The sequence below is a fragment of the Saccostrea cucullata genome, unplaced genomic scaffold (assembly GCF_032062105.1).
Source record: "Saccostrea cucullata isolate Sc308-1 unplaced genomic scaffold, CSIRO_AGI_Scuc_v1 ctg2196, whole genome shotgun sequence".
Lineage (NCBI taxonomy): Eukaryota > Metazoa > Mollusca > Bivalvia > Ostreida > Ostreidae > Saccostrea > Saccostrea cuccullata.
Window position 1 is genome coordinate 181 of NW_026936706.1, and position 72,089 is coordinate 72,269.

A 72,089-nucleotide genomic window follows, 5' to 3' on the forward strand; every position below is an offset into this window, starting at 1 on the left:
ATGAAGTCCCTATCTCCTATGGTTCAAAAGTTATGTCAAAAAGTGGAAAAAGCTATTTTTAGCATATAGGTCACAGTCAAGGTCACATTGTCATTGACCTTGGTGTTGTTTGAAAGAACTTTATTAGTGGAGTATGCATACTAAATATGAAGTCCTTATCTCTTATGGTTCAAAAGTTATGACAAACAGTTGAAAAAGCTATTTTTAGCATATAGGTCACAGTCAAAGACACAAGGTCATTGACCTTGATGTCATTTGAAAGAACTTTATTAGAGGAGTATGCATACCAAATATGAAGTCTCTATCTCTTATGGTTCAAAAGTTTTGGCAAAGGTTAAAGTTGACAACAGACAGACAGACAAACAGATAAACAGACAAACAGACAGGACAAAAACAATATACGCCCCGGATCTATCGATCCGGGCGCATAAAAAGTGACCAGGGATTAAAATGTAATTTATACAGAATTTTTAAAATAATTTCACAAGATTCTAAATATTTTTCCCAAGACGTTTTAATATGTTGCACCAAAAATTGTCTTACCCTATCGTATATTTTCATGCTCACAGAATAACCATAAAAATTTAATTTAAGCAATCAACATATTCTCTAAAGAAATTTAAAGCAATATGAGCTGCATGTTTGACATCGGAAAAAAATGTTGCAAATTTTTTATTAACTATGTCAATGCAAGAAAAATAGAATATTTATAAATTTCTGTTGTTCATATTTGCTATGAAAGAACTTTTTATACGCTTTGATTGAAGCAAAATTGAATTATTGTCGTCCTGTACAATAGTGATTTCTCATATAATACTGTATATTCGGTTGTACAGAAATATTTCTTCTGAAACTTTTTAAAACTTTATTTTGGTTTTATTGATCATAAGGGTTTTAATTACATACAGATTAATCATAATAACACATTTTACCAAAAAAATCAAATTCTCAAAAATGCAGCTCATATTGCTTTAATTTATAAACAAGAGATGTTTGTAAAACACTTATGACCCCTCCCCAATTGGAATTTTTCCAAGTCCAAAAGGGCACAACTCTGTCAAAAATGGTGCAATTTGTACCCAAAACAGAATTTGACTAAGTCAATTGATAAATTTCAATTCAGTATGTGCAATGGTTGCAAATGAGTGGAAACTACAAATAACTGGAGTTTTTCTAAGTCCAAGGAGCCCCGTGGGGATCCGGGTTAGAATAGGTCCTCAATACCCCCTTGCTTGTCGGTAAAGGCGACTAAATGGGGCGGTCCTTTGGATGAGACAGTATGAACCGAGGCCCCGTGTCACGATAAAGATCCCTCCCTGCTCAAAGGCGGTAAGAGCTGAGCAAAGGCCTAAATTTGCAGCCCTTCACCGGCAATGGTGACGTCTCCATATCAGTGAAATATTCTTGCCAATGAGAGGGACGTTAAACAGTATACAATCAATCAATCTAAATCCGAGGGGCATAACTCTGTAAAAAATGGCGCGCTCGTACCCAAAACAGAACTTGACCTAGATATTAATGTGATATATTTGTATACCAAATTTCATTTTAGTATGTACAAGGGTTGCAAAGAAAATGAACGGAAACTGCAAACAATTGAAATTTTCCTAAGTTTAAGGGGCATAACTGTCAAAAATGGTGCAAACAGTTCAAGGGGCATAACTCTGTCAAAAATGGTGCAATCATGCCCAAAACAGAACTTGACCTAGATATGCATGTTATATTTTTGTATACCAAATTTCATTTAAGTACCTGCAACGGTTGCAAAGAAAAGGAACGGAAAGTGCAAATAATTAAAATTTTCCTAAAGTTCAAGGGGCATAACTCTGTCAAAAATGGTGCAATCACGCCCAAAACTAAACTTAACCTAGATATGCATGTGATATATTTGTATACCAAATTTCATTTAAGTACGTGCAACAGTTGCCAAGAAATTGAACGGTAACTAAGTGGACCAACAGACAGACAGCAGCAACACAATATGCCCTCCCTTCTTCTTCGAGAAAAATCAAGGAAGACTCATTTTGTATAGAAGAAACATCATTGAATTAGATTACACAAAAAAAATTGAATTAAAATTAGATGCACTAATGTAGAAAAAATATTTTCAAAATCATTGGTATCAAAGTTCCTTTTTGGAGTTATCTTTCCTGTTGCCCAGGACTCAAAAACTTTGGCAAGTCTCTGCAATAGTTGCTCATGATTGGCTACTGAACTAGACAAAAATACATGTAAAAGAGGAAAACAAGAAACGCACACTATTTTATAAATATTTATAAACACAATGAGATAATGTATTATTGAAAAGCACAAATTAGAGTGCAAAAATATCAACTTTCAACACAGAATCTGTTGACAATCATATGACAGTGGGTTGATTAGCCTGAAAGTATAAATAGCTTAAAAATTCTTGTCATACCGGCACTCGGTGTTTACAAATTATTATGTAATATAAACCCAGTTGTTTGTCTGTCTTTTATAGAAACCAGAAGTCTCTGTCATGACTGTAGCTCTACTGGTTTGTACTTACACATGTGTAATAAAGAAAGAGAAAACTAGCAGTTGGGACATAAAACTTTACAAAAGCAATAAATAGAATAATGACAAAAACCAATACACAGAATTATGTATCTTAGTGTAGTCTACTTGTGTGCAAAGTTATATTGAAATCAGACGAAAACTGTAGGAGGAGTAGCATTTTGAAAAAATTGTTTACAGACGGACAGACAGACAGACGGACGACGGACGCATTACTATCGCATAAGCTCTTCTGGTCTCTGACAAGTAGAGCTAAAAAAGGACATCTTTTATTATCCGTCACTCTGTGACCATGCCATGTGTTCACTGTTACGAGTGTCCTACATACTTTCTCTGTCTAAGACTCTCTTACAAACCGTTTCCAGTAATGTAATATGCAATATCTAACTGGTATTAATACCAGTGACGTACAATTGACTTCAATTGTTCTAAATCAAACTTCGCATGTTTTTTACAAGCATCAAAATATTTAGTACCATAAATAGCAAACTAAAAAAACATATTTTTTAAAATTACATATTAATTCCATTTTAAAAGTGACATTATTCCTGGGCCACATCGTCAATAGCCCTTTGGTGATCTTGACTTCACTTATCACCCGAGGGCAAACTAGCTGAAATATCGCTGTAAAGTATGCTAATTTATTGTTTACCAGGTCTGGTACAATCACTAGATTTAGCTACGTAGCTTGATTTACCTACATAGCTTTATTTACCTACCTGAGGTAGCTTTATTTAGCTACCAAATTGATCTATTTCTATTAAAAAGCATTTTTCTCAGGGTGTGCAGACAATATCATTTTGATGCAGTGATCATTTTCAACTTTGAACTCATCTGAAAACAACTCATGAAAAAATCCCTCTTGAAAAAATATCTTTTTCTGCACAATTGCAATCAAAGTTCTGAAAGTTTTGGGGCTATGTATAACAGTTAGAACAGTTACTCCTTGAATGAAATGACAAAGAAGTCCAGTTCCGGTTAACACAATAATAGGTCGGTAATTATTTAGCACAATGTGAAGTAATCATACTCAGTCATGCCTCACCGCACCTCACCGTATGGTCAGATAACCAAACAATGGAATTACATGTTTTGCTCTAAATTGTCCAAACGCAGCAATGTATAAACTATCTCTGCTTTGAATTGTTTTTTAAAAGCCTCTCAATTAAAAATATCAATAATCATTTAATTGCGACTTTTTGTCTCTTTTTAATAAAATAAATAGAAAACTTTTGAAAACTTACCTTGAAATAGCTAAATAAAGCTACCCGAGGTAGGTAAATAAAGCTACGTAGGTAATTCTACCTAAGTAGCTAAATCTAGTGATTGTACTGGACCTGTTTACAGTTAACCAATCAGAAAGTTGGAACTCTTCAATTTTATTTTTCAAAAAAATGTTTATTACTTAAGTTTGCTATTTATGGTATTAAATATTTTGATGTTTGTTGTTGATTTGACTCTTGATTATAAAAATACATAAAACAACAATTAACAACATGTATATATATCTATTGTCTTTTTATTCTACTGGTATCTTTTATTTATATTACATTTTGCTATACTTTATTTTTGCAAAAAGCCAGGGGCCTGTAGTGATATTCTTTTCTACGATCAACAATCACATGCATATATGTATGATATATGTAGGTTTCTTTCTGCAAAATTTTATAAACAAGTTGTACTGCTAGCCTACTTTTACTAATAGTTATAATGTTATCCGTGTCCTTTATCAACATGTTCTGAAACGACTGGTGGAACTAGATACAGGATTTGCACTTATTTATGTTTTGTAATGTTGTACACAAACTACAAAGTTTCTTCTACAAGTATATTAAATAAATAGATAATATTTTTTATCATCCTTTAACACTAGTAAAACGTAGCAGTAACCTGTTCTTTCCGAGCGACATGATAAACTGCGCAGTATAATCGCTGCGCCGAAACACTCTGCAATAATCATAAATGCTGTACGAATAAATATATTCAAGGTTATAATTATTCAGATAAATTCTACACTTTTCAAACCTTATATAATGACACCAACAATAAGCAAATATCAATATTTTTGTCTCAGATCAGCAACTTTCTTCCACTGTCTTCACAACTTTACATCAAAAATGGCTGACGCCTCGTGATCAGATATTGGTACACCGCGCCCGATCGAAAAAAAAAAAACGCATTTAATAATGCAGAATCACTCACTACCTGAGGATGCTTCCATATAATCTATAACCAATAATTGCTTTGTTATTCTTGAGAAGAAGATTTTTTAAAAGATTTTCCCTATATACTCCTATGTAAAATTTTGATCAGCCATTGTGGCCCCACCCTACCCCCGGGGGTCATGATTTGAACAAACTTGAATTAACATTACCTGAGGATGCTTCCACACGAGTTTCATCTTTCTTGGCCCAGTGGTTCTTGAGAAGAAGATTTTTTAAAATGCCATTAATTTTTCTCTAATTCATAATTATCTCCCCTAGGAAAAGAGCGTGGCCCTTCATTTGAACAAACTTGAATCCCCTTCACCCAAGTATACTTTGTGCAATTTTTGGTTTAAATTGGCCCTGTGTTTCTTGAGAAGAAGATGAAAATGTGAAAATTTAACGACAACAACGACGACAGACAACGGACAAATTTTGATCAGAAAAGCTCACTTGAGCCTTCGGCTCAGGTGAGCTAAAAATGAAGATATACTTATCGTCAATGCTTTTCGCTTTGGTGCTACGTGTATGAGTATGATTCTCTTTTGTATTTGATAAAAGTATAACTATTTGTGCTTTGTTTTTGTTTAAAATCTGCATATGTATAATATGAAATATTAATGTAATGAAAATAATAGTTTCATATATTTTATCAATTTTTGTCAGTAATTATCAATGTTGTCCATGACCTATACAGAAAACCCTCGTATATGGCAGTCATATTAATTCGTGTACTCGATAATTCTTAATTTAAAACAAAATTGAGAATTTGATCACACCTTTCATGTGTTCAATTCTGATCCAGTTTACCTTTTATTGTTTGACTGATCGTCAGTTGAAATACACATCTGTCTACTTTATGTGCATAAATAATGTTTACAATTACGATTCATAGACCTACGTTTTAAAATCTGTTTACAAATTTACAAAAATTGTATTTTTTTTAAGGTTTCTTATCTACATCTTTTTCAATAACAATCGCTTTGAAAATAAAATAAACATAAGAAAAGCAAACATTTCCCCGTTAATGATGAATAAGCATAGCCTTTATTGTGATGACAAACACGGTACATTTTTAAAGCCTTTTAATTTTTTAAACCGTTTTATTACAGCACGCAAATATGCAAAGAAGAAAAAATATACCAATAATTACAATCTATGGTTTCCATTTAGCAAGATTTGTCTTTTGAATACTGTTAAAATTTTTTCAGAAAGTTTACGCATTACACAATGTATAAAGATGATTCAAATATGAAATATTAATTTGAAATAAAATATTTCCTCATGTGAGTTATTGTGAACGAATACTTATGCATAAAAAGTATTCAGAAATATTTTGATTTAATCATTGAATAAAAGCATGTTACTGTCACAGTGTAAGATATTATTAACAGTTAAGCAAAACGCTTGTTTTTTTTATCTTCCCTGCAGGAAGAAAGTTGTAAAATAAGACTTCTTAGATTCGCTCTGTATACGTATAATCTGCGCAAGAGTATACGGCACGGATCCATATGAGTCTTATTTTAAGAACATTAATTCGGAATAATTATTTTTATTAATTCTATAATAACATGGAATTACAGCGAGATGTTGGATAAAAATGTTATTATTTATTCAAAGCTTATATTTAACATATTTTATAAATATGTTTAAAAAAAGCATTCACAATTTATAAAAAATAAAATAACATTTTTTGAAACATAATTATTATGAAGTGTTAAATGTAGATGCCATGCTTCATATAATCTCATATTTAAAAATTTATAATGGTACTAGCTATTGGCACAACTCTTTGGAGTAAATCAATTTATAATGCATGCGTTTCATTTATTAAGTATAATTATTATATATATAATATTTCCTAACAATGCATACAGCTGTGTGTATATTGCAAAAAATCGCATGGATTAGAAGTTAAAGACACCTTTATATTTTGAACTTAAAAACTAAAGTGCTCAATACTCGTTACCCGTTGTTTCAACGTTAAATTTTCCTAACTTTCCTAAAGTGGAAAATATGTTGCATCTTCCACGTTGTTTCAACGTTGAAATCAAGAGACATTCAACTTTGCATTTTTAAACCTTTTTTTAAATTCTACAATATCAGAAAATACTCAACGTTGAAAGCATCTTGAATCTTCAACGTTGTTTCAACGTTGAAAGTCGACGAGCATTCAACATTGAAAATATGTTGCAGCTTCAACGTTGTTTCTACGTTGAAATATCGACGAACATTCAACATTGAGAATATGTTGCAGCTTCAACGTTGTTTCAACTTTGAAATATCAGCAAACATTCAACGTTGAAAATATGTTGCAGCCTCAACGTTGTTTCAACGTTGAAATATCGACGAACATTCAACGTTGAAAATATGTTGCAACTTCAACGTTGTTTCAACGTTGAAAAAAGGTTGAGGATTCAACGTTGAAAACTCAACGTTGAAACAACGTTGAAATATAGTTGATCAACGTTGCAACGTATATTCCACCTCCTTTCAACGTTGAAACAACGTTGCGTGCCTGCTGGGAAAAAAGATGGAATTCAGCAACTAAATTACAAATGATGGTGAAACTTGCCCTAATGTATATAACATTAAGTAAACAATTCTGAAAGATAACAGGGCATACAAATTGTGAATCCTTTGAAACTAACCTTGATACATTTATATAATTGAGAGGCCAAGGAATGAACCAGCTGAAAATCAAGGGAATCTATACAATTAGATGGAAACAGGCTGACAACTTCTATGCCTACTAAGATTTAAACTGAAAAATATGAACAAAGGTAAACCAGAATGCAAAATCTGAATGCATTGCAAATACATAAAACTTTTTGGACATAGACACTCAATTCTGACCCAATTTAGAAATATACAGTGTAACCTTCCCACATTATTTGACAGACTACACCTCAAATAATACAACACTCCTGCTGTAAACCAGGCTAGCTTAGTGGAATCAGCTGGCATTTCTTTAAACACAAATTATGTAACCAACAGGCATACATTAATGTGTATGTGATCAATGAAGTGATGTAATTTTTGTTAATTATATATGATATATGCTATGCAATTATCCATATCAAAGACATTAAAAACCGCCCAGGAAAAAACCATAGACGAGTAACTATGGAAAACCTGTGTCCGTCGCTATATAGATAATGTCTCAAGGGAGAATGCCTGACGTGCATTTATTGCAGTGCTTGGTATGAATAACACATAGATGTGCATGTACAATAAAACAAAACCATAAATTACAATATTGTTGTTTATATTAAATATGTAAACATATTCATTCAAATATAGATATAAACAAAACACAAGCGTGTTCTGCGGAGCACTGGCTTAGAATGCTCCAACACCTCACAATATAAAAAAAAATTACTGATTTATGCAAAAGCACACAATAAGGTATAGTCATTTGTGACATATATTACAAAAACCAGATTATAATACTCGGTATTTTATGTATCAGATAGTGAGTGCATTGATAATCACATGAAGTCAGGCTTGATACCATTGTAAATTTCAGGTTTGGCAATTTATATACAAGTTTAATAGAAGAAAATAGATTACAACTCAGTGCTAAAGAAAAAATATCCATGTACCTTTAACTGCTTTCAAAACTTTAATTTCCTTTTTTTAATTTTATTTTACTGGAAAATGTTATTAAACAAAATCATCAAAACTTTTTATAGCACAAGAATAAGTAGCATTTTATGTGGATTTAATCTTAACACGCTTTATGTTAAAACTTTACTGGCAGACCAAGGCAACATAGCAGCTCTGTTTGTTTCCAAAATACATAACAGAAATTAAGACATGTTAAGTGTAAAAATCTTGTCATTTATTTAAATGACGAAAAATGAAATCCATTTATAAAAACAATTACCAAAGAATTTGGCTGGGAGACATAACAGAATCATGGAAAGCTTGACCAGAAATGCAATTCAATAAATGATTACAAAACAGTGGTCTCCCAGCCACAATATTGTTACAACATACATATGTGATAATGCGGTAAAATACAACATCAAACTTTATTGGAAACAAAAGTGGTGCATAAAAAGCGCCTCAGGACACACAAAGAAAAATTATGTGGTTAATTAAACAAATGTGGTGGAAGGAGTGGAGGTGGTGGTTGCTTTTTTGTTCACAAAAATTACGCGGCAGCACTCCGTGTAAACAAGAAGTATATAAATAGGAAGCCTTGTGCGGCAATCTGATTGGCTGAAAACAGCTAAGGCCTTGACAAAATTTATGGACGCGGTAAAACTGGGTCACAGGAAGAACCGGGTTTACAAATTAAAGGTTTTGTAAAATTACTGGAAAATGTTATTAAACAAAATCATCAAAACTTTTTATAGCACAAGAATAAGTAGCATTTTATGTGGATTAAATCTTAACACGCTTTAAGAACATTTCGTTTTGTCCCAAGATTTGCATCGAAAATATGGGGATAAAACAAGGAAAGGATGTAAAAATAGTTTACCATTCATTTTGTAAGAGAGGTTAAGGTCAGACATTACCATTTCAACTGGTTTAGCAATAAGTATTTGTAGAAGCAGCCACACAATTGTATATCAGAGAAAATATGAAGTATAAATCCAAAACAAAATACATGTACCAGATTTCTGTGAATCTGTAATCATCGCATATTTTCACAGTGGTTAAATACGAAATTTAACATTATAAAATATAAAAGAGGCTAACAACTTTAATTAACAAAAGTGTAATATGATTTTACTTGTTTGTTGGTAGAATAGCATATCAGTGCGTTAAAGAACCGTGAACAGATGAACCATTGGATCAGAAGATGAACTGAGAAAGCGACAGTTGATGAGAAATTTTTAATGATTGAAAAGCTGGAAGTTCATTCAGGGAATATCAGTTCGACTTAAATCTGTACCACCTTGACATATCCAGATGTAGCCATCGCAACCAGTGACACCCAAGTGCTACCCTTCCATTCATGGTAGTAAATAACGGAAATTGCAATTGCAACGACCTTGTTTTTGCAATTCGGAAGTGTTCAAATTTCAGTAACGGGGCGTCTAGATATATCGTAGCTTAAAGATTTAACTCCATGCCTTGACTAGCTGTGAATATTCAACTATACAAACTCCGTCACAAGTTAGTGCTGAGATGGGAAATTAGATGAAGAATAAATGCCTGGAACAAATTTAATTTACACATGTTGTGCCAGAAAATATGGAAAAATGGGATGTCCACAAAATATTTTATGAATCAACAGAACTTATTGTCTGTAAATATACATATTCAATTAAAACAAAGCAAAGGCAAATGCAAAAATCTGCAACCAAGCGCAATAAGCATAACCTGTGACAAACTACACATTAGAATTGATATTGCAGATCTGAATATCAAATTAATTAGTTTAAGTTTTAACAAAGTAGAAAATAGATGTCTGAATACGATGGAGAAATATTTTATTGTTCATTTTGTTAAGGTAGATACATGTACCACCAGGTAAGAAAAGTGATAAGTCACTTTTTGATATTTCATGATATCTGATATAATGCCCATTAAGAGGTGGCATCAAAGTGCCAATCTTTCTGTTCACCCGACACCTAATAAGTTCTAAAGCTTCATGCTTATTTTTACCATACTAATTTAAGCAGATTTTGTGACCAGATGAAATTATAACAGTTGTAGGAAACATGGCCTGAATTTTTCTTATTGTCCATATTATAGGATATTGCATTTCTACTGAAGGTTTGCACATAGATGTATATACATGTACCATCATCAAATTCTGGTATCTTCAACACATTACTAACCCTGATGTGGTGTTTACAAGATGCGAGTCCTGCATCTGTATCAGAGAAAGCTTATTCTCGAAAATGTCCTAGCTTATGAGATTTGCCCTCAACAAAACTTATATAACCCTGTAACAGACTGCAAACATATGAAAGTGACATTTTTTGCTTCCAAATCTAACTATGCAGCTAAACGCCTTTCTTACTAATACTTTGTGATCCTTATTTGTTGGTTATTGGTATTAATCACCAATCCTTATTATAAGAACTCAATAAGAGTTGCAGGCCCTACTGTTTTCTCATCTGCAAAAGGTAGCCCGACTTCCCTAAAATATCGTGAAATAACTCAATAAACATTTTGCAAACTAGGGTAACCCTTTTCCCACCTAAAAAAATCATCAAAATAGTGCACATCAGACATTGATACTAGCATAAACTCCCGAAAAAAAGATGAAATCATTACAAAGTAATACTTATCAAAAAGCTTTAAATTCAGCAATTTACACTCAGATGGATGCGGTGACGTTAAATGAAATACGCGTTTAACATCATGCTAACCCAGGAGGGAACCTTTCTCAGGGAAATTAACAATTGTGATGGCCTTATCATATTAAGGGTTTATAATTATACAATCACGTTTATTTATAAAACATTTACACTTGCATCGATGGGATGTGAAAAAGGATAAATCGAGCGCCAAGTCTTATCCTTTTAGGAACAAAACCACCTCCAGAAATATGTATTTTTTTAGTCGTAACTGCTTTTACGTTATCACATTTGCTTGTCCCCTTTTGGCCTTCTTACTCCAAGTAAAAACTCTCAAGAAACCCCAAGGCTAAATCTACTGTTAGTATTGCCTCCTAAAGGGTTAACGTTCTTACACGACCTACCGTATAAGTAGAATTTTTAGCGAGGATTTAATTTTGGCATTATAAGCGAAGGTGTCGAGAACGCTAAAATTAAATATCACAAAAAATTAATTGCCTATAATTTGTAATAGTTTCTTTAATGTGCATTTTAAAATCGCTAAATTTAAAAAAGAAAACTAAAAAATAAACTAAAAAATAAATTACCAGTTTTTTAGGACAAATCGCTAAATTTGCGTCTCGCTAAAATTTCCACTTATACGGTATAACATTCTATTTCAATTTGAGTTTAAGCAGGTATTCTATTTTAATTTGAGCGTCATTGATGGACAGTAACTCTCACTGTTCAATCTCCTCCTCTGTTATACTAGATTTGAGATAAAATACTCAGCATTTGAGAGATTGATTTTGTAACAAAAATATGTAGTAATCTGTATTCACCTCATTAGTACCAGTTGTTAGGCCAGTATTTTTCCACTGAATAATGTGAGGATTTACTCATTTGCTTGAACATGACAAGAACATTGCGTGTGTAACCGGTATACAAGGAATACTTACTCCCATCCCAACTCGTAGGTCTGCATCTTCTCTATTTAAATTTTGCATCGTTTTACGAGGATTGTCCCGTTAAATCGTGGACAAGTTATCTAGTTCGAAAAATAATCATCACTGCGTTCTGAAAGTTTCACTACATTTTAGTACGTATATTATAAATATACATAGGAAATTTCAAATAGATATATGCATAAATAAACAAATTGTGATATTTTATGTTATGTACTGTAGCGCCGTACGGCGCACGGACGATAACGTCGACGTGTCTAAAACAGCGTCACGCTTCATGTCTGCTAAAATAAAGTTGGATAAGCCCCACTTAAATTTAGAAATTTTATTGATTTACATACGTGAGTGTTTATTACCAGTTAAGGAACCAATGTGGCACACTCATGCGATCTTCTGAATATTTATGAGCAAGTTACGGACAGTATTCTCACCATCAGTCAACTAAATGAGAATCTCATATCGACGGTCGACAGTGACAGCGTCTTTTACTATTACAATTCTGTCCGTATGTTTTGTACTATCTGGGGACTCAATCAAGAAGACTTCGCTAAGAAAACGTCAATTTTATTTGTATACTAAAATCTGGTGATATTTTTCATATTTTCGTTCTTCTGTATACATTTAAAGTCTTTTAAAGTGTCATTGAAACATCCTAATATACCTGAACTGTTCTCCGGTGCGCCGTAACGTCATGAAACGTCCCCATTTTTCGTGTATTGTGAATACAACTTTTTCATTTCGAATGCTCGGGAAACAGCCAAAATTTAACCAAATGACTTGAAATTTTCAAAAAGACGAGAGAATTGATTAAGGAATCGAATTAGGATAATTTTCATCCTAATCTTATGTATTGAAAACTTTTATTACGAATTAATACTTGTATATTCTCTAATACAACCTTGTTATTTTTACCGTGCGCCGTAGGACCGTACCCTGTGCACCTTCAAGCAGAATAAAATCTTTATTTTTGTATATATGTTATCAAAAACATTATGATACACTTAAATATGATGAATAAACATTAACTGAAAATTTCAGCTTAGTGCGCCCATTACTTTTCGAGAAAACGCTTTGTCCACGATTTTATGGGACAACCCTGGCTCGTAATTTACTTTTTAGATTAAATTCTGTTCACTTTCTTCATGATTCAATTTTAATATACTGAAACTCGAATGAAATGGAACACCCTACTTTAGGGGGAAATGATTATGTAAAGTAAAGAGTTTTGTATTTTAAAATTATGTATCTTTAATTCAGTAAATATAGGTAATTTAACAGTTGAACGATTTTCCTACCATAACAGGAAGTCAAATTTGAGACTGCTTTACAGAAATCAACTAGATGCTGTCATGAGACAGTAATACGCGCACTAAGGTGTTTGCCTTTATATACACTCCTTGATATTGGGCTTTACCGGGGAAAAAAGAGAGAAATTGTGATCATAGCATTATTGAAAGTCGATGACTCTTTCTTATTTCTCGACACGGTAGCCAGAAAGAGGATATGGTATTCTTCACATGAAGCTCAACGTGTAAGGCAATAAGAAAACTATCAAATGAGCAAATCCAACAACAACAGTGACGTACTGTATATAGGACTCTTATCCTGATCAAAAAAAGAGGATTCTTAATTGACATTGAAAGGAACGAATTACTTGTAAACCATATCTTTCCAATTCTTTGAATTAAATCTTAATTTTCAAAGCAGCTGAAATATTTATCAAAAATCAAAAACTCGGTCAGTTGTAAACTCTTAATGTAAATTAAAAGGAATAATAAACTGAACACTTAGTGTGCTGATCCGTTGATATTATGCTTTATTTCTAAGAGCAGCTAAAATATTAATCACAAATCTATTTAAAAAGTCAATACAATTACAATTGATGTAATAAGGATTGACATAATTTCAATGTTTACTATTGTTTATTACAAATTTTTACATAATATTTATGACGTTTTCAGAAACATTATGCACCCAGCTACTTTAATTTGAATAAAGAAGTTATGAACATAAAGGTCTTTTTCAAATTACAAAAAAGTAATTATTGCAAATAATTTCCTTTTTGTGAAATGTTCTTGTTGAATAGTGTTATGATATATCAGTGTCTGTATTGTACATATTGTACATAGCTCTATTCCAAGCAGCTATACGGTTCATTTTATTGAACTAATTTTACCTAATATCCTTTATCCAAATATGGGTTCAACCAATCAGCAAAGCTCTTAAGCATCACGTGATCACTATTGATCCGTTAGCCAAAATAGAAAGCATGGTTTATTGAACTACTGAATTTTTCGAAAATAAAGTGTGCAGAAGTGTGTTTTGAATACCATGCATATTTTGCGTTCGCATGTTCTATAGAATCAATCACAAGTTAATAATTCATAAAAATTTATATACAAAACTTATTAAATTATATATTTAAAATATTTAATAAAGCATATATTTTGCTCTCTTTCTTGGATATTTAATGACAAAATGACAATTAGAATGATTTATGCTACAAGTATGTAGACATATTCTCATGTTGAAATTTATATAACGGTTAACCTGTCATTTCCAGTTGATGTATTGCGGTTGTGCATGTTCTGATTGTCCAGCTGTATACAACATGGCAAAAATATTGATTTAGATTAAAGCACTTGGTTAGCAAAAGATGAATTTTCATGTACTGGATAGTAGTTCACACTTTTATTTTTCCAGATTTCATCATGCCACCAAGTTAGAAACAGACACTATCCACTCTGGGTAACACTTGCAGAAGCTATATAGACCCTGTCGAAACAACAGCCAGAAATCAGATATGCTTGCACAGACAACACAGCAGAGTACAAACAAGTGCCCATTACCAAGGACATTGCTTCAGCATATCAAAGTAGTGTGGCAGCAGTTCACTATTTTACAATATACGATCATGAAAATTCTAATATTTGGATAAATATATATTTTAAAAACAAATACATTCTAAAATACATCTTTAGAAAAAAATAATTTCTAACTAATACAAAAGGGTGATTTAGTAATCACGTTGCATGTTCCAAATATCAATGACGTTATGTGACGTAATTCAACGTTTTACAGCGTTCTACAGCGTTGTATTCTATTTTGATCAGACGTTAAATTTGACTTTCAGAATATTTAAGGAATGAATTTAATAGATACCCATTTTATACGGTTTAAACTGGGTTGGGGCAGTTTACGCTTTAAAAACCGCGAAAACGAAAACGTTTACAGAAAAGGTAATTATGCTGTTACTGACTGACTTCTAATAATCATTTGCATTTGAGGCTCTTACCTTAACAAAATTACTTATCATGTATTGTTCTGTTTAAAAAAAAATCAGGAAAAGAGTATTCAAAGACGTCCAGAATCCTTTAATCGGACAGATGAAGATAACATTCCTAGAGAATTCGACGGCGAATAAAACAATATGGACAGTGAACTTTATAGTGAAATTCACGTCAAAAAAAGTACAATATTAGAATATGATATTGAATATACATGTTCATTTAAGAAATAAAATATCATATTTAGAGTGGGGAAATGACATGAAGTCGGTCACGTGATCAAATTCTATAACGCCCGAAGGGCGTTATAGTAGATTTGATCACGTACCGACTTCATGTCATATCCCAGACTTCATGTCATATCCCATTGACACTCTAAAAATGATATTTTATTTCCTATATTTATATTTTTATTTCTATTCACATTACAAAGATAAAATGCCGTATTTAGACTTTGTTATTGAATGCAACATAACGCATAAATACGACGTCATATGACGACACTGTCAAGACTTTCCAAATGTCTCGTGGAGTTTGCTTTCCATACGCAAGAAAGTCAGATCATGTGACCGACTGCATGTCATCGAAAACTGAATTTCATTTTATTTGTATTGTCATATAAGGAAAGACATTGGCAAATGTAAATAATTTATAATACAGCTTGGTCATAAGACAATATCCTTTAAGTCATTGATCATATTAACATATTCCAAGGAAATCTTTTTGTCTTCTTTTAGAAAAACTGTACCAATCTGAATGCTTCAAATGGCAAACCCAGTCAAGGACAAGGGGATCAGCACATCTATACCACGAGTACATACAGAGAACATAGTAATTTAAACAGGATGAATATACAGGAGGAAACTGACAACTACGATCCCACAGGAAGATTCACATCATAAATAAAAAAAAACTTGGTCCATGCTTAGATACTCATTTAAAATACAAGAAGGAATGTATATTTTGGAATGTAGACACCTTATAGATAGAATAAGAGTGAAATACATGACATTTATTTGTTTGTTTAATTGTGATATTTGATAGTATTTTTTACGTTATCGATGATTTAATTCGTGATAATTAGATACTGCCATTTTTTTACTATGACAAGAAAAGAAATTTTATTTACTAGCAAAGAAGCATTAAATTATTTAATATCTACGAGTTTTCAGGACAATATTTATAGAATCATTTTCTTAAGTTCTAGTTCAATATTATGAATAAGATGTTGTTTCTTCTTTCAGTTAAATATTGTTCTTTTTTCATTTTAATTTAATAATGGTTAAGATAAAAATAATGATGATAATCTATTATGGACTAATATCTCCACCCCTAAATCCCTTAGAGTAGGATATAATACACTCAACAAAACTGCTAAGTGTTCACTCTTATAAATGTACCAGGGTTGATCCAAAGGTAATGTCACAGTGTTCATATCTTTTATATTTGGTATCATATCAAATACAAGATACAAAAAGTTGCACAAATATAAATCTAATTAATATTGAAATTTAAATTTGATAATGTTTATTTGAATATATTTTATAGATGTTTAAAATGAACAAAGAGCATGCATAGAGGGTGTGGCCGCGTCACAACGGAACGTCACATTTCAAAGTGTTTTTTTTTTAAATGAATAAGAAAAAAAAACACATTAATTAAAAAGATCTTAAAAAAGCACATAATCTCCCAATTTTTTAAAAGACACAATTCTCGTCATTTTCTAGGCTTTAATTAAAAATTAAATGACGGCATTGGTATTTGTGGCTATAAACATTGGTGTTTTACTCTGTTAAATTAAACAAAGGGGTTGTCGAAAGGGGAAAAACGGCTCGACGAGTTGTAATGCATGTTTGCATCAAAAGATGAGAATCATCACAAGCGACAGTAACGTTAATTAATCAGACTTACAGAATAAAGAATGTATATAAAAGACATCTTAATGGATGGTTTCAGCAATTTTGGGCGGGTGATTGGTCACTCAATGATCAGCAGAGGACAAGAAGACCGAAAGATAGGAGATCGGACGGAAACGTTCACTGGTGTCTGACGTTGTCATGAAAGACAGACGTGTAGATCTAGAGTTACATGTGAAATTTTTAGTTTGTCTTATGCTACTATTCAAAAAAATTTGACAGAGGGTTTAATTATGAAAAGAGTGAGTGAATAATGGTACGAAGAATTTTTTAAGAAAGAGGGAAATGAAGGGGAAACGCTTAAAAGTTTGACGGTGCGTATCCGTGATATGACGTTATACAATAGGGGGACAAACGTGTTGAGAAAAAAAATGGCGTCACGTTTCCAACAGAAGAGAGACAAATCGTGCGGAAAACCGTCTTGACAGCCGACTTACTAAGACAAAATCACAAATGACTTACCTTAATATTTAGTAAGATGACCTTTTAATCTGATGACCTGTTGTATTCTACTTGGAATCGATTGATAAAGATTTCTGACATAATTTACGTTGATATCCTGCCATATCCTAAGCGTTTCCTGAAAAAGTTCGTCTGCGGAATTTATATTGTGCATCCGTGATTGGATTCTTTTAATATAAAGCCATACATTTTCAATGATATTTAAGTCCGGAGACTGTGCAGGCCAGCTCATGTTCTTAATATGGTTTCTGGCAATAAAATCCTGCGTTACACGAGAGCGATGTACGGGGACGTTATCGTCTTGAAAGAGGTAACTTCCTTGTGGGAAATGCCGCACTAGAACTGGCCAGAGGTTTGAATCTAAGATGTCAATATATTTTCTGAATTAATGTTCCCTTCCAACTGGCACAAAGTTCCGATACCGCCGAAGCACAGGCACCCCTGGTACTCTATCATACAGATGGTATATAAATATATATACAAATATAAATTGATAACTGCGAAAGGATCATAGTCTAATCACTGGGTCCATACACATTGGCACAACGCCGCAAAAGCTGACTGGTGGTCATTTCCCCCTCCGAATACTGCTTCCATGCAGCGAACAGCTTTCCATTTACATGTGTTGTCCTTTTCCTATGGATCCGGCCCCTGTGGTTACATTACAGATTTTGTTTAAAATACATGTGTGTACCTGCAAACCCAGTTCTTGGGCCTTTCTGTACACGGCCTGGGTCCAATGGAACACACAGCCTTGTATGACAAATCCAGGAAATCTGTCCTGCACTGCTCTCCAAATGGCTGCCTCAAAGTCAACAACAAAACCATGGAGAGCGATGTTGTCTGGCAGGAGGTGATCAATTGTCCTGAGAACCTGAAAAATTGCAAGGACTTTTAATGGTATGCAACATTTAAATTATTGCAAGGTGGTTTATTAGTAATTGTTTCTATATACTCATATTTTTTTTTTAATTTAATGTTAAGTTTTTTTAATTCATTACTTTAATAGTAACATTATTCTTAATTACTTTTGTTTGATAAACTTACTTCATAATAATCAGCCTTTCTTTTGCTAGACATGAAGCAAAATGCCAGAGGGATTTGCTTCATGTTAGCACCACTGCGGATAAAGGAGTGGATGGTGAAGAGTTGATACCAAGGTTTGTTGACAACCCGGAATGTGGCGTCCAGATACCAGGTTTTGGCCTTAGCCAGGAGCTGCAGCTGGTAGTCCGTATACATCAGCATACATCAGCAGATGTCTACGGCCAGAAACATAGACATCAACATGTCTGAAGTCTGGCATCTGCTGCTCCAGGAAGCCCATGTCAAGCTATAAAATTTACAAAACAAGTCCGTTTCTATAAAATACTAATAGATTTATTGATGCATTGATTTTAACTTTTTTTAAATTCTGAATTTCTGGTTAGGTTTACGACAGTGTATGTAAATAAATAATTGTTTGCTAGGTCTGTCTTCCGGATCAATCAAGGAACCCAAGGAAATGTGAAATGTGGCATCTGCTGGGGCTGTTGATGTGTTGTCCTCATTTGGTTCCTCCTCTCTTTCATCCTCCGTGTGCTAAAATTATTAATTATTTTTCTACCTAACTCTTGTACACCAACTCTTCAAGTTTGTTTTACAAAGAAAGAGAGAAGGCTTCAAAATGAATAATTAAACTGTAATTAAACTGTAATTATAGAACAAGTGGAATGTTGGAATCTAACGTTTACATTCTTAATCACGTTAATATTGAATGTACCTGTTCCGATATAAATATTAACATAATGTAATGTTGGGAAATAGTTATAGATAAGTTTAAACTTTAGATTTAAACTTTTAATGTAACATATTAATGTCAATTCAATTTACTTTCAAGATGGAATTCTAAGTCTAAAATACATGTACTAGTAGCTCCAAAAAGGTTGCGATATATGTTTTAAGAATTTTTTTTAATCCCTTACTAAAGAAACCGTAACGATATTTTGTTTTAAAATTTTTGGACACAATGTATATTTCAAAAAGAACTAATTTTCAATCAGCACGGAACCTAGCTTATATTATGGGAAAGATTTTGCATTAAATGTTTTCTCAAAAAATATTTATATACTAGTATATGGGGAGGCAAATATGTTTTATCCTAAATTTTCACTTAATTTTCGGATTCATGAATCGTACTTTAGCGTTCTATATACTGAACATCAGAGGCAAAACAAAAGATTGGTCAAATTCAGCTTTATTTAAAAAAGAACAAGACTTGATAAAGTCAAACATTAACTTCTCTAACAATACCATTTGATAAATGGGTTATCAAAATTATTGTGTAACGTTAATGATGTCGGACTTGCGGACAATTCTTTTTTTTTTTTTCAAGTTCTCTGATATATCCTTTGAAAAATTATGATGCGTATTTTGTTTTTTAAAAAAAAATTTTTTTTCATGTTTTATATACTAGGGATTGGTCGTTAAAATTATAATTATTGCATGTATTTCTAGTAAGAACGTACGGCCTTGCTAAAAATAAAAAAAATTCCCAAGATTTGTATATATATGACTTATTTTGCTATATAATGAACATACCATATTTTATAAAATATTTTAGAAACCTTGACAAGTTCAAAATTCTGCCTTTCTGTATGCATTAATCAATCTATTCAGCTTTTAATTATCACTTAACACATTATTGTCAAACTGGAAGTTATTGAGATGATAACTTACACTGTATGTGCAATAAATTCTAACAGCAGCAGACTTCACAGAAATCTACATGAGGTCGTATAATTAAGCAGTAAAACTTAATGATTATAGGGATGCAGCACACTTGATAAATGACCACTATATTCATCTCTTTTAAATATAGAAAATTGTAATTATTTGAGTAAAAAAAATCCACATGGCATTATTATGATGCAGACGTCTATAAAATATTTAATCAATGATAAATTGTAAATGTCATTCATTTCTATGGAAGTAAAAGATTTGAGTATTTCATAAAAGTTACGGTACTATATCACTCATTGCATGCATAAACAATCATATCTTATTTTTTAATGTACACTGTCTAACCTTAATTAAATATTTCTATCAAGAAAAATATCATTGCCACGCAGTGGTTTTTTTCCCTTCGTATTTGCAACAAATTGGCATTCACTGAAAATTTATCTTATTTAAAAATACATGTAATACCTTTGAGCATGATAATATACTCGTAGAATTATACTTTTTTTTAATTATACAATATATATTTTTATATATATTCAGTTCAAAATAATCAAGCGTTTTATTATTTTTATCACTGTCAGTTTCAACGCAAAATACAATCAACTTATAAGGCATGCATTATTATTGCAATATAAATATATATATTTGTACATACCTGTCATTTCTGTTTTTCTTCTGGTGATGTTTAGGAACAAGTGATACATTGAAATCATGTGGAATCCTTCATATAGGCCCCTCATTTTCTGACACCTTGCGTTATATCTTGTGTATTGGGAAAAGTGACACACTGTCACTATTGAATTTACTGGAATATTTCTTTACCCTCCTCAACCGTCATCATGATTCTGACACATTACGGTATTATACCCTGTGTGCTAGGGATACCTTTATTGTTCTACCCTCATTGAAAATATATTCCGTTGACAATTTTATAATAACTTTGATATTTAAAAATTCGTAATTTATCTGAAAATACCATACATGCCATACATGACTTGTTTACACACACATAAGTTGAAAAAAATCAATTCAGTTTTACTATATTCACCTTATAAATAAATTATCAATCCAGTTTTTACTATATTATTTAATGTTCAACCAATAATTCACCTTATAATAAAAATGTCCTAAAAATGATGTACAAATGATAACAAATACAGACTTAGAAATAGTACGATTTATTTTCTTCTAAAAAAAAAATCGAGGTGCCGAAACGTCATATAAAAGTGCCGAAACGTCGCGGTGCCGAAACATCGGGGTGCCGAAACGTCTTTGCGATGAAGTGCCGAATCGTCGCGGTGCCGAAACATCGTGCACCCGAGAATTTTTTACTGCAGTAATTTAGATCCACAATGCATCACTTCATACACAAACTCTAAAGCAACATTCTCGCGAAAATAACAACAAAAGTTAAACGAATAATAAACTTGTCTTGATTTAATGAATTTATTTATTTATTGCAGAAAGATAGTCATAAACTGATTGAAATCAGCCTTGTTCAGGCTTCGGTTTGCTAAAGCAACATACAAACGATGTCATATGACGTCAGAATCTAATATGCACCGAATGTGAATTGTCACGTGCGGATTTACACGTCTTATCTAAATGAAAATGGATAAGTATATGCTTTCACCCTAATGGTCGCACCGTCAACATATTAAAGCTACATAGCTATTTCAAGCTACAAAATTAATTATCTTAACAAATTGTTCTGCAGTGTTCTGGACCTGATCTTACCTGGTCAAATGTAACTGTCCAAATGTAAATTATCTTCCCTCTCCAAGTCGAGTAAGCTGACAAAATCGGACTGCCACCCCTCTCTGGGAGTTTACTCTTGGACTCTGGTGGATTACCGTAGAATTTAAATTTCTGAGATAGATCACAACGGTGTCAGTAGGCGAGTACCATTTCGAGAGAACTAGTACAAGGTCAATATACTAATCAACATGACACATGGCTACACTTTTGCCCGAAAACTATGCCTAATCTGTTCTTGTTGAATCCTTTCAATCAATTATGTCACTTCACACATATTTTTGCAATAAACATCACAGGATGCATCAAAATACCTTTGCAGCGTACAGCTAACCATGGAGACTGCCATTTTTTTTTACTAGCGCCACCTATGTAAAATTGCAAAGGGAGATAACTCATTTGAAGAATCTTGACAAATTCTCGATTTTAAACACCTTGTATCTTTTCAATACTTCGTTTGCACAAAAATCTTAAAGTAAATTTTTATTAAGCCTTCCATGTTCACTTGAATTATATATTAAGTTTTTGTATATCTTCTAGGGTTTTAAAGATATTCTTTTCTGAAATAGGCATTATTTGCACACTATCTATACAAAATTACACCTCAAGTACTTTATCCCTGGCTATATGAAAAAAGAAGAATTATAACAAAATCAACTGTTTATATTCATTTTAGACCCAAATGAATATATTAAACCCAATTTTATTGAATTTGAAGATGGTCGATTAATCACCTTTTCTGTACTGTCTGCATGATTTTTACACGGAGCCGTACTTAAAATCCGATATTTTGGAAAGTATACATCATATTCCTTTGGATTTTTCAGGTATGATTCGAAATAAATAAAGCTTTTATAATTTTTAATTCTGTAACTTTACTTCGATTTTTAGCAATTTTATCAAAGTTGTGACATTACTTTTGAAACAACCCTTGTAATTATTTAAACACTACTTTATTGAATGTTACGATATTTTCAAATTATTACTAGAAATGGGATTTCTCAAAAATATCACCGATGAAAACCAATGTAACAGTTCCGTGACTAAGCTAAAAAACAATAAATCTGTGCTTTGCTGCACGTGTTTTGTGTATTTTAGCATCTTTTTGCAATCATAAAAATTTTAATGATTTTTTTATGAAAAATCATTATAAAATTTTAAAATCTGGTTTCACTAAAAAAAACACAAAAAATTGGCAACATGACCATTGATAATGGTTCATCCTTGCACCACATTTTGCTCACTTTTATTTTAGTTTTAAATTGTCCTTGATATTACTTTTGACAATTAACAACCAGTTTCAAAACCTTTTTTAACACATTTTTCTGTAGGCTGTGTGTTATTTTCAACGCCAATTTATTACAATTTCAAAGCTTTGGTCACAATTTTACAAAACGGGAAGTGACTTTGATCTTTGTCTTAGGCCCAAGTTTTCCGTCACACCAGGTTAAAAGAGTGTTAAAATGTCCTGAAACAATCTTAAAAACATGAAAACAAAGAATTTCAATCGTATAAAAATGATAAAAATCGGTGCTCGTGGAAGTCTGATATCACTTCAAGTCGTCGGAATCATCCTTAACGCGGTGCTCGTACGTGCTAAACGTCGAAGGATATTGACCAAAGAGCCTTTGTGTGATGATGTACTACCAAATTCCCGGATCTGAATCCCATAGAACACATTACTGTAGATCACTAAATTTTCGCGACATCTTATTTTCGCGAGATAGTCACTGATTCTTGATTAGCGAGACAAAATTTTCACGAATTGTGGTTATTGCTCTATATAATCTTAAGGAATACTATTATGCGCGAGAATTTAATTTTCGCGAGCACACTGTCTCGCGTAATTACGCGAAAATAAAGTTCTCGCGAATAAAAAGTGATTTACAGTAATTTGTGATTTTTAAACAGAATGTCAAAGCCCCCCCCCCCCACATCTCCTCCACACAAATTCAAGGGTTTGGAAAGATCTATTTAGTAGGCATGACAGCAGATGTTTAAATCACTTATTCAGGGGTACATGGTAGCCAACAGTAAAGGATGTACCGCAGTTATTAGAGCGAGTGGTGGTCTTACTCCAGAAAGATTATTATGTACATTTATGAATTTTCATTGTGAAGGTACATCATTTCATGACCCTTTGCTTAGAATTCTGACGAGATACTTACATGAAATTCACGTAACATCGAACTGAAATATGCATAATTAACTATCATCCAAAATATATAATGTATGCATTTGATCTTTAAAATTAAAAAAATGTTAGGTGAACACCTAGAAGTTGTGTTCAGTGTATTCTTATTTGAATTGGTTGTGATCTCAGGTAGTTCTTAAAAAGAGAAATAAAAAAAATGTCTGAAGATTACACAGGGACGGACAGACTACGCGGACGCTGAACGAATTATGATGAGAAAAACTCAACTGATACTTCAGCTCAAGTGAGATAAAAGAGATAAATATATATTTAAGAATTAAACTTCCTCTTTCCGTTAATGTATACATGAATACATATAAAATTTAAGCATTTGGAGTTTTTAGCAAGACAATTTTTTATTTACGTGTAATATCAAAATGACCAAAGCACACGGTAAGTTTTTCAATTATATTAAATATGATATTATTTTTACTGTAATAAGAATTGATCTTAACGTAAGTTATAATTACACGCAAAGACGGAACCAGGGGCTTCTTTAATAAAAGAACTTATGACTAAGACTAACATTTAGTTCTGTTAAAATCTAAACTTCCATATTTACATTTAATTGAAAATGAATTCAACTTTCTCTATGGAATGTACTCGGATAATTTAACACCAGCAATGTTACACAGAATTATCAAATCTGCAAAGATTTACAATTGGAGTTTTATTGTCATCTCCCTCGGGAGATGACACATTAAGATTGTATGCCGGAAGTGAAGTCCTAGTGTAAGCCTCCATTTATCTTTCGAGAGTCCTCGATGTTTTACCGAGTTCCAAGTAGCCTGCAAATTGGTTTTCTTTTAGAAGAACTAGCTTAGGAGTGTGTGACCTACTTTCGGTTTAGGCCTATTTGAAAGCCAAGGAAAATTTAGAAAAGAAGTACGATGCTTATAAATATCTATAGTTTCAGTGTGTCGTATATATATTGATCCTCAGTACTATGCCTTATTAAATGGGTAAGCCACACAAGGAGAATTGACAATGACGTGATTTCTATATATACATTTGTTGACAGGAAGGGAAAACTGGTTCTCGCACAAAAGAACAAGATTACAATTATATTCTGCAAAAAATGAATAAAGAGTGGTCAACGCTAATTTTATGTTAATTTTTTAGTCTGTAATTGGATTTATTAAATTAATTCCTGTCAAACTTTAATGATTAGCTCCTTTTAAATGAATTATAATTATTGTTGATAATTCCGTATTGTGTTAAGAAAATATAGTTCGAGGAAAGTATTTGAATTTAAGTAAATTGTAAACACCCAGAACCACAAAAATCGCTAGAATGAAATTTCACCAAAAATAGCCTTGGGTGCTCTCGCAGACGTCCATGCTTTTCATATTATACTGCGGCAAAAAGAAACTGCGTACTTTACTGTGGAGTTTGCTGAATAAGTCATTTGGGAACTTCAGGCGTAATAATCCATATATTCATTGCATTAAAATATCTCCCTTTCTGTTTTATTTCTTTGACATTATTGATACCAAAGAGATGACATTTCAGGCTTTCTGGAAAGCCAAACTTGTGAAGAGACTTACTTTTACATTTGACAGCTTACTTGAACATTTAAACCTGCGTCATGTACGGAGGTAAGGAATTGAAAAAAGTAAATAGAAAACATCTCGAGAGGTGAACGTTATTGTATTCGGGGCTTAGAAATAATTTATCAAACAAAAATAATAATTGATGGTAAAATAAAATTTATTTGGATACTTTATTCACGAGAATTAATATATCCTTTTATTTTGAATAACTTGGGAAATGAAATAAAGAAGAAGACAGATTTCGGTAGGAAAACTCGGCAGAAGTTAGTCAAGACTTGAAGGGAGGGTGTTGAGGGTAGGAATATTGCCGTTTTCGTCCTGGATAACGTAATATTATCTTTGAAATAGCCCGTTAATATCTTTTTGTTAAATATTAAGATAAATATTTTTTCACAAAAGAGCTACCGTATATTTTCCAGTTGTAAAAGTAAGCCGTCAACTGTAAAAGTCAGTGTCTTCGCAAAAGTCCATTCATAACGTTTTTGATTTTAGTCGTACGTTCTTTCATAAAACAAGTCCCAGGTGTTTAGGACTGTCATTCAAAAAGTATCTGCGTATTAGCCCAATATATTTTACAGAAACCACCGTGATCTAAATATTGATCAATTTCATAAAGCACGGATAAGAAAATATAAAAAGATGTATTGGTATTCCTCTATACTTCTTTACCAACAAGAGGCCCATGGGCAACATCGCTCATCTGAGCACTAAGGGTAGGAAAAAGTAGAAAATGGCTTTTTATTGTAAAGTTTAAATCCAAAAGTAGTCCCATGACCAATCATGGATTAGCTATTTTTTAGAAAATGATTTTTAAATAATTTTCCTATATATATCTTTTAAAACTTTGGTCGGCCATTTTGGCCCCGCCCTACCCCTGGGGTCATGATTTGAACAAGTTTGAATCTACACTACTTGAGCATGCTTCCATATAAATATGATGAATTATGGCTTTGTCATTCTTGAGAAGAAAATGTTTTAAGAATTTTCCTGTATATTTCTATGCAAAGCTTTGGTCAGCCATTTTGGCCCCGCCCTAACCCCGGGGGTCATTATTTGAATAAACTTTAATCTACACTACCTAAACATGCTTCCATATAAATATGATGAATTATAGCTTTGTCATTATTGAGAAGAAGTTTTTTAATGAATTTTCCTATATATGTGTAAAACTTTGGTCAGCCATTTTGGCCTCGCCCTCCCCCTGGGGGTCATGATTTGAACAAACTTGAATCTACACTACCTGAGCATGCTTTCTTATAAATATGATGAATTATGGCTTTGTCATTCTTGAGAAGAGGATTTTTAAAGAATTTTCCTATATATTTCTAGAACTTAGAACGGCCATTTTGGCCTTGCCCTAACCCCGGGGGTCATGATTTGAACAAACTTGAATCTACACTACATGAGGATGTTTCCCCATAAGTTTCATCTTTCCTGGCACAGTGGTTCTTGAGAAGAAAATTTTTAAACACCAAATTTTCATTAATTCCCAATTATCTCCCCTTGAATGAATTGTGGCCCTTCATTTGAACAAACTTGAATCCCCTTCACCCAAGGATTCTTTGTGGCAAGTTTGGTTGAAATTTGCCTAAGCGGTTTTTGAGAAGAAGTCGAAAAAATATAAAAAGTTTACAGACAGAGAGACGGACAGCTAGACAGACAGACGGACGCCTGACAAAATGTGATCAGAAAAGCTCACTTGAGCTTTCAGCTCAGGTGAGCTAAAAACTATAAATAAACTATAAATAAACAAGATATTTTAGTGAAAACTATGTTTCCGGCAGCAAAAAAAAAAAAAAAAAAAAAAAAAAATCGAAAAAAGCTATATTTAGCATGTAGGTAACAGCCATGTTCATTGACCTTGGTTTCATGTGCTAGCTACGATGGAATACTAAAAAGCTTTTTTTAGCATACAGGTCACAGTCAAGGACACAGTCATTGACTTTGGTGCCATTTGAAAGAACTTTTTCCGTGAGTTTGCACACCAACTTTGCAATTTCTATCGCCTATGGTTTAAAAAAATGGCGAAAGTACGAAAAAGGTTTTTTGAGCAAATTCGTCACAATCAATATCACAAGGTCATTGGTTTTGGTGTTATTTGAAAGTGCTTAATTAGTGGACTATGCATATTGAATATCAAGTCCCTATCTCTCATGTATGGCACGACAAATTCACAAAAATGAGCAAAACAAAGTTTCACAGTCGATATACTCGGTTGCAAACTATATATAGTTTACGGACTGTAAACTATAGTTTACAACGTTAATCTATATTTTACATCTGTGAACCATTGTTAAAGCGATTATCTATGTTTCAGAACCGTAAACTATACTAAACGCCGAAAACAATCATTTACGATTGCAAAACATAGATTATCTATCAAATACAGTTTCATTGTTAACTATGGTTTACAACTCTTAACTTTAGTTAACGATCGTAAATTATAGTTTACAGACGTGAATCTATGTTTATCAACAAAATCTTTTGTTTCAGAAAAATAAACTTAGATCAGCATTCGTTAACTATAGTTACCAACCGTTAAATATAGTTTTACAGATGAAAACTATAGTTAACTTATTGTAAATCATAGTTCACGGTTTGTAAACTATAGTTTACAGTCGATAAACCTAGTTTATCAATTGTGAAGCTACATGTAGGTTTAGCACATTTTTGTGAATTTGGCGTGCCATACTCATGGTATAAAAGTTATGGAGAAGGTTAAAAAAGTTATTTCAACATATATGACGTATGTCGTAGTCAAGGTCACCAGGTCATTTACTTTGGGTTTATTTGAAAGAGCTTTATAAGTGCAATATGCAAACTACATATGATATCTTTCTTTCATGGTTCAAAAAAGGTATGGCGAAGGTTAAAGTTTGCGGACAAACAGTTTCACAGACTGACAGACAGACAGGACAAAAACAAAATACGCCCCGGATCTATTGATCAGGGCGCATAAGAAATCTTAGTTTACGTGTATGGAAGACATTCTCTGCATGTTTTATTTTAAACTGTACCCAGAGTTTAAAATGATAATCCATTTCATAATCTTTCGATGAATGTACATGTTTGATACATTTAAAATATGAGAGTTTTAAATGACTATAAAACAAATGGAAAAATGTTAAAACGCAGTGAATATCAACAAGAAGGAAGTAATTAATCTTTTGTTGCACGATGCACTTAAAAATATTGTGTAATACTGTTTTCTTTTTCTTTTTTAAGTTTCACTTACTCGAAACATCGATATATGTATCTAAAGAAATTACAAGGTTTTCTAAATATAAAAACAAATGAGAAAATAAACAAAGAATATTTATATCAAATCTGTTTCTAAAAATTAATGAAGAAGCAGGAAGCTTAGTTTTCATGGCTTAAATTCTTGACTTTGATCAGCACGCACATTCGAATTTACTCAATCATCTTTCATGGTTTAGATGTGGATTATCAGGGAAAACTTTTTAAGCGTTGTTATACCTACTTCCATAGAGTTCCTAAACTGTCCAAACAATTATTACTGCGTTCATTAAAGATGACAAAAATCGTCGAGACATTTTTTTAATGGAAGACAAGATTATTGTTATGAAAACGTGGTTACGTAAAGAATTTCATACTACCTTAAAAAGTGAGGATAGTTTATAAAGAAAATTAAAAGGATGAAAAATAAGGAAGGTTGGAACAACTTTTTTTTTAAATTAAGAAATACAAAAACATTTTTCTTTCAGTAAAAATCATGTTTATTATGGGAAGTTTGGGCATGTCAGTAACGACCTTCACACATCTTTGCGCTGGTAAGAGAGTACAATATTTTAAATAAATGAAGAGTTTCATTAAAATAAACATTTCTTTTAAACTAAAGTGTTTCCTTCACAGATTGTAGGCTTGATGATATATTTCCACGGTGTAAAAAATGTGCAGCATTTACATCTGAAGAAGGTAGAGTCTTTTTACATATATAGTATTATACAAGTACATGTACTCAAAAATTTATAATTAAGTAAGTATGTTCATATAATATGTCAATACATGTATATTACATTTAAAGAGTTTGATATGATTTCCTTTTCGTCTATTGCAGGAATATTTTCCTTTCAATGTGAAATAAATTATTTACCATTACCATGGAGAAAGACCAAATTTACGGCTTTGTGCTCCAGTAAGAATTATAGATTAAAAAAAAAACAAAAAATAAATAAATAAACAAACAAACTAAAAATGACTTCATCAAAAAATAACCATAGCTTTAATTTCATACATACGTGTATATGTATATAGATTGTGTAAAGTAATTTTTTATTTTTCAGTTTGTATTAAACCTGAGAATGATGAGTTCGTTTGCCAGAAATGCAATAAATTTGCTGAAATAAAAGGTAATTAATACCAAAAGAAATTTCTAAGAATGATCAAAACCGAAATGTAAGTACAGTATGTAAAAAAAAAAGATATGAAATACTCTTCATGACAAGTTAAGCCTAAATTCATATGAACTGAATTCAACTAATAGAAGTAAAAATTTATTATTTACATTTCAAGGTTTGTTCATAAAAAATTAGCAGACATGTTTTCTATAAAAGAATGTTACTATAAAATTACTAAGCATATTTTTTTTTTTAAATTCAAATTGTAATCTTAAACATATCACTTTACGTCCATCTACTGAATATTTAAAATTATGAAGCCATGAAAATTTTAACGAAACTGTTATTGACAATTCGTCGTCAAAAGGTAGGTGTATCATCACTTTTTCTTGAATTTCAATTCGATAAATATCAGATTTCATTTTGCGGCATAAAATGCATTGCAAAGTTTTCAAGCTATAGTGTATAGACTGGTTCTCTTTGTATAGGAAATCACCGGGTTTTTTTTAACTATCAATATATATAGAAGAAATGACGCTAAATGAAATTGAACAAAGATAAAGAGTCACTCGAATATCAACAAAGAAAGGCATTCTATTTTGTTTATGGATGAATTTTTTTTTATTCATCCCATTACGACAAACCTTAAATTGCTCAAAAGTAGTGATTTAGTCCCTAATTGTAGTTTTAAAATGAAGTTTGGGTTAGGTTTTTGACAACATAGTATTTCTGGATTTTATTTAAAAAAAACCTTTGGAAATGCAAAAGACAGAAGTAGGTGCATAGAAGGAGTGAACACCCTCTGTCAATAAGTCACACCTGTCGAGAGCGTAAAATTTACAAGGGGTGTTCAAAAAGTTTGCGAACAAATTGCATAACTTTCATAAAACAAATTAAAATATGTTTCATTGTTGATTCCTTTCTAAAGTAGACCTTTGACTTTAATGCAAATCTGCCACCGTTCTGCCCCTGACATGCTCTGAAGCATGGTGTTTCATAGACGCTAAAATAATTTTCCGAATCTTTTATTTTTAACCATGCACGTTGATGTTTATAACAAGAACAGTTCATTTGTCAGAGATGACCAAATCTTGGTAATAGGATGGTTGGAAAAGGATATCTTTTGCCAGAAAGAACATGGTGGCCATCACAATCCAAGTCCTCTGCCGTAGAAACATCATTTATCCAATGTGGATACATGCACTTTTAGGGGCCTTTTTGTAAATTTACTATTTTTAACGTCTAAAGGATATTTTAGAAATTCAATAACAATATAATTGTTAAAATATTCAATTATTTTGCTAGCTGTATCTACGCAATCTTTTATAACAAATTGTCTAACAAAGGACACATCTCTTCCTCAGCTACAAAACAATCGTCATATTTAACCATCTCATCATTAAAAAATCAATCGAATGTCTAGAAAGTCTATTGTCTTTATAAACCACGTAAAAAATTTTATAAGATACATGTACTTACTTGATCCCAGGTCTGATGTTTCGGAGGTCTGTGTTTGCTCTGCTCTTACTTTGTATTGTTTTATAAACTTTGATATTGAATATTGTTCGTTAACTCCACATCCTTCTTCGAAGGAATTTCTAAGTTATACGTTAAGCCTTATCTCTGTTCGTTTTTGGAGTAAGACTGTGACAACCATTTTTCGTCACGAGTCACCTACATATTGACGTCATTCTCACATTGTGGCGTCAAAATGATGGAGAAAATTATTACTTTTCATATGCTATGTATCGAGCATGTGTATGACGATAGGTGTGACAAATTTCATTCTCATCTGAATCGTGGTTTTGTAAATATAGAGAGAAAGTTCGCGAACTTTTTGATTGTCCCTCGTATATACTCTGTGGCCAAATATAGTGTAAAACAAAAACCTTTAGTTGCTATAACTTTGAAATACGTCAGTTAACACAATAGGCTATATTTCCTAAAAAGTCATCATAACAATCATCGAATTTACGAAAAGCTTAATTCAAACTAAGGTGTTAAAATCTTTGTAAAATCAGCCTTTCTTTCAGTATCTTGTCTTGCATTAAAATAAATCTGACCCAGATTATGTCCTTGAGTAAAGAATAAGTTGGAGGCTATAAACATTGATCGCTGTGCCTTCAACACTTGCTTTAGCGGTTCAAAATTGTTGCAAGACTTGTTCTAATGCGCAGGAAGCATATCAGATAATATTTGTGGCACATAATTAAAAACTTTTTAGGACATTGGGGTATTTTGTAGAGTGATTATCTTTTAGTTTTTACGATTTTTTCCCTTTCTTCCTACTGAACATTTGATTAATAAGTGTAATAAGTGTAATAAATAATAATTGAACACGTGATAAATTAGTGAATAAATTTAATAAATGTAAATTTTGGGAAAAAATATCTAAAATCCCCTAGGTTGAATATCGGAAGGAGGGGGTCCTGTCCACAAGTACCTGTGCATCATCAGTATTTTACGAATTATGTTTTCGTGATCATATTTTGATTTCATTATGAAAAAAATATGGATATTTTCAATTTCTAGAATGTGAGCCGTGTCCTGAATGTAATCCTACAACTATCGTGGCGAAAGAATGTACAGAAGAGGTAACGCCCGAAACTCAAAGTCCCTCTACATTTGGTAGGTCATAAAAACGATTACAAAGTCGGAATATATATTTAAATGATCGAATATATATCATTTTACAAAAAAGTTAATAAAACATATACCGTATAACATATTGTAAAAGAAAAAGATATTTCTTGATAAACTGACAAGAAGAGGATTTATTTCCTTATAAATGTACAGTCCTTATTTGAATTAAAACTAGAGGTACTGTGAGCAATGAGCTCACTAAATGATACCCCCGCCTCCATATACTAGTAGTTTTAATAGCAAAGTCCATGTTTTGATGAGGCTGGAAAACCCAAAATATGTGTCGGATCAAAAAGTAAAATATGAGGTCACAATGGCAATATGTAATAAAGATTCTGTGAAAGTTCATCAAATTTCCTTCAGTGGTATGAGAGGAGTTGCGGATAAAAGATGGGTACCCCAAAGCGTAACAGATTGACGTACGTACGTACGTACAGACAGACGGATGTACAGACGGACGGACGGACGGAGACGGACGTACATACCGATTACAGTATACCCTCCCACTTTTCAAGCAGAGGGTATATAAAAAAGAGAAAACAACACATATCAATTGGTACCAACAATTAGTGAGAAACGACCTGAATTTTCTTTTTCTGTATTTATGGTAACGATATAATACTTGCTGTATTTAAATGTTTACTGTCATCTATATTGTTATAAATTAAGTGCGACTGCAAATCATATCTCCAGTTTACGATATTTTATTTATTTTTATATGAGCGTAATTAAGATTCATTCACAAAATGGTTATCATGACAAGTCATGTGTTACAGTGTATACATTACATGTATCTCAAAATGCAATTTGCTTGACTACTTTCTAAAGGCTGCATACACTATTTTTTAGCCATTTATTCATTCCAGGATTAGACGTTACACGAAATGTTTAAAAATATAATTATCGTGTGAGCCATTGGCTTAGATAAGCTTACCTGATCGAAAAAGGGGGCTAAAAAAAGCAAGAGCCACTTTGGGCCTTCTTTGGCACTAAGAATTTCTGAAAAATCAAAACCGCTCAGTTAAGGTTGCAAATGCAGTATTTATCACTTTGAGTGCTTGTGACTACGTATCTATTAATTGTGACGTAATTACACAGCTAGTCAATGCATTATGACGTCATAAAATGCGTCATTTTCCTCATATTGTCTAAATTTCTTTAAAAATGACCTAAAATTGAAGCATTTTTTCAATATTTCATATAGAGCACAACCTCTGATCCAAAATATGCAAATACATAATGAAAGCTTTATTTCTGAAGATCAAAAAACGTGTTTTATTTTTTGTATCATGGGCTGTGCTCATATTTTAATTCTTTGCTGAAGGAAGGCAAATACGCATGTTTTCTGCAAATTTCAAGAACAATGCAATTTCTCAAAGCCTGTTTTCCAATATGTGGATTCTCAAAATGAAATTTTATTATAGAAAAGGAAAGTACCAAGTGTCTACTATTTTTTTTATATATGAAATGGGAAAGAGGCTGATAGTTAATTTATTGATATAAGTACAGGGCCATTTTATGCATAAGATGGCTATTGCTATTTCTTAACATGAAGTACCACAACCTCATGTAAGAACAGATGATTTAGGATTTCTAAATTAAAAAATGTAGTATATTCTCAAGAAAATCAAAACCATTACTTATTTATTAAAATCAGTAGCATCTTCAGGTTATGTACAGAATAAAAACATGACCCCCGATGGTAGAGCAGGACCATTACAATTTAAACGTTAATTTTATTTAGATGTTTTAAAAATCGTTTCATGTTGTTTATTCCCATATTATCAGTTTCTAGTTATAACTTTTATGTCTATGATCAAATTATGATTTCGTTATCGTAAAAAACTTTCATTTTCCAATCTCTAGAATGTAAGCCCTGCCCTTACTGCAATACTACTACTATCGTGCTGAAAGAATGTACAGAAGAGATAACACCCGAGACTCGAAGTCCTTCTACATTTGGTAGGTCATAAGAAACTATTGGTAGGAATGTATATTAAAGTCGTCGAATCTTTCATTGTACATAATAATGAATAAAACGTTTATTAAAAGAAAACAAAAGATATTTACAAATAATACTGAATGACAAAGAGAGCATTTATTTACTTACAGTTCTTATTTGAATTTTTTTGAAAAAAAATATACATGATATGTCATTTTACCACAGTTTACGATAAAATGAATTGATATGAACGTAATACATGCACCAACTGTCAGTCTTGACAAATTTTATTTTTCTAAATGCAACTTTCTTGGTTACTGAGAAAAATACGTTAAACACAAGATGGCAGAGTTTTGATGCAGTGCCGAACTGTAATAATTCTGTAAATGTTTCTAATTGTCAACTGATTGACCATCTGAAAAAAAATAATAAAGAAAACATCAGGATATTGTTGTGGTATCAAATCAAAGTGCTTGGTTTGTCCCCATTTTGTATTGTTTGGTGGGATTTTAAGCATTTCATGAGTTACTTTTATATTTAAAGGTTTGTCCCAGAATGCCCCACTGTAAATTAATTACATATCATTTGTATATTCAATGAATTATCCAAAATTTCATCAATTTCTCATGACCTATTCCCCATGATTTTCAACAGGAACTTAACTGTCTATTTCTCAAAATAACATTTCGTTTCGGAAAAGTTTATTATATGTGCGCAATGAAGAAATAAAAAGAGAGAAAATAGCCCGAATCAATGGGCACTACCAATTGCTTAGAAACGACCTCAATGTTTTTTTCTGTAGTTATAGTGACTACATATATTACGAAAGCCTATTAGGATCAATCTAAAGAGAAAATTTGTTTTTAAAAGGCGTTATAACGCCTTTTCAAAAGGCGTACTAACGCGAAAGGAAGGCGTTATAACGCCTTTTCAAAAGGCGTTATTACGCCTTTCAATTCCAAAAAGGCGTTATAACGCCTCTCTGAAAGGCGTTATTAGGCCTTTCCATTCAAAAGGCGTTATTACGCCTTTCCAAAAGGCATTATAACGCCTTTTTAAAAGGCGTTCTTATGCCTTTCCAAAAGGCGTTATAACGAATTTCTAAAAGGCGTTATTATGCCTTTTCAAAAGGCGTTATTACGCCTTTCGAAAAGGCGTTATTACGCCTTTTATTTTCAATACATATCTGAACATATTTAGCCAAACGGAGGGGGGGGGGGTGCAGAAATCGTACCTTTGAGACATGAATTTCACAATTAGATATAGGACTAATTTCTCAAAAAGATAATTTTAATTTAAACAGATAGCAATTAGATTTCCAGGAAATAAATTTAAAACTACAAGATGCATCTGCTTATATCCCAGATCTTCACAAGTAGAGTGTCGCCTTATCTTAATACGAATGCACACAGTTGTCAGTTAGATGTGCAGCAATATAGAGAATTGCATAAATAAAGATAGTTTTGATTAAATCTTTCATTTATATTTATTAAAATAAAATAAAGCGTGTCCATTTTTTTTTTCAAGTAGGCCAGTAGTAGAGTGCAAATGGGGTACCCACATCCACACTTTTTGGGGAAAAGTCTAACAGTTTAAATATTAGAATTAACTATTGGTTGCTTGGTTCCTGAACATTTTGTTGTAGTGTGTAAAACTGTGGCTAATTCTTGCATTTAAATAAAGTTTTACCGAGAACCCCTCCCCACTACTTTCGCCAGTAGAGTGGGGTGGGGTGGGGGGCTATTCAAAGCATGGGTCTGTTAAATGTAAAATAATGGTTATTCCAAAATCGTAAAAACCCTTTTGGAAAGGCATAATAACGCCTTTTAGAAAGGCGTAATAACGCCTTTTGGAAAGGCATAATAATTAACGCCTTTTTAAAAGGCGTTATAACGCTTTTTGGAAAGGCGTAATAACGCCTTTTGAATGGAAAGGTGTAATTACGCCTTTTGGAAAGGCATAATCACGCCTTTTAGAAAGGCGTTATAACGCCCCTTGAAAAGGCGTTATAACACCTTTTGAATGGTAAGGCGTAATAACGCCTTTTAAAAAGGCGTTATAGCGCCTTTTTGGAAGTAAAAGGCGTAATAACGCCTTTTGAAAAGGCGTTATAACGCCTTTTTTCGCGTTATTACGCGTTTTTTCTCTTTAGATTGATGCTAATAGGCTTTCGTTATATATAATTAAATATTTGCTGTATTAAAATGTTTGCTGTCGTCCACTATGATATAAAATTATTTTAACTGTAATCATATTATTTCTATTAATAGTTAAATTAATTTTTCTTTTTATTATAAGCCTATCATACATGTAATATTGTTTGCCTATAAACTGAAAATAGAGAACAAAGTGTCAAAAAACATGCCTTTTATTCATAATAGAGAGTGTATCTTGTCCAGTATGTGCTCCCACAGACACCGTACATGTAACTGCGAACGTAATTATAGAAGAAGGAACTTCCAGAACCCAGGATCAAAGCCCTTCTAGTTTCGGTAGGAAATATGACACTAATGTTTTAATTAGAAAAAGGAAACAAAACTAGATGCGATCTCGTTGCGATCAACGAGAGGTCTTCCGTCCGATTCTGAAAAAGACCCCCAAAATCAAGCTGAAAAAGTAAATCAAAAATGTTGGACACAAGGTGGGTTGAACTCAAATAACCAGCATGAAAATCAAGCGCACTAAATACTACGCTATTGGGTTTACTTGTACGAGGGGTGTTAACAAGTTCTATTGTGAGCGCGCTATTTTCAAGAAACCAGTCAAACTTTTCAGATAAAATCTTAACCTATTTTCCAATAAATATACAAAACTTTGGTGCTTTGCAGTGCTCATTGCAAAACATACAACTGTTTTAATTTGATAAATCTTGCTTTACGGAGCATGCTACATTTTGGCACGTTTACATCACATAGACTCTTTATCAAAATTAAAAATTGCACAATTGTAGTGCAAAGAGATTTGTTATATTTTACCTGTCGCATAAGTATTCATGAAACATCACCGGGAGATATTTTGGATCAAATTGGAGGGTATATGACTGTTTTATAGCAATTTATAAATGATCAACACATAAAAACACAGCCAAAAATCGGTACGTCATGGAGCGTCATGGAGCACTGCGCTACGTAAAAATTATGAATGCAGACAGGAAAATGTCTAAAAAGAGATTAAAATGTGCAAGATGCTGCCGGGAATTTCCTACACATACAAAGGACAATAGTTTTCAAATTGTTGTAGCTTTATAAGAATGTAAAGATTAACATTTTGAATGATTAACCTCATCGATACTTAAATACCCCTTTATTGCATGGACGTTGTGCCTTTATGGATTTGCATAGTTTCCATACCTGATCGATTAACGGCATAGACTTTTTTTCCCAAAGATCTCAATAATAACCGAATCAGTTCAAAAGACATTATAGTAGAAAAGTAACATGTCTTGATATAGATATTCAAATTTAGAGTAGAAAAAAGAAAAGAAAAATCGGAAAAAATGAAAGATTTAATGAACTGCGACAAAGCTTAACGTGTTGAAATCTGGCTGTAACGTCGCCTTACGTCAAGTGATTGCTCAGTGAATCCCATGACCTCATAGTAAAAATCGTAGTAAATTGTTAAGATTGTAGTAAACGGACCTGATTTCTTACATACAAATAAACAAATTGTAGGAATTTATTCAGACATAGGTCATACTTCACAGTACACAATAGATTTTCCGTAATTCAATGTGTCCGCGAGCTTTTCTAACAACCCTCGTATATATATACTTCTGCAACAGTGCATCTGTCTAGGAATTTTGAAAGGCGGGTCACTATTCATAATTTCGAAATTAGAAACGATGAAAATTCGAATTTGAAAGTAAATTACAAATATCGTAAATCTACACTAAATCTCATATTTTTATAAATTTTTAGCTCAGATAAGCCATATCTAGCTTTAAGAGATTGAAGGATATACATCATTTATATATAGACTTTCATGGCTTATTATCGATCAGATCGATGATTAACAAAGCATGTGGTACATGTAACTTTGAAAAAATTTAACTATCTAGAACGATAACTGTGTGTTATATTCATTCTGCAGATTAATGCAGAAGTCAATGTCATGATTTTGAACTAAAGGACAAATTAAAGGAATCATCACCTAATAAACAAAGGAAATAAATGTCTTTAAAAAAAACAAAAAAGATATAATAAATGTCACTTAGTAAAACAAAGATTATTATCAAGGTTCGTACATTCATTTCGTTGAAATACCTTGATTTCTAAAAGAATTCATACAAATGAATTAATTTTTTGCTAATATTTTCAAAAAAATTGATACAGCCATACAATGAATTAAATAAATTGAAGAATGTTAAATATTTGATAAATATTAAACGTGGTTTTTATCATTAACCGGCGTATGTTCATTTCTACAGTATTAAGATACTTGGATGGCATAGTTTTTACTGGAGAAAGAACAACTTTTAAATAAAGGCTTAGATTAAGTAAAACTGTTATCGGTCTGTTCATGTTTCTTTAAGTTGATTTATTTATTTTTTTTTATATAAAACTGTTCATGTAAAACTAAATACCTTCTAAATTTTTTTTAATTCCTAGAATGTGCTTCGTGTCCAGAATCTGGCTCTGCGTCTACTGAGGAGAGGACACTTGCAGATGAGGGAACTTTTAAATGGCAAATACAATCAAGTTCAGGTAGGTTATTAAAATACATGTAACATCATGAGAAAACTAAACTATCTTTGGGTAAAATTTGATCATTGTTCATCATAAAAAAATTAAGACAGTTAATTATTCTTATTTTAAGTTTTTGCTATCATATATTATGCCTTAGGCACATTTCCCGGCTGGTGGCCGTAGACCGATGGACCGTGGTAATCGGTGGTAATCCGTGGTGTGAGCGATGTCTTGCATCATCGGTCTACATCGGCCTGGTATAGTCCTTAAAGAATCAGTCATATTGTCCAGCGATGGGGTATACAATAGGCAACCAATGTGATTTTTGATAAAATGGTGTGGTTGCTGGCCGGACTTACAAAGGCCCAGCTATGCATTGCTAATCATAAGACGATGTAATAGGCCGATGAAGATTACGTCGATCAGACATTGGTGAACATCATTCGTACACATGTACGTCGGTCAACTATGGGTCAATGTTTGGTCGACCATCGAGCGATTATCGGCCGATGTCTCTTGCCCACCACTACATCCCCCCTCCGATGACCTCAGATTCAACGGGCACTTGACGATTCTCGGCCATACATCGGCCAATCCTTGAAAGATGTAATAATAATGGGTTGCCGATGAGGAGCGACATCGCGTACAGACATCGCTGATTTTAACTACAACCTTTTTATACCGTTGACCCCTACCGATTCACCAAATGGACTTATCACCGTCCAGTGTCCGGTCGGGAACCACGCCATTTTTATCAAAAACGCATTCTCATTGTATACCCCATCTCTGGATAATGCGACTGATACATGTACTTTTTCGATCAAAAATAGACGATGTTCAACACAATTCAACCGATCTGTTTTTCGCCAGTTTCTAATTAATCCGTAAAAATATAATGTATACTTGTACAATACACATGTAATTATTATTTATTGTAAAAGACTTCCTCGGATATATTGGTGCTGCTGTACTGGGTGGAGCTTTCTTTGGGTCCTTCATCACAGCATTTGTTTTTATTGTTCTTCGACGAAGAACATCAAGACAGAAAAGGTAATAAAATTTCTTTTTGAAGAGAGAGTAGTTTTTATGAATTCATAAAAAGAATTCTTATACTTTAATTTTTTGACATTGTCGTCAGAGAACCAACATCGAATGCACTCCACAATTTAGCAGAGCGTGACATTAATCGCCAGTCGGTCCAAGATCACGGCAACGAAAGTAGACGAGCAAGCCTCAAGACTAACAATAAAACGGTACCTTGTACATTCAGCTTCTTCTATTAGTAAAAATTGGTTTTATTTTAGTACATAATCTGTTTCATATTTGAATATTTTACTTGAAAGAAATTTTAATGGCACATGAAACCTACATAAAGTCTACAAATCCTTACGATCAACGTTTTGGTTTCTAATTTTCTATCGTCAACTTTCATTTCCTGTATAGCAATACAATCTTATCACCTATATCTGGATTTTAAGTCTCCTAATTTAATAATGTATAAGAGCATAATTATGTAATTTGTGCAAACAATTCGTAAAACGAGGCAAGCTTTAGATAAAACAAGTTGATGAAACAAGAATATCAACAGTCTCATCGAAAGTCATCAAGTTCAATGGCTAATGCAATGAACGTGTCATTAAATCATTAAGTCGAATGCTGACTGATCTATGTTTTTCATTTTAATTGTTACATTCAATACAATTATTAATATTCTATTCTGTAGTTTTAAATAAAACTCTAATCTCTCATCAAATAGGCAAAAGGCCCTGTGGAAACCACTGAGTTTATTACAGAAGAAGATGGAGTGTACAACCATTTGAATGCATCAGAGACCGTTGATAGAGATGAGTACTATGACCATGCTACAGCAGGTGCCCAGATTCACTCTGAAAACAATGATGATTATGATCATGCAGGGTCTTTATTTCTTACAGTTTCAACAGTCGATGATTATGTTGCCTGAAAACAAAGGAAGTAATACATGTTCGATAAATGTATGATTTGAATAAGATTTTAAAGGAATATTCTTTAAATTAATAAACAATATGTGATATAGAGATTTTGTCACTAAGTATTGTGTTTCAGTATTATTGTTTTTATACTGTTTGACATGAAAGATATTTCCACAACCACATGCACATTTTATATATATATAATAGAAATTCTGTTAATACAGGTAATTAAAAAATTTCATTAAAATATTTTTACAATGACCTCAAATGAGTGTTAGAAATGCATATAAGTTTTCAATTAAAAGTAAAAGACTTTTCATAATTTTGATAAATTTCAACTTCCTGTGATTTTGTGATTTCAAACTGTATTGTTTGGTACGAAACTGGTTTGTATTATTTCTCGCTAAACAGCCATCAGAGGAATAAGAAGTGCAGTACAACTCTGATAGCGCACATTATGCAAATTGTACATTGTAAGTTAATATCTTAAACATATAGATTTGCTCGTAATAATGAAATATGTTTGACAGGTTCATTTATTATTGGCAAAATTGATATTTTGTGCCACTCCAAAATTATTCGAATTGTGCTATATGTGCAAAGGAACTTACTTCGTTACATGTGCATGTATTAAGAACTATCGGACAATGCACTCTTTACTTTTCTTTTGAAGTTTAATTTTTTTGTGACGCCAGCCAGAGTGCTTCTCAATTTATGTATTATTTATCAGTGAAGAGTGATAAGCCTTTGAGACAAATCTTTAATCTAGGTTTTAATGTTTGTTGTGGTAGTGATGGTTACAGAAAAGAATTAGAGGTACTGTAAGCACTGAGCTCACTAAATGATACCCCATTTCCCATATGATTATGATTGCAAAGTACATAAACAGGCTTTGCTCTAGGAATGAAACCCGAAATAATTGTCAGATCAAAAATTTAAACGAAATTCAAAGAATTGTGGTCCCCCGCTTTCGGTGTCTTTTTGAATGAGATGCTATTTTTTATGACGTATATATTGTATCTAATATGAACACCATATAATATGTAATTTATTTAGAAATTATCACTGAAGTTGTTTTTTTTAAATAAGGTCAATCGTGAAGGTCAAGGTCGAAGGTTAAGAAATCATAGCATGCTCGAAGTTATCTTGTCACATGTAATGCACAGTCATGTAAAATATGAAATCCCTTTCTCTTCTCGAAATGTGGAACAAGATGTGTTTTTGAAACACTGATGACCCCGTATGGCAACATAACGAAGATTACACTTTTTTGAAATGCAAATTAATTATATTATTAGCCAAAGTAGGGTTTTTCCCACGAAAAAATACGATTGTGAAATACAAAATCCCTAGCACCACCTGTTCAAAAGTTAAAGTCGAGGATAAATTTTTGAAAGGTAGGTCAAACTCCAAGGTGAAAGGGTCTGAGTTATTGGTTTCTTAAAAAAGGTTTTCTTACAAGAATTACATATGTGAAGTACGAAAGCCCTAGCCGTTACCGTTCAAAAGTTATGGTCAAGGTAAAGTTTTTTCATAAGTACGTTAATCTCCAAGGTCAACGTCAAAAGGTCAAAGTTGTTGGTATCCAATGAAAGGTCTTGCAACAAAGAATATATATGTGAAATATGAAAGTCCTAGTACCTACCGTTCAAAAGTTGTGACCAAGGTTAATGTTTTTATAAAGTAGTTAAAACTCCAAGGTCAAGGTCAAAGTTCTTGGTATCCAATAAAAGGTCATCTCACAAGGATTATTTTTGAACAAGAACAAAAGCCCTAGCCCTTACTGTTCAAATGTTATGATCAAGGTTAGACGAGCGTACAGACGGGCGGACACCCCAATCACTTTATTCCTACTACTTTTCAAGAGAAGGGTATAATAACAGTTTATTTATATAGGCATTACAAAAATTTAACAGACAGAAATTCGATAAAAAATTCAGCTATTTCTTTCCTAACATTCAATTTGCTTCCGACGCCAATGATTTCATAGGCTTACAGCATACAAAAGATATGTCATAAATCACCTAAAGTAACCCAAGCCCTAGGCCTCTGTCAAAAAATTATTTTTCTTATTTATGCAAAATTTAGAGATAACGAACATTATTCAACTAAAAAATCCATTTTACAATACGAATTTTGTAGAGGAGTAAGTATGGGCATCTAAACCATAAGAAGTAAGAGCAGGTCCTATGGAGGAGTGAATATTCCCTACCGGTCGATCACACCAGTCGCATGCTTCTTGTCATAATCGGGAAATAACGTAAAAATCCGTCGACAATTCAGTGTTCATTTATTGGCCCAACAGTTAGCATGAATGAGAGATACTGTCAGCACTGAGCGCACAACATGATACTACCTGCGCCTCCCATATGATTATAATGGCAAAGTCGATGTTTTGCTAAAGAAGACCCGAATTAAGTGTCAGATTAAAAATTAAAATAAGAGATGCACAGTGGTATCATGCAGTAAAGAATCTGTGAAAGTATCATAATAATTTTATTTAGAAATATAGGTGGAGTTGCGGATAAGAGATGGATATTCATCATTATTATTGAAATAATGGCAGTGGCCACGTCTTGCTATAGGAAACCCAAAATAAGTGTCGAATCAAAAAGTAAATAAAGGAAGTACACCTTGTTTCTATGTAACAAATATTCTGTGCAAGTCTCATTAAATTTCATTCACTGTTATAAAAGGAGTTATGGGTATCCCAAAGCGTAATAGACAAACGCACGGACATCGCGATCACTATATATCCTCCTCCTTTTCAAGCGGAGGGTACAAAATGTTTGTCATTATTTTATTAAATTTAATGCTAGATTGTATTTGCTGATTATGCCATTTTATATCTACAATATATAGATCATACAAAATGATGACTGCAAACAAAACTGCTGATATGTTTGTTGATCAACTTTTGTGTTAATAATTTACTTTGTTTTTTTTTTTTAAATTAAACCTAGATAGATCATAATCCTACGTATCGAATTAACTGTGATATAAACCCCATAAATAAGGTGATGATACGATTACATGCAAGGAAAGAAGCACGAAAATGATTTCTCTGTCTTCCAGTTTTTGGGTCAATCCTCATAGAATAATTTTAAACGGGTACTTCTTTGTTTCTAGTTCGATATATGTTCAAGATATTATTTCGGTGAGATCGGTATACTTGTGATTCGATATTTAAAAGGTATATAGAGAATAATACATACCCTTTTTCACATCCTGTATCAGCCCGAGGCACCAATATCAGACAGAGGGCCGAAGGCCCGAGGGCTGATACAGAATGTAATGTTGAAAAGGGTATGTATTAATATGTTTATTACATACTTAGTAATAAAATAAAGCAAACATTAAGTTGAGAAGAAAATACGTATATAATAACTCATGGACTTCAAGATTACATACCTGATATTGTCTCGTACGATTTGGATTTGTTTCTACTTCTATACTAAATACACTCGATCCGTAATTTGAAAATAATCTATTATATTTATTTCAAAATTAAGATTAACCTTATTTTTAGAGTTAAAATTAAGTGAATATGAATGCACCAACCATTGTGTACGATAACAAGTACTGTTTTGTGGTTTAATTTACTAAGGGTGTGATATTGACGTCACAATAGCCGTATTAGCCATGCAGGGCTGATATGGATTTGCGGGGCTGATATAGGTTATCAGCCCTGCAAATTCACATAAGTCCTGCAGGGCTAATACGGCTATTCTGACGTCAGCCATAACGCAAAAAACATGTATTTATTACTAAGTGTGTAATAAAATACAGTAGATGATATATAGATTTACGTTTACCTTAAACTGATCTCTTTATAACATTTTAACATGACCTATGAACAAATGAAGTATATGTAAATTACATCTTTTATGAAATTTAAATTCAAAGTATCTTGTTTATGAAAGATTCAATTGTCATAAATTCTTTATTATTCCAAAATTTACATATATTGTACAATCTTCTAGAATGGAAATCGTCCAACCATGTTAATTTTTTTCTTTTTGCATTTTTTACTTAAAGTTTGTAAAAACAGGACATATTTAAAAGGAAGCAAAATAAAGGCACTATATAAGTCTGGTGTCTTTAAGTATATACTGAATATATTTTGTAAAAAATAACATGACAAGGAAGAAATGAAATGTATTCATTGTTAAATTAAGCATCTTTATCTTTTGAAATAGGAAGTAATAACATGTAGCAATGATAAAATGGACCACAGACCACGTAAATATTTTTTTAAAAATACATTTAAATCATTTTTCTATTTTATATTCTTAATAAAGTGTTTTTATTTTTGCTGTATAGTTTTTAGTTTTCATTTAGGAAAATAAAGTTTATAATAAAATGTATATATTTTTCAGCGTATTATGCCATTATATGCATTCTATGTACTATTTGTTTAAGATGGCGGTGGCTGTGTTTTTGACAAATGTCCGACCACATCTCACGTTCAATCCACAGAAAATATGATTGCCACGACACAAGTTGTCACTACAAGTACGTTTACTTCCATACAATACATATCATTTTGAAAACGATATATACATGTACATGTATACCTGTATAAAATGAATATCCATTGCTTGCCTCCATCAAATATTGCTATCAGTGAGATAAATGAATAAATTTTTATTGCAATCCAGGAGTAATATTAGTTTGAAGTAATATACATTGGCCTACACTCGGATACACTTACGATAGAAGATTATTAGTGGGTATTACTTATTTTCTGCTTTAAGTTTCAATGACAGTCGATTTGTCTTTTCAGATGAGAAATCAACAACCAATTTCATACTAGATGTAAGAGATCAGGGTAATTATTTGTCCGATTTTATACTTGGTAATTGGTAAATATTATAGACTGATTCAATGTAGCTTAACGCGAATTCAGCAACATTTAAGCTTTATGTCTGCAGTTTGTTTATATGAAATAAAAATAATAGCAGTATATGATATATAATTATGAAATATTTTTTTATTATAGTAATATTTAATTATATGACTTTATAAATCATTAGATGCCCTATCTGCAGCTGTAGTTGGTGCCTTTTTGTTTTTTTGCACTTTCAGTGACGATCAAAATTTAAATATCCAGAATCCGGCATACGAGGCCGCAAGCATTCCACGTGTTTATGAAAGAAGAAGCATGGTTTATGATGATATGAAAGATTTTTCGGTATATTCTTTTTCCTTTAGATGATTTTCAAAAATTACAATTGTTTACCACAGTTAACTATTATAGTTAACAATAATTAATATTTTTCTTTTTATGCTCAGAAATAATTACCTTGGTTTACTTTGAGAGCTTGGGTTCCAAAGGTGGTCATAGCCAAGGGGTGGCAATGGGGATAAGCTCCCATTGTCTATAAAATGCTCCTTATGGCGTGCGTCTCAAATAACCTCTGACAACCAAAGTCCAGCTCCTAGCCTGCTCGTGTGACTTTCACCAAGTCCGGCGGAACTGCTACTACTGATAGGAGAAGGGGTGAAGGCGAGTTACCTGGCGCCTGAAAACCAGTGCTTTGGGTAGATGGGGCTCATCAGTCTGGGAGGATAGCTCATCTAAGAGAAGGAAAACTCTGATTTCAAACCTCCGCTGCCTTGCGGTCATACCCAACCACGGGAAAGGCTAGGTGAAGGAAACACTGATATAAAACCAAATGGGCAGACTGTGCTCAATATCCAGGGAAGGAAAGCAGTCTAGGAAGGAAACTCCAAAATCAAACCACCTTTTCTTGAGGTTACTAGAGGTTAGCGTAGGGCCAACAACCCTGCCTATAAAAACAGCAAGTTACAGAAGCATCAACGACAAACCAAAACCAACATAACCTGGGCCAGATTGGGCCTACTTCAAGTGGAACTATGATGCTGTGCAATGAAAGCCGAAAAGAAACTGCAGAGCTGACCCCCTTTCTGACTCCCAGAAAAACCATCAGATTTGCCACCTGGAACATCAGAACAATGTATGAAGCAGGAAGAACAGCACAGGTGGCAAAGGAGATGAAGCATTACAACATCTGTCTCCTAGGACTTAGTGAGATAAGGTGGTTACAGACCGGACAGCTGAGGCTAACCACTGGAGAAACGCTGTTATATTCAGGACACACCCAGGAGGGAGCCCACCACATCGAAGGTGTAGGTCTGATGCTATCCCAGGAGGCACAACGTGCTCTCATCGAATGGGAACCTGTCAACTCCTGGATAATAACAGCCAAGTTCAATACTAAGGAAAGCAAGATCAAGTTAAACATCAAACAATGTTATGCCCCCACAAATGACGCTGATGAGGAAAAGAAAGATGCCGTTTACCAAAAATACAGACAGTCTTAGATAAAACAGGCAAGAAAGACATGACAGTACTCATGGGTGACTTCAATGCAAAAATTGGAGGTGACAACACAGGCTACAATGAAGTCATGGGCACACAAGGTCTGGGCTACATGAACGAGAATGGTGAGAGATTTGCAGACCTATGCTCACTAAACCAGCTTGTGATAGGAGGAAGCATCTTCCCTCAAAAAAGAATTCACAAGACCACATGGAGATCCCCTGACCGTGTTACAGAGAACCAGATTGATCATATCTGCATTAACAAAAAATTTAGAAGAGCATGGAAAGATGTCAGGGTGATGAGAAGAGCAGACATTTCATCAGACCACCATCTGCTGATGACGGCATTAAGGCTACGTCTGAAGAAGTTCAACAACATAACAAACAGGAGGACAAGTTACAACGTGAGTGCCCTCAAAACAAAGGAAGTAAAGACAGCATTCCAACTAAGCTTGTCAAATAGATTCCAGCTACTACAAGACCAGCCTGAAAACAACGATACCAACACTGAGACCCAAGGGCAGCACATCAAGGAAGTGTGGCAAGGCACATGCGAGGAAGTCCTAGGCAGAAGAAAAACTCAGCACAAGGAGTGGATCTCTGGTGATACCATGAGGAAAGTGGAGGAGAGGAAGGAAAAGAAAGCAGTGCTGAATACAAGCAGGACAAGATCAGCAAAGACAAAAGCTCAAGAGGACTACACAGCCACAGACAAAGAAGTTAAGAAAAGCATCAGGAAAGATAAAAGAGATTACATCGACAACCTGGCCAAACAAGCTGAAGAAGCGGCGGGACAAGGAAATTAGAAAGAACTGTATATGATAACAAAGAAGCTTGCCAACAAGTTCCAGCAAACAGACAAGCCAGTGAAGGACAAAAACGGGAAAACTCTTACAACAACAGAAGAAGAATTAAAGAAATGGGTAGAACACTTCAGAGAACTATTAAATAGACCATCACCAGAAACCGGACATTCAACTAGCCAATACAGACCTCCCGATAAACTGTGATAAGCCAACAAAGACAGAGATCAGGAGAGCAATTAATAAACTTAAAAATGGAAAAGCGGCAGGGCCTGATGAGATACCAGCAGAAGCGATCAAAGCTGATACAGAGACAGCCATTAACATCCTATACAACCTTTTCAACAAGATCTGGAAAGAAGAGAACATCCCAGAAGAATTGAAAGAAGGCATCCTTATTAAGCTGCCAAAGAAGGGAGACTTGAGAGATTGCAGTAATTACAGGGGGATCATGCTCCTATCAGTGCCTGGGAAGGTCCTCAACAGAATACTTCTCGAGAGAATGAAAGAGGCAGTGGACCCAAAGCTCCGTGACCAACAGGCTGGTTTTAGAGCCAACAGATCATGTGCTGACCAGATAGCCAGTCTACGCATCATTACAGAACAATCACTGGAGTGGAAGTCCCCCCTATATGTCAACTTCATCGACTACGAAAAAGCATTTGACAGCGTAGACCGAGAGACATTGTGGTAGGTACTGAGGCACTATGGAGTACCAGAGAAGCTAGTCTCCCTGATTAGAAACACCTACCAAGGCATGATATGCAGAGTTACCCATGCTGGCCAGATGTCTGAGAGTTTCGAGGTCAAGACAGGAGTCCAACAAGGTTGCTTGTTGTCACCATTTCTTTTTCTCTTGGTCATTGACTGGATCATGAGGACAACCACAGCAGGCAGGAACAATGGCATACAGTGGACACTCCTGACGCAACTTGACGACCTTAATTTTGCAGATGACCTGGCTCTCCTTTCACACAACCAAAGCCAGATGCAGGATAAAACAACCCACCTTGCAACAACATCGGCAGGAACGGGCCTCAAAATTAACTTGAGGAAGACAGAATTGATGAAGATAAACACCACTGTCCAAACACCAGTCACAGTTGGTGGTGAGGCCATCAAAGAAGTTGAATCCTTCATCTACCTGGGGAGTGTGGTGGCCAGGACAGACACGGTGGCACAGACTGCGACATCAAGTCAAGAATTGGCATGGCTAGAACGTAAAGTCCGTCCTACTGTAATGTGCAGAGACGTGGAGGATGACTAAAGTTACCCTACAGAAGATCCAGACATTTTACAACACCTGTCTCAGGCGCATCTTCAACATCCGATGGCCTGATAGGATCTCAAATGAAGAACTATGGATGAGAGCAGGACGGACAGGAACCAATGGAGGTACAAATAAGACAGAGGAAGCGGCGCTGGATTGGACACACATTAAGGAAGTCACCATCCAGCATCACACGCCAGGCCCTGACCTGGAACCCACAGGGCAAAAGAAAACGAGGAAGACCTAGAAACACCTGGAGGCGTGACTCGGAGTCGGAGCTAGGGACACAGAATATGACCTGGCACGATGCAGCCAGAGCAGCCCAAAATCGTGTTCGTTGGAGGACGGTCGTTGATGGCCTATGTTCCTCACGGAACGACAGGCTTAAGTAAGTACTTTGAGAGCTTTGATAGGATTGATTACAATACATTTTAATGGTGTTACGATTTAAATTCAATGAAATACGTAACATAAGAAAATCTATTTTAGGCTTGGAATTTATTTGAAAAAAAATCAGCTCTTTTTATAGATATAATACTTTTAATATTAGATGTACTTGGTAGTAATTTAAATATTGATTATAGATGTTTCTTTAATATTTGATGCTTTAGTACATTATTGTTCACTATAATACTTCTGTGTTAGTCTGTTATGGAATTATTACAAGTTTAAGGGTAAGTCTGCTAAGAAATAATTATATACAAATTTAAGGGTAAGTCTGCTAAGAAATATTTATATACAAGTTTGAGGGTATGTCTGTTAAGAAATAATATAAAAGTGTAAGGGTACGTCTGATAAGAAATAATTACTAGTATATACACTGTACAAGTTTAAGGGTATGTCTGTTAAGAAATAATTATATACAATTTCATGTACTTTGACACTTTGAAAAACTTAAGCGAAAACTTTGATACTTCGATTATCTTTGGCAAAAACTTTGACACTTTGATAAACTTTGGCGAAAACTTGACACTTTGATTTACTATAGTTAACTTTACACAATTTCAATTCATTAAAGCAAAAACATGCATTTAAATTTTTCATCAAACTTCAACAAAACCATCAAACATGCACGTCTTTGTAAATAAAAGAGAGATAAACGCCTTTGAATTTAGATCCAAAGAGTATAATGTGTATGACCACATGCAGGAAACAAATACACCGGAGGGAAGTAACTCCTACAGTTACACATCACCTGAACCCTCAGGAAAATCAACCTGTCAGCAGGAAAACGGATCAGGATCTCTAGGAATCGTTTTAGATGATTTCGATGAGAGAGAAGATGATCCGACGTGTAGTGACCGCTCAGAGGAGATATCTAAAGAAAAAGAGGTCAGTGTCGTTTATTTTGTGCTTGAGAAAGAAGTGCAATGAACAAAGAAAACATTTTTCATGTACTAAAGTAATTTTTATAGAGCATGATACACAGAATCTATGTTATAAGAAACCTATTTTATATTTTTTATTAATTTCTTTAGTACCCTATTTACTTTCTTCTAGATGTTCAAAGAACAAATGAAAAAAATAAGAAAATTGCCATGACCAGAACTTCGATTGAATTTTAGCTCATAAAAATCTGCAGCATTTGTTTGAACGTTTTTTACTCAGCATTTATTTCGCAGACTTATAAAAATGAACTGATACCAGATACCAGAGATGGGGCCTTGACTAAGCTCCCTCTATACCAATACATAGCAATAAGCCCTACAGCACGTGGTCACGCAGGGTGTTTTATTTTTTAAAATACAAAGTCATAATTTGTATGCTAAAAATATTTTTAAAAGGAAGTATTAAATATTTTATTTAATATTCTCATTTTTTAGAAAAATGAATCATTATTATAAAAGAAATTATAATTATAAATGTCAAGGGAAAATAAACATTATTAAAGATGAAATAACCTTAAAAGCAGGGATTTTTAGCTGAGTTATTGTATCAAACAACAGAATAACAATATTAGGGAGTGATTACTTTTTTATCTGGCTGAATGGGCTACGGTCGCTTAAATACAGGAGCCGATGCATCAGTATACTACCTTGTAAAGTCATCCCTAGAAAATGTGAACCCTGCGCACAGATGTCCACTGACTAGTCCATACTTTACGACTTTTGTTTAAATGATGTAAAAGAGTTCAATGTGCCTACTGATAAGCCCAATATCCGCATGCCTGGCGTGAACTGCTGGTATGGATGGTTGAAACAACCAGGTGGTCGTGACGAGGGGTTCATTTTATTGATGCAGCTGGGCTTGAAAATATAATCTAAAACAATTAAAAATATTTGGCAGGAAAAAGAAAAGGAGAGACCAAAAAAAAAAAAAAAAAAAAAAAAGCTGTGAACTAATCTTCGGAGAAACCAAAGAAATGTTAACTACGTTCGACAAATATATTGAACTTCTCAATTCAAGCAATTCTAAAAATCCTGGTCGACCACTGTTCGATAGGAATGGGAGGGTGGGTAAAAGTTTCAGCACTGACTGATGACGAATAAGTGTCGTGACGTCAAAGTTCTAGTGTTAGGTCTACTAATATCCCCAGCTATGAATGGAAATGATAAATAACGTAAATACTACCAGGTGAACCGGATGCCTTTTCGACCAGGCCAGATCACAAATATTTGTTTCACTTTCAATTGATAAATAAATTTAAAAACCCTTGGCTGTTAAATCCTTATAAATTAGCAATTAAATTAATAAAAGCAAACTTTCTTATAGAATTTAATCATGAAAAAAAATGTGATTCATTATTCAATAAGGTACATTTCTTCGAAAATTCCTTGAAAATAGAATGTTCAACTAGATTAATTATTTCTTTTATGTATAGATGTTTCGGTTTACATGCATCGACCTTTCTTCTTTTAAAATGCGTCAAGGAACATATTCCCTAGAATCTTTAAGTTGTTAAAGATGCCATGTTTCTGATATATACATTTATAGAAACGTAATCAACAAACATAATGAATATGGATTCAACAATATTCATTTATTTCAAATGCGACAGACATTAAATCATATGATCCATTTGCATGTAATTTGCTCGCGTGGCTCAGTGGTTGAGCGCTTGCTAGATCTAGAGTTGAATATAAATGAGTTAAACCTTACGTCGCAGGTTAGAATCTCATTGCGAGACGAGGAGACTATGCCTTCGGATGACACCATATGAAGAATGTTCATGTGTCGCAGTAGGTGATAGCATAAAAAGGTGACTATACCCTGAAGACGAAACTCGAATATGGAACAACTGACATTTTTGCGTTTGTAATAAAATTTAATTTTTATGTAGCGTAATCGTCCATAGTCAGTTATGCATATACACATGAATGAGGTGCAGCATTTATATAGAATCCCATAAAATCCAGATATGGCCATGCAGTTCACTATAGCACCATCGAGCATTGACTTAAGGGTCGATGGCGCGATAACGATGAAGCGATGGAGCATTCGCTAGAGAATGCGATGACAAAAGTTCGATAACAGGATCGGGCAAAAGTGCGATGATAGTGTCCAGTCAACCCGTACACAGACCGAGTCGTACACAAACCGGGTCGTACACAAAAAGTCAACTTGTACACAAATCAGAAGTCAACTCGTACACAAAGTTTTATTTACTAATGTAAGGAAGTATTTTTATATAAAAAATGTATAATCTAGAAAAAAATAAAATAAGGACGAAGAGAAGTTTTAATATCTAAATTTTTTTTCATAAATACGTTAAATAATGGTTAAAATTTTTTATAGCGTTTCTTGTTAGGTCTAAGGAATTGAAACAATCTATACTGTTCATACGAATATAATGGAATGCAGACTATTGAAAAAAAATAAATTTAATACATCTATGTCTTTTTGGTCTATTGCATGATCGATGTCAATTATTCGCATTTATATTAAAGATTGTTTTTCTTGTGCATAAGTTTTACTCATTACTTGATACATCTATGGTGATCTTTTGGTGGCCTTTGTTGCATATTTAAAAAATATCTGTTAGACCTTCTTTAAAACACTGTTTGTTTGTTCTCTCTCCCGGCAAACTGGCTAAAAATGGCCGGACTAAAAAACAACTAATATCAAAAAACCAAGATATTTTCTTTTTTACGTTTGCTTTTCCATTCTGTCATTGTATGCGTAAGCTAAAATTTCTGAAAAAAAATCACCAACCTGCTATTTCTTTTTTTCTAACCCCGAGTAGGGAGGCTGCAAGCAATCATGTGGTGTATTTTCCGAGTTATACACTTTAAAAGTCCGTGGGGGGAGGGCTTAAGCTGCGTAAAACGGAAAAAAAACCCAATAATTTTTATTTTACCAAGAAAAAAAACATGTATAAATGAATCATTTTCCATACATGTCTATCTCATTTGAGCTTATTGTGAACCCTGTTGAAAGCTAAATTAGTTTTGGTAGATACGTATATTTGAGTTATTAACAATATATCAACAGCGATGTGTGAGATAAATGACATCTTTATTGAAGATTCGCTGTTGCAGATCTATATGGCATTTCAAAAGTAAAGGTAGAAAAACCATATATTATTTCTGTCTAAATACAGAAATTAAATTAACAGGGTATTTTGTAAAGGAGTTAATTATTTATATAAATGTTATCATATTCGTTGACGTCATATTTTATACATATAATGCATTTAAAAGGGAGTTTTTCTCTTGTTTAAGGGGGATGTACAAGCCAATTGGATCTAGTCTGGTGTGAAATAAGAAATGCCAAGAATGCGCTTAATACTCGTCTAAACTAGCCAAAAGTTACTCAAAGTGTTAATGCACTAGTTACCTACTGTTAGAGACCAAAATTAGTAAATAATTAAGTTTATTTTGTTTTAATTAGGAGGAAATTAATCATTGTAGAACTGCGCAGCTACAGCATTCACGAGATGAAAAATGCATTGAAAATGGTGTTAGTTTGATTCATTTATAATATGGCTACAACCATTTGTTTCGCTTTTTTCTTGTCATTATCTAGAATTCTTGAAAATTTGATTTTTCATATGTGTGTCTTACTGAGACCATGTGTTTATTTCGTGCGCCATTCCTCTGTCGCACAGAGTTCGAATAACATTGATTTTAGAATAAATGCGACCATAAAAACATTACTAAGTAATAATCATTAGGTAATATTACTTACTACTTTTATTTGTTGCATCGCTTCGTCTGATTAATAAAAAAAACGCGATTTTAACCCCACTCCAGCAAATCGGGAAAAACTGTTTTGTTCACAGCTCGAGTTTCCTAGAAAATATTAATACACTGAGCACGTGCTTGACATGTGCATATATCTGCTGTGGATAGATGCGTTTATAACTATGATTATATTTAATTTTTCGTGGAACAAGTCTTGATAATTTGTTGGTTTCTTTAAAACTCAAGAAAAAGCTAAAAAATGCCCTAAACATATGTGTTTACGTCGGGTCTTTTTTTTCTTTGGCAATAGAAGTTATTTTGAAATGGGGCACTGCAAGGAGGATGCTTAGCATTTAATTTGAAAATGTAAAACAATATGCAGTGCATGAAAAACAAATTGCTATTACATGTCTTACATTCGAAAAGTTGGTACATATGTCTATTTTGTTTAGCAGTTAGATAGAAAAAATAGGCAGTTAAAGGATTTCCTTCAGGCACCTCACATAAATAGCTTGATTGTTTGCAATGACCCACACATCGTATGGAGTAATGTTTGGACATAAAAACGCATCATGTCTCATTATGTTGACTACGTTGTAAGTTCTCGATCATTGAACATACGAAGCTTGATAAAACATTGACGTCGGAAGCAATTTGAAAGTGGGGGGGGGGGGCTAAGTATACGAAATTTTTTTTTACCTCCAAAAAAGCCTGACAAGCAAAAAAAGGGAAATGTCTATTTCCCAAACACGAAAATCCTATTTCGTGGGGGGGGGGGGGGGGGGCAAGGTTCGAAGTCTAGTACCAACAAATTTTCTTCCAAACACCAACACTTTTACCAATTTTAACCTATACTAAGACGTATCTATGGAAAGTGGGGGGACTAAACTTACGAAGATATGTTCAATGTTTATACTAAGTATATATTGGGAAAAAAGTGGGGGGGGGGGGGCTAAAACCCCCCTAGCCCCCCGGTTCCGACGCCTATGTAAAATATATAGAGTTGTTTTTTAAATTAAGAAGCAATCACAATGTTTGCAAACAAAGGTCCATTGCATATGCAATGTCTATCTATCATCGCCAAAAAAATGAGAGACCCCCCCCCTTCCGAAAATCATGTTCTTTTTTTCAAAATAGTGCCTAACATTAAAAAATTTTGCATTACTAAGTATGTGATGGAACATGTACTAGCCTTTTAAGACCATTTGTTGTAAATATATTTGGTTGCCCTCTCTCCCGATCTACTGCCTAAAACTGGCCCGACTCAATTTAATTTACATCCAATTACAGGATTTTTTTTCTTCAGTCAACAAACATGACAAATATGTTTGAATTTTAAGGATTTTTTTTCTCACCATATAAATACGGACACAATAATTTTCCCTGAGTTGGGAGGCCCACCAAACGTCATTTTAAAGATGTTATAAAATATTTAATTGTGTTGATTTTTTTCTTTACTCTGTAAAATTGTAATTTTGACAAAATGGGCAAAAAGAAAAAAATTATTCATTAAATCTCCTAACCCACTCTGAATGATTTTATTCCTTTTCAAATATTGCTCCGCTGTAATGGAAATTGTAAATGTTTATTTGACAAGTATATAGGAGGGGGGGGGGGGTGATCAAAAGTAAACGATATCTTAGGTATTTGATAGTTATATTATTGTTGAAATATTCAAGTATTTTTCAAAGTGTAAATTGGAGACCTTTGATGGCATATTGCTTAATTAAAACAAACCCCTTTTCAAACTTGCTTTCACCGGGCAACATAACAAGTATCATATTCAACCATCTGCCTTCCTTCACTAAAACGGTCTATCCAATCATTGATTGAATTATTAGGAAGTCATTTGTCTTAATAAACTTTGAACAAATTCTTATTAATACGTTACTTCAAATGCAGTTTTAAGATATACCATAACTATTTTAGTCGTTTGTTGAATGAGTTCCACTGAGACAACCATTTTTCGTCACAAGTACCTGCATAATGACTTTGTTTTCACATTGTGAGCAAAACTTTATTCGGCATATGCTATTTATAGAACTTGAGTGTGCACCAAATTTGCTTTTAATCTAAATTGTGGTTTTGTGGATATAGAGATAGTTCGATCACCCCTCGTACTAGTAGATACTAACACAAGGTTTTTCATATCGATTTTATGTGTTTAATTTCTTTGTGTTTCATTGGTGATAATTAAACTTTTGATAGATATTATAAGTTATCTGTGGCAAACTTACAAACTCTTAATTTTAAACTTTGATGGTGCTCATTTTTCCTTACCTGGAATCAAAAAGTTTATTTCAATACGTACACTATTTAACAACTGTTTGATAATAATACTAAATAAATTACTTCAAGCTACACTTTAACACAATTCCTCTTTGAAAAGTGTTCATATTATTTGAAATATTTTGCAACTGTAATTCTCTTCTACATTTAAAGATTGTTATGTCCCTCCATATTAAGAAGAGGTCTGGAAAACAAAATTCTATGCTAAAAATAGACCACGTGCTGCTATCAATGAACTATTTTCAAGGTTCTTTACACTCCTTTTGAAGACAACGATAGCTTGTTTTGAACTTAAAATTATCATTTAAAAGTGCAAAATTTAGACATTTTCTCAACAAATGGTTGTAGAGAGAACATTAATGCACACTTTGCGTATTTTTTTGGATTTTTTAAGGCTCTGCTGAATTCTGTAGCTGCGCAGTTCTGAGGAGCATATCAAAAGCATTTTTCTGCAAAAGTATAGATTATATATGCACAACATGCATTCAGTTATGCATATTTATTGTATCTTTATCATAAGGGTTTAGAATTTGATCAAAATATAATGTACTTTAGCCATTTGAAGAAATGTTTACATTTTGTTCTCACTGCACTAAATATGGCCGTACATCCCCCTTAAGAAATGCTTACCACATCATTTAAGACCATAACAGCAGACAGCAATCCAAGGTAATATTTTTTTTTTATCTTTAATACATATATGTGTTTATATATATTTGTGATGTATATTTTGCTAAACACACTGTCAGGCTTATTAATTAAGACTTCAATTTATCTTTTCTAATGAGAATATGTAGAAATCCGAAATTTAAAATACAATTCTAATTTGTCGTTATTCTGAATGGAACTACTTTCTTTTAATTAATGCCGTTTATTCAAATTTTACATGAAATAATATTTAATAGATATAAAAATGATTTATTTTAAAAGCTAATAAGATTAAGTAAGGTAAGTTCACTGAAGTTGATTTAAGGGTATGTACTAATTTATTCTAACAATTTAATAAAGATTAATTATATAGATTAATATTTGGGAATTCTCACATAAAGGAAAAACTTAATGATACACCATCAGTTCAAGAATTATATTTAACCGTCGGTCAATAATTTACCACATTTTAGAAATTGCTCATACATATAACATGCTTTTGGGTATCAAATCACCTGAGATATATAAACTCCGTATATTTATACAGCCGACTGAGGTATCTTGGTGCATAAGTAAGGGAAGTTGACAAATTTATTAGAAACAATTGAAAGTTTATCTCATAATTTAAAAAAAGGCATCCATTGTCAATTAAATTGAAATAATAATTAATCATTGTTCATGACCAGGGTTAAGATCTTCCATAGATATAGAAATATCATTAGGCGTTGTAAATGCAACGCTAATATTGCATGTGGTTCAAGCATTAACACTGATTTGATGTTCTGAACTGATTATTATAAATCGCCAATAATTGAAGTCATGATGCTCAGTAAAATATGAAAATTTTACGTTTAACCGCCCATGTTAGTAATTTTTTTTGTAACATTTATAAATACAGTTTCAGCTTTAAAATATAAATATCATAAACTGCATTGACGATATTTAGCAGTAATAATAATAGCCTCCATACTCTCAATACGCTTCACAATAGCGTTTATGTAAATCGTGACTTATAAGCACTTATACATTGGTTTTACAGTTTGAATTTTTTACCCTTTGGCTTTTCACACGTTTTGGTTATTGATTTTCAATTGCAACCTTAACGCGTAAAGATATGTCTCTTTTTAGCAGCAGTGTTTCATAGGCGGTTATTACGTGCAAAACATTATGTTTTAAATCTCGTATATTTAATAACTTAAAGAAGTATTAAAGTACTATAATTCAATGGGAAAATACAAGTTTATTGCATTATTTATGAAACATATGGAGATAACGAACAGAATTCAAGATCAAAAGTTCATCAAACAATTCAAAATTGGAGCAGAGCAAACACGGACCTCCATAAAATCGGAGATGGGATCAGGTGCCATGGAGGAGTTAGCATCCCCTGCCGACCGGTCACACCCGCCGTATGCTCCCTGTTAAGATTGGGAAATAACAGGAAAATCCGACGTCAATGCAGTGCTTAAATAAGGGACTAACAAATAGTTAAGAAAAACGTCAGACAGCATTTTACTCAAAGATGAATTGTATTTGCTGAAAAGGTTATTGTATCGACTACATAACTTACAAAATGATTACTTTAAACAAGACTGCTAATATTCTTCTTTCAACATCCTTTTTGTCAATAATTTACCTCGTTTTAGAAATTGTTCATACATATAACATCCTCTTGGGTATCAAATCAACTGATATATATATAAACTTCGTATGCAGGCGATTAAGGTATCTTGCTGCATAAGAAAGGGAAGTTAACGATAGCAACGTTAAAGTCATCACGTTTATTATGGACCTTTGTTGTTAGATTACTATTAACGTCTTTTTAAAGCAAAATATCCAAATATGAAACAGATGTATCAGATTCTGTGGTATCTTTTATCTGACGCGTATCAGGATAAATTGCATTGACATAAGAATGGAAATCACCATAATGATTGTTAATTGACAATACGTCGTATATACAATGTATATCTTATGTCAAGTTGAAGGCCACAGCAAGTGTTTTCTTTTTTTCATGCATAAGATTTTACACAAATTCTGCTTCATATCAATACAAAAATAGGCATGCTGATAATGGGGCACAATTTGTATCCATGGTAATTCCAATAGATTATTGGAAGGTCTGGTCTGAACAAACAACATATATGTAGATATTGTCAATCAGAAAATCAGGTATCGATCAAATGTGTAATTACCAACTTGATTTGGTAAATGTTATCATGTTCAGTTATATTGGATTAATCAAACATTACCGAACTTTAATTCATATTATATAGTTAAGTTTACTTTCAACACCTTATTTTTTTCAGATATCGTGTGAAATTTGGAATTTCAACTGGGTTAATTTGATTGAACATCTCGAACACATCATTTGTTAAAAACAATCATGGATATCCTTTCACAGAATACATTAGCAACAACAATGAGTCTGTTTATAGGTACGCTAATTATTTGCTTCAACGCATTTATATTCATTATTTTTATTAGATTACGGGTCCTCCGACAAAATTCATATTATTTTCTTGTGCTCCTGTTATCTTTTTGTGATTTTCTTGTTGGTCTCGGGTATTTTTCGCATGTAATAGAAACCAATCTTTCACTTGGGGATAGATTTTTCAAAACAATATGTGTAGTAAAGTTTAGTTTTCTTATAAGTGGAACTTTTTTGTCCTTGCTTCAAACATTTCTGATCAGCTTACAGAGATACCTGGTTATTTGTCATACCTCATGGAATGATCGTTTGTTTCAAAACTCAAGAAAATATATTGTTTGTTTCTCTAGTTGGTTGACGGTATTAATTTTTACGCTTGGCTTAATATCACCTCCTGATGAACCATTGCCATTTTGTCAAGTACAGTATGTATACAAGAAAAATTATCACATTATTATTCATTTTATGCAGTTTATCGTAGCATTACTTTTCGCAACCGTTGGCTTATATTTTATGACTCTCCGTTATATGATCAAAATAAATAGAACTGTTGTCGCCAAACCTCAACACAATTGTGATAAAAACGCAGATAAAGATTGCTCAACCAGCTCATCCAGAGGCGAAAAGAACATTTCGCAAATACATGACACCAATAGCGGTAAAGAAGTCAGTTCAAACATCAGAACGGTGAAAGTTAAACCTTTTCAGGTATTATCTGCAGCCTCTACGGCGCAGACTCATGAATCAAAGAATACTGGACAGACAAAATCCAATCATACCCCTACCGGAAATCAAAAGTTGGCTCAGTTGAAGAAGAAAAAACTCATTAATACTGTTGTTTTGCTTGGAATGCTCTTGTGCTGCTTAATATTTTTTTCACTACCACTAATTATGACTTTCTTCTTCTATGACGAGGTCCCGGACCTCTTCCTTTTTATTGCTGCTTGTCTCTGTGGAATGAATTCCATTATAAATCCTGTTCTTTATTGTTTAAAAATTGAAACTGTGCGTTCTACTGTTAAAAATCTCCTCTGTCGATGTAAATGATAAACTATGTATAAATATACCACGTACATGTTAACATTACAACAGTATTGTACTACTAGGCAATCAGCACAACTGAGATAAACTGTCTCGTAAAGTTAAATTCTACAAACATGCATTAAGTTCGTATGTTAACAACTTTCATGCATTTTCCGGTTGGATGATTTGATGTTTTTGATTCTTTATGGTTTGTATTTTGATGTATGTATATTTATTTGTAAGGAATTATAAGATGGTGTTTTAGTATTTACACACATGTACAGCTGTTTGCAATTCTTTTTTCGAAATTGTATTAACATTATTGATTGTTTTAGTGATTTTATTTGAAAACACTTTGTATCTTTTCATCTTTACAAAGTTTGAAGGGTTGTGCCAGTTTTATAAATAAATTACTTGTTAGAAGGAATTTCCTTCATTTGTTTCGTCGTGTTCTTTCAAATACTGTAAAAGAGGATATTTAAAAAAAATCAATTTCATTGTTTAAAAATTTAAGAAGAGAATTTTTGCAGAACTATATAAAATTTAAAGTTTTAGTGGCCAATAAGTATATGTAACAAAATTGAAAACGGTTTACTCACTTTATTTTTCTTGATGCAGGGAATGCACCCTGCATTTTTATTTACCCATTGTATAATTAAGGAATAATAAAAGCAAATTGCCAAGATTATCATAGCATAGTGGAAAAAAAAATGCATATTATTAACAATTGTTTACAAGTTTATGATAGACAATTTGTTGTCCCTCTAAGAAGTAGGGGGTTCAGGTATAAATTTTCGGTGAAATATTTTCAATTAAATATATTCTAGCACAAACATGGAGACATTAAGAAATATAAAAAACTTAACTTGGTGAAAAAATTCTAAGTAGAACAGAAGTTATGAAATAATCAATGTTGTGAGTACTGCTATTTTATGTAAGGAAATTTCTATACATACGAGTATTAAATGATGGCACATAAAAGGAAGAAAAATCCGTTAAATCTGGGTATTTTTTAAAGGGTAGAGTCTATTTTTATCTAGAAGTAGGGCAAACTATATATTTTCGGAAAGGTCTATGCAAGCCCTAATTTTCTGTTTCCATATCAGCTAAAAAATATCCAAGATGGCGGCAAAATATCCAATATGGCCGCCAATAGTAAAAATGACAGATATAGTCTTATTGAAAACATACTTTCAAAATCAGGTGAGTTAAGAATGAATAATGAAATTTTATGAATTACTTTCAATTTATTACTTTTAAAAGATTTATTAAAATAAGGATCGTAATAAAATATGGTCACTAAAAGTTAGCAAAGAAGAAAGATGTCAATATTATGAAAATGGCAAAAAAAGGGAAAAAAATTTACTACAATTAATTCACAACTTTATTTTTAAATTTACATAGATCTTTAAATACATATCAAATTTTCAGTTTCAATCAATAATTGTATGTTTTATCCATGCTTCCTGGACAAGTTGAGTGTTAAGTTTCTCTCAGACTTCTGCTACTACCAGCCGCGGGCGGGTAACATAATCATGATATGGAATCATTATGATTCTATAGCATTTTCCTGAAGTCTAACTGTTTATACTCACTGAAAAAAAAATTAACCACAAAGTATGTGCACAAACAAAATTATAAATATTTTATAGCTATAAGTAAAACAATAATTATATATTTTCTTTTATCACATTTGAACTTCGGGTTATTCATTTATTATACAGACATTATTTCAGAATTCAGAGGAAATCCAGGCTGCAGAATCAAATTTGTACATTATATCCACAGGCGCTTGTTTCATACAGTAAGCTTAGATTTCTACTATAATATTAGATTTCTACTATATAATAAGAAATAAAACAGGGGGTTGAATTGGTGACCTACATTTTTTGTCTCGAGAAAGATGGATACCTTGTGTTATTATATAGTAGAAATCAGCTTACTGTATGAAACAAGCGCCTGTGATTATATCAGGGATCGTTAACTAGCATATATAGGCCCCTGTATATGTTATGTAGTAGGAAATGACCATAGTTTTCGAATTCATAGACTTTATTCCAATAAGTCTAAAATTATTTAATCTCACATTTTCTATTTCACTTGTGGTTTTACGATAAAATAAGTGCATGAATTTAAAGGTACTTAGAAACTGTTCAAAAGTTGCGTCGGGTTGACGTCTTTTGAATGAAATCCGGGTGAATTATTTTCTGAAATGATTACAGAACCACAATTTTCTGATAGGAAATTTTCTCAGCTTTCTAATGGTGTATGTTGCATAAAAATATTTTGATTACTTACCGTAGTAAAATTGACCTCTTTCCTTTGAAACGGAAATACATAAACTTCTGCACATTGCATCAAGATGCAACAATAACAATGTTAATCTTCAAAATGTAAGCTTTGCTGTGATATGTCAATGTCCTTAATTCCTTAAAAATCGCCTCCCGGAAAGCCAATCAAAATAACGCTATCAACGTCGCGGAGACAAAATTACAGTGCCATGCACCAAAAGGGAAACCCCGTATCCAATTTTAGCACAACTTCGACCCGGTTAATTTTCAACACAGACTTATTAGAATGACATAACACACACATCATACGAAAGTTCAAACAAAGAAGAAAAAAATCGTTATATTTAATTTCTAGATAAATATGAATAATAATGCAAAAAAGACGTTTATAAACACCGATAAATTGCGTGTAAATAGCACAATTACACAGGTAAGTCGGGTTACCTGAACCCCCTATAAGAAGTGCTAAAAATGATTTTACATCTCTGAATTAAAAGTAAAAAGTAACCCATTTTCAATTCATTTTCTGGCGTAATTGTCAGTCATAAATTAAATTGCTACAGCATTATAAATATAAACACAGAGACATAAGAAAATTAATTTCTTATACCAGCATATACATTTAAAAGATTAATTATAATACATAGAACTCCAAAAAGAGACTCATTGAAAAGACGTAAATCAATTCCACAGAGTGATTAAAGTACATTGACAATGGGAGTATGAAGTGGTGGAACGTCACAACGTATTTATATTTATAATGTCTCTAAATGGTAGTTACATCCTAGCTTTTCCCACGCAAATAATTTCTTTAATTCAGTAAATGTGTACATGTAACAGGCTTACATTTGTATCGTTAAATCTTAATTTAACTTCTGCAAGAGTCTAGGGTATTTTTATTTGCTAGCAAAATTTGAAGGTAATAAAAATATGGTGCAATTAAAGAAGACAATCACAAGGGTAAAATACATAAAGGTGGAGGTATACCGATAAGCATACATAACAAGAGGTCAAGGGGCCAAATTGCTCACCTGAGTATTGTGGCTAAAAAAGAAGCAAAAACAAGTAAACAAATTTAGTAATCAAGAACTTCAATGCATAAGTGGTCCCAATCTACTTAAAAGACAGAAGGGGTAAGGGGAAGGGGTAACGATTTGAACAAACTTGAATCTACACTTTCTGAGAATGCTTCCATATAAATATGACAAAACATGGCTTTTGTATTCTTGAGAAGATTTTTAAAAAAGATTTAACCTATATTTTTCCTATATAAAACTTTGATCGTCTATTGTGGCCCCACCCTACCCCCGGAGGTCATGTTTTGAACAAACTTGAATGAACACCAACTGATGATGCTTTTTATTTGAATATTCCTATCATAGATTTGCTGTTCTTGAGAAGATTTTTAAAGATTTTCCCTACGTAAAACTTTGATCGTCTATTGTGGTCCTAGCACCAGGGCTCATATTTTAAACAAACTTGAATGTTTTCCACCTGAGGGTGCTTCCATAAATATTACCAATTATGGTTTTGCTGTTCTTGAGAAAAAGAATTTTTTAAGATTGCCCCATATATTCCTATGTGAAATTTTGATCGTCTATTTCGGCCCCACCCTATCATCGGGGGTCATGAATTGTACAAAATTGAATCTACACTACCTGAGGCTGATTCCTCAGGTTTCATATTTCCTCGCCCATAAGTTCTTGAGAAGAAGATTTTCGAAAGATGCCATTGATTTTTCACTAATTCATAATTATCTCCCCTTGGAAGAGGGTGTGGCCCTTCATTTGAGCAAACTTGAATCCACTTTACCCAAAGGATACTTTGTGCCAAGTTTGGTTGAAATTGGTCCAGTGGTTCTTGAGAAGAAGATGAAAATGTGAAAAGTTAACGACAACGCCAACAACTACAATGACGACGCCAACGACGACAGACAACGGACAAATTTCCATCAGAAAAGCTCACTTGAGCTTTTGGCTCTGGTGAATTTAAAAGCTAAGAGATATCCAAATTAAAAAGGCTTAATGTTCCTCACAGAAAAAAACTAAAACACCTTACATATAATAGGACATAAAAGAAAAAGATGTGGTTTAAAATAATTAGCAAAGCAGGGGAACACTTTCACTTACACAAAGTTGTTTATATTTATTAATTCTTATTCTAATAAAAGCAGACTTGCTTTAATTTTGTGTAAAAATTTAAAAAATATTGTTACATAAAGGAAACAGGCAGAGTAAAAAGTAGGTAATAGAAATGAATAACATGTGTTCTCCTTTCTCAACAATCATGAAAATAGCTGACAGTTTGTTTAACAATAGCTGAAAACTCGATTGCTCTTGGACAACATAGTGTTAGGTTATTTTTGAATGTTAAAGCGGCACAGTGACGCACAAAGGGGAAAATTGACAAATGTAGAATTTTCGCATGACCTCTGTAAATTTTGTTCAATTCCTAAAAGTATTCAGTTTCAGAAAATTACATGTTTCAGAACCTAAAAATTATATTTTAATGGGGAAAAATAAAAATAAAAATAATTTCTGTCTGCCCCAGAACGAAAATATTGCAAAATACCCTGGTACTGCTTCCACCCTATTGCACGGATGCGCAGAAAAGTGTTGAATAAGTTTCCATAGTTACCATGGTCTCAGGTATCAACGAATGAAAGTAAGAAGACCAAAAAATTGATTTAATCTTTTTAAAAAAGTTATTAGAACATATTTCTCACCTTTGCATGCTCCAGTTGAATGTTGTTTACAATTTTGAGCTAAAAATAAGAGTTGCGTGATCTCGACATATACGAAACAACGAAACGGTAGATACAACCTTTACTTTTCCGGCACTTATATTGTGCAGTCAATTCTTGCAGTTTAATTGTCATATATTCGCTAAATACTCATAATTTTCATAAGTCTTTCTCTGTATGCTACAGATATCTTAAAATTAAGATATGATTTTGACTCACTGTGCCGCTTTAACCATACACCCGAATTAATTGTAAAAAAAGAAAAGTTAAACACTATTTCTATTGCTTTGTAGAGGAACATGTATCAACTTGTTTCCTCGGGATCTTAGAAAGAAAATCAATCTTATTAATATAAACTGATGGATGAAAAACATTCCTTAGATTGTTGATCTAAATTCCAAGCATACATGAAGGTCAACATAAAAAATGTTAAATATAGAGAAATGAAACAACTGCATTATTGAAAAAAAAACATAAAGACAAACTGTGCTATGAAATGTAATGTATGGTAATGATCAAGGAAAAAACACACATTTTGTTGTTATAACGTTAACAAACCTATATAAAAAAATTGAAAAAAAAAAACAAAAAGAAGATTGACGACCACAGGATCTTCTGATCTCGGAGCGAGCCCTCTAGCGACGGAGCTACTATGACACGGTCTTGTTTGAGGTTATGATTTTGAAATTTTTTAGTAGATAAAATTAATGGCCTTGCCAGCAGGTACAACCTATCATTGAATCAAATTCTGCCTGATGTTTTTTTTTATAATTATTGTTGGATAACTTATTCTAATTTTTTACCCTTGAGATTGAATACTGTCCTTTATCTCCAAATATTTCCATTTATATTTTTTTTCTGTGATACATCTAACTCTTTGAAAGTTAGCGGAGTTGATTTCTTGATAATTATACCGCTGTGTAAATTAAGCAGGTCGATAGGTCGAGAGCTAAGGAGGCCTTATATGCATGCAAATCTCGTGCACATCTGCCTCTTTGTCTGACGTTGAGGAGGAATGCCACACCTTCTTTTTATTTGATAGATCTGTGAGTAAACCCTTTTTAAACAATAATTTCAGCATTGAAAAGACGACATTAGCTCTTATCTATTTTATATGAATTTTTTATATATTTATTTTTAAGAAAATGAAAACATTATTTACATCAAAATAATAAGCTTTCTTGTAAAAATTATGCTGCAAATGAATGCATCAGATAATAACCTAATAAAATATGTAAAGAAAAGCTGTATAGATATTTAAAAATCTTAAATAAAAATATTTATTAAAAAAACCACATAATTTGAGAAGTTGACATCAAGAAGATGCTTGAGCTTCTGATCGACAATATCTATGTGGTTGCCGGAGAACAGGTCTTCCAACAATCTATTGGAATTCTCATGGGAACCAATTGCGCTCCTTAATTAGCAGACCTATTTTTGTATTCATGTGAAGCAGATCGAATTTATGCAAAATCATATGCGTGAAGAGAAGAAAACATTTGCTGTGGCTTTCAACTCGACCTTCAGATATATCGACGACGTATTGTCCATTAACAATGGTCATTTCTATTCCTATGTCGATACGATATATCCAGGAGAGCTTGAGATAAAAGATACTACACACCTGTTTCATACTTGGATATCTTGCTTGAAAAATACGTTAATGGTAACCTAACAAGTAATATGATGACTTTTACTTTTCTATCGTCAACTTTCCTTACTTATACTGCAATACATGTATACCTTTATAACCTGTATACGGAGTGTATATATCTCAGTTGATTCGATATGCAAGAGCATGCTCTACGTATGAACAATAAATTATTTCTAAAAGGAGGTAAATTATTGACGAACAATTGATGAAATAAGAATTTCAGCAGTCTCGTTTAAAGTCATCATTTCGTAAGTTCTATGGACGATACAACGACACTTCAACAAATACAATAAACCATTGAGTCCGTGCAATGCTGACTGACGTTTTTCATGCCAATTGTTAGTCCATTATTTAAACACTGAATTGACGACGGATTTTTCTGTTATTTCACGATCATGACAATGAGCACACGCCGGGTGTGACATGTCAGCAGGGGATGCTCACATGGAACATGGGATAATTTCTGCATAACGGACTTAGTCCGTTATGCCAATTATTTCATGTTTCCCACTATCGTTGATGCCCTGGCATGCTATACTAACTAGAAAGTGATTCCTTAAATATTTATACTAATTGTTTTTTTTTCTAATAAGCCAACAATGAAACTGATTCAAATACCATTTTCGTGTATACACATGTTTTCACAAGTTAATGCATACTTTAACAATATCACCTCTTGCGTTCTTTTTTTAATTACAGGTTCTTAAGTTCATATTTTTATCACTGGTTTTCTTTGTGAAAAAAAGAAAGAAAATGTTTCCTTAAAATGTTTCCTTAAAATTACTTTTTAATTGATATTACCACTAAGGTTATATGATATATAAAAAATAATTTCCTCAAAAGATATCTAAAAAACTTTTCATCTGTTTAATTACTTAACAAATATTGCAGGAAAAATTAAAATTTTTCATTTTTATTAAAAAATTGGTTTGACATACATCTTAATCAGTTTTTCGATGACGATTTCATTGTGTTTTTACGATTTACGTTTATACTATAAAAGAGCTCTGTTATGTTTACAAAAAAGTTTACGCGTCACAGGGTGTGTTTAGTTTGCTTAATAAAGCACGGAATGACAATTCCGGAGAGTTGGTTTTGCGTTCTCAAAATTCTACTCTGAATTTTTTGGATTATAGTTTAAATATTTCTCAACAAAATTTATACTTTTCTTAAGTATCAAGGACAAATTTTACTTTGTAAAATAGTAGCTAAGGGTGTTTCAATAAAACTGGAATTCCAGATAAAATAAATTTTTATCATATTTCGTGTTAAATACTATACACTATACTATCGTATCAATCATGGCATTATGAAGAAAATTAGAGAAAACATTAACCTTTAAATAAGTGTAGTTAAAAAAATTAATGAATGTAAAGTCTAATTCTATATTTTTTCCCCATGAAATTAAGTTATTAAACGCATTCAATATATTAAGATTAAAGAAAGAAAAAGATGCAATGTTAATTTATGTATGGGTTACATCATAGAAGCCGAGTAGTATTGATTATATCGTTTTCATGGGGCGGGGAAATCGAGGGCGCGGAGCGCCCGAGATTTTCACGCCCCATGAAAACGATACAACCAATAGTAAGCACGAGGTATCTATTATGTAAGCAACTTGTCGCATGTCTGATGACGTAAATTTCATTGAGAGTGTCAAAATTTAATTTAAATAAAAATGTTCAGAGTGTAATGAACTTGAGTCATTTCAAGCTAGCTCTCGAACATCATGTCGGACGTTCTTAATGAATTTGACTTGGACTTTTTAACCGAGTTTGAAGATTTTGACTATTTATTTTGATCCAGGCACTCGACAAATATGAAATCACAGATTCTGAAGCAAATATCAAGGAATTTAACGCTATAAAGTTTAGAGAATTTCCGTAACTTTCAAAATGGATTAATCTTTTGAACGACTGGAAACTTTTAACCGAGTCAAATACATACACATGACGTATGTTAATTTAGTTAAAGGCTAAAAAATAGCTTAACATGTTCATTTTTTGTAGTTATGAACTTATGTGAAATAAAATCAGTTTTTTTCTCATGGCCTGATTTCTGCCTTCTGCAGTGATATATGAAGGGGCGTGGAAAGTATTATCGATTATGTAATATGGGATATATCACCACAGAAAGGTCAAAGAAAATCACCGCAGATATGCGACAATATATATATTTATTATAGATATTTTGCGCGAAAAATTGTTATTACCTTTTTATGAAAGACAAATGGACTTTTTCAATAGATTTGAAACGCATAAAAATGTTACACGGACATAACTGTAAAGGGAGTCATAAATAAAAAAATGGGTGCATGCAAAAAACTAAAGGAAGAAAACACATCTTTAATTTGCTTTATTTATTATGCTTGCATAAAATCTAGTCAAGTATCAACTCTTATTTCAACCATGGAACAAACCTATTCTAAATTAAACTGCTTGACGTCATTCAATAATAACATCTTTAAAACAGAAATAAGGTGGTATTTGTCTATTTCTGTTTTAATTTATCTGCAAAAGCTGAACAAAGTATATGTTCATGCTAAAAACCTTTAATAAATTGAAAGTTGAAATAATATGATTCTTTATCGAATAGGTGTATAAGATCTAAAATAAGTCAACTAGACCTAAAAAGCGTAAGCCTCTTTTCAAACAGCCGAACTACCAAATTAATGTTGATTTAAATAATACGAGATACAGGCACCTGACAGATGGCAGCCACTTCTTTAAAACTGATATCAGGGTGTGTGCGAGGGTTTGTGTGAGTAGGTAAGAGAAGGTGAGAGAGGGTATGTAAGGGTTGGTTGAGAATTTGCAAAAAATATATTTATGTTGTTAATAACAATAAGTTAAAGAAGATAGTAATGATACTATTTCAAAAGACGAAAGAAAATATCAAATCATTATTCATTTTTCTATTTTGACAGCGGGGATAATCCTCGTGGTAATTTGTAGACAAATCATTTCATTAGAGGTAGTTCACTTCGTGTATAAATGTACCGGTAGGTAAAAAAATATCAAAATTAATTGTTTAAGATGGCGATTTTCAGACTTAAGGTTACTTGTATTGGTTATGTTATAATTTCTTCTTAATATTTTATAGGATGTCAATGTCTACTTGATGCATCTGTTTGTCTAAACTGCACCAATGTTTTTGAACAAGGTATTCTTATCATATAGATTTAATACCGATGTTGTAGAGTAGGATTTCCCCCATAGCCAGCTTCACCCCCGCCCCCTTCTCTCCGGAAATAGTACTCTAGAATAAGATCCCCCACCCTGAGAGGAAATCTCGCACCAGAGCCAAATTTTCCCTTTATTTCTCAGAGTAGGATATCCCACTAGTTATAATCAATGTAAACCACAGCTGCAACATTTTGCGAAAAAGATCATCGACAAACTAATTTTTAAAAAGGTAAATGAGTTTTTTTTTTTCAACTTATGTTGTGAGAATTTTCTAAGCATATATTTCAAATCATGGAATCTCAAAAGAATGTAAATATTCTCAAAATATGATGAAAGAAACGAAAAATGGATGTTTTGATTGTGTGAAATATTAAAATAAATCTTGTCCCCAGAAATTTTGAAGCAAGATAAATTCATAGATTTAAAATTTTTTTTAAACAAACGTAAAACTGTAAAGTTGCATATTTGAACTTTTCGCCAAATCGGACATTTCAAAAGGGTTTCTAGACTTTGTAATTATTGAATTTTCTACTTCAAAGTAAATGAAAAACGTGAAAATGTACTATTCACAGTTTTGTTTTTTAGTATGTAAATAATGAAAATTCAATTGTAATCAAACCTCTGTTATTGAAATCACGTTTGTAAAATCTAGCATGAAGATTGTTTTGACCCTGTCTTTCAGTACTGTCTCAGTACTTTGATTTAAAAAATGATTACACGGCATAACCAACAAAAATCGGATTGAAAATTTTCATGTATAATTTTCGTATACGTATGTTCAAAACATATGGTCGCCATTTTGAAGAAGGGACACTTGTAGCAATGTACCAACCATTCCTCCTCAAAATTAAGTGGAGCAATTAT

The 72,089-nt window shown here is 32.7% G+C and overlaps 1 protein-coding gene, 1 long non-coding RNA gene and 1 pseudogene across 2 annotated transcripts; 2 read left to right on the forward strand and 1 right to left on the reverse strand.

Moving 5' to 3' along the window:
• Window positions 1–18,129: 18,129 nt before the first annotated feature.
• LOC134246307 (uncharacterized) lies at window positions 18,130–18,948 on the reverse strand (annotated as a pseudogene).
• Window positions 18,949–29,890: 10,942 nt separating this feature from the next.
• LOC134246305 (uncharacterized) lies at window positions 29,891–42,447 on the forward strand. The gene is made up of 9 exons (XM_062728628.1): window positions 29,891–29,993; window positions 30,142–30,207; window positions 32,728–32,823; window positions 34,705–34,800; window positions 37,162–37,272; window positions 39,388–39,483; window positions 40,407–40,515; window positions 40,604–40,718; window positions 41,222–42,447. The coding sequence occupies exons 1-9, from the start codon at window positions 29,891–29,893 to the stop codon at window positions 41,426–41,428; spliced, it is 999 nt and encodes a 332-aa protein (XP_062584612.1). The 3' UTR covers window positions 41,429–42,447.
• A 3,288-nt stretch (window positions 42,448–45,735) lies between these two features.
• On the forward strand, window positions 45,736–46,487 carry LOC134246306 (uncharacterized). Its single transcript, XR_009987611.1, has 3 exons — window positions 45,736–45,932; window positions 46,204–46,248; window positions 46,454–46,487. It is a non-coding gene; the product is annotated as an uncharacterized LOC134246306 (long non-coding RNA).
• The last annotated feature ends 25,602 nt before the right edge of the window (window positions 46,488–72,089 follow it).

Excerpts from the sequence above, each read along its gene's own strand:
- LOC134246305 (XM_062728628.1), top strand. The coding sequence starts at position 29,891 with ATGATTTCCTTTTCGTCTATTGCAGGAATATTTTCCTTTCAATGTGAA. Across the intron at positions 32,824-34,704 it reads TCAAAGTCCCTCTACATTTG|AATGTAAGCCCTGCCCTTAC; the intron begins GTAGGTCATAAA and ends TCCAATCTCTAG. Across the intron at positions 39,484-40,406 it reads GCAAATACAATCAAGTTCAG|ACTTCCTCGGATATATTGGT; the intron begins GTAGGTTATTAA and ends TTATTGTAAAAG.